This window comes from Eucalyptus grandis, chromosome 2 (genome assembly GCF_016545825.1).
Source record: "Eucalyptus grandis isolate ANBG69807.140 chromosome 2, ASM1654582v1, whole genome shotgun sequence".
NCBI classification, from domain to species: domain Eukaryota; kingdom Viridiplantae; phylum Streptophyta; class Magnoliopsida; order Myrtales; family Myrtaceae; genus Eucalyptus; species Eucalyptus grandis.
The window spans coordinates 52,839,382-52,911,242 of record NC_052613.1 but is presented as its reverse complement, the minus strand read 5'-3'; the positions used below and the strand labels follow the sequence as shown (position 1 = coordinate 52,911,242).

Sequence of the window (71,861 nt, the reverse complement as noted above, 5' to 3'; positions counted from 1 at the left end):
CAAAGGTTTGGAAATGGCTTAAAAAATGTTAGACTTGCATAGTTTTGAAATATATTTTGCACGTATAAAGTCTGATAAATATGAAATTAAAGTATGTCGTAAAATAAGGCATAACGTACCACTTTCGTGAAGAAAGTCCCATCAAATTTATACCACAAAAACTGGCACACAATTGGGAAAATTTGGCCTATAGTGTGACCCAAAAATAGTCGTAATCTCGGATTTGTCCGCTACTCATGTCAATTAAGCTCAAACCAATGCACACTTCAATAACCAGTATTCCAACAACATATTAATATACTCAATGTACTAAAATCTTAACACTACTTACAACACATATATTTCGAAATTGTCAATAAACACAATTAAGCATTAAAACAATCGAGACAACTACAATTTGAGGAAATCGACCTTGATGTACAAAAATCGACCTACGTAGCATAATGGGAAGTAATTCACTTGCCTCGTGTCCAGCTTCTTGTCCCAACTACCTTTAAAATCAATCACGCAAGCCCTTAACATGCCTTCCAGTGCTCAGATTACTCTTTTTGTCTATCTGTTCGTTTGCGTATGAAAGGCAGTGCTAAACTGGAGTTTGGTCCTTAATGCAACTTGGAGGCTTCGCCAAAAATTTGATGTAAACCTTGAGTCTCAGCCTAAGTTATGGTCATAGGAACATCATGTAAGCGTACTGATTGTCTTATATATATATTACCCATATAGAGTCATGATCGTATAGCTAGGAAATGAGCAGATTTGGTTAGACGATCTACTATTACCCATATAGAGTCATGATCGTTAGAAGTCCTTGGTAAGCCTTGCACAAGATCCATTGTTATGTGTTCCTATTTTCATTTAGGAATATCCAATGGTCTTAACATTCCTACAGGCCTGCGATGTTTTGCCTTTACTTGCTAGCAAGTCAAGCATTGAGAAACATGCTTAGTGATGTCCACCATCATTCCATTCACTAATACTATTGGTGTAGGTTTCAATACATTTTTGTGTTTCCAAGATGAATACTATAATTACTTCTATGTGTCTCCGATAAGATTTTCTTTCTTATATCCTTATTATTAGGCACACATAATAGTCCCTAGTATCTCACGATTCCATCTTCAGAAAATTGGAATTTCGATCTTTTCCTGCCAACATTTCTTTCGGAAATTTCACGATTTCAGAGTTCAGTTCTTAGTGTAATTAGTGCACTAGTAAGATGGTCTACTTTTAACTTAAACTCCGAAATGGCGATTGCTTCTAATAAGTTCCATTCTCTTCTCCTTATACTCGCCATACCAATTGCTGACTTACGACTGAGAACATCTACTACCTTGTTCGTCTTCCCTAGATGATACAATATCTTGCAATTGTAATTTTTCAATAGTTCCATCCACCTCCTTTGTCTCATGTTTATTTCTATCTAGGAGAATAGATATTTCAAACTTTTATGATATGTATAGATTTCAAATTTCTCTCCATATGGATAATGTCTTCATATTTTTAATGCAAAATCAATTGATATTAATTCTAAGTCGTGAGTTGGGTAATTTAACTCATAAAACTTCAATTGTCTTGATGCATAGGCTATAACATTCCCATGTTGCATCAAGACACATCCCAAAACCCTTGTGGGAAGCATCATTATGCACCGTGAATCCACCAGACCTAGAAGGAATAGTTAGTATCGGAGATTTGATCAATCTTGGAAGCTCCACTTGCACTCATCGTTCCATTCAAATTTCACATTCTTCTTAGTCAATTAGGTTAATGGGCCTACTAGTCACGAAAGTCCTTCTATAAATCTCTTGTAATATCCTGTAAGTCCTAAGAAATTTCGTATTTCCATTAGTGTGGTTGGTTTGGCCAATTCACTAGTATCTCGACCTTTACTAGGTCCACCAAGATTCCATCTCTAGATACTACATGACCTAGAAATACTATTCAGTGCAACTAGAATTCATACTTGCTAAATTTTGCATACAACTTATGGTCTCTAAGAGTCTGTAGTACTATTTTCAGGTGTTGCTCGTGTTCCTCTGGTCCTTTTGAATATATCAAGATATCATTAATAAAGACAATTACAAATCGATCTAAGTATGGTTTGAATACCCTATTCATTAGGTCTATAAATGCAGCCAGTGCATTCGTCAAGCTAAATGGCATGATTAAGAACTTGTAGTGTCCATAACAAGTCCTGAAACAATCTTGGGAATGTCTTCCTTCTTAATCCTTAATAGATGATACCCTGATCTTAAGTCTATATTATAGAAAATTGAACTCCCCTACAACTGGTCAAATAAATCGTCAATTTTAGGCAATGGGTACTTGTTCTTAATTGTGACCTAACTTAGTTGTTTATAGTCAATGCAAAGACTTATTAATCCATCATTTTCTTTATAAATAGGACAGACACGGGGACTCACTTGGCTTAATAAATCCCCTATTGAATAATTCTTGTAATTATACTTTCAACTCCTTTAATTCCACTAAGGCCATCCTATACAAGTCTTTTGATATATGTTTAGTTTCTAGAACCAATTCAATTACAAACTTAATTTCCTATTCTAGTGGCAATCTTAGTAATTGCTTGGGAAACACGTTAGGGAATTCTTGGACCACACAGTTCTCTTCGAGTTTGGTCTTTTACTATTGTTAGGTACCCTTGACATCCTTCGTTAAGAAGTACATGTCTACTAACAAAATAAGGGTCACTGAGGGGTTTGTCTCATCTCCATAGAACTCAAAATTAGGCTCATCTGGTGAGTTGAATTGAATCATTTTCCTATAATAATCCCTCTTGGGCTGTTGTTTACGGAGCCAATCCATTCCTATAATGGCGTTAAAGTCATATATGGCCATCACTACTTGGTGCATTTCTTGATCTTGTCCACCTGTAGAGATCTTACAACTCTCACTTACTAGTGTGGATAACACAGCATCCTTCAACGGTGTAGAAATACTAAAAGGCATATCGAGGGGTCTAGTTTTCAATTTATCTAGTCGTCTATATCTTTCGGACACAAAAGAATGTGTTGCACCAGTGTCAAACAATGCATAGGCCTTCCTATCATTTAAGGAAATCATACTTGAGATAATGGCTTTGGAAGCCTTCGTTTTTTCCTGAGTGACCATGTACACTCATTCCTGAGTTGGTGGTTGTTGTGGTTTTCCTTGCAGAGGTGCTTTGCCCAAACGTTGTTGTGCTGATCATGTAGGGCTAGCATCCACCAAAAACTTTCTTGTGAACAGTTCCTCCCAATGTGGCCTTATTGTTTGCACCTAAAACATCTCATTAGATCTTGACGAGGTCCTAGTCCATGCCGTTCACCACATGTCACGCTCCAATCCTCGGGCACGCACACATCCTTCTACTTGGTCGATTTTATAATGCGATATCCTAGGACTAAATATCGCCAACCCTTTCGTTTATTAAGCACATGCAGAAGCAGTTATAAATCCTCAGACAATAACACATTGGGATAGAAAAGCAAGGCCATATTTTTCATATTAAAATCCAGAACCGAACCTTTATACATGGCATAACTCAAAGTCTATTCCCAAGACTATTCATAACATTCTAGTCACACTCTATATACACAACACAAGGTTCACAAACGAGGATGGGATCTCAATCCTCATCCAGGTCGTACTCAAGATCATCCTGATCCTCTTCTGACTCTTCTTCACTAAGCTCACATCCTTCAAGCTCTTCATCTTTTACCAGCTCATCGTCCTCTTCTGGTTCCTTCTTCATAGGCTCATCTACGGGCCTGAAATGTTGTCCCACAACCGGGATGAAACTATGTCTCAGCAAGTTCTACCCCACTAAAACTCGATTAGGAAACCAATACGCTAACCGGGTCGCCTATACACGCAAGGGTCAGAGGACTTACCTTGGTCTTAGATTCCACCTGCATATTAGCACAATTCAATAGGCACCCAAGCAACCACATCACGGATCGATATCTCGATCAATCGACCTAGTCGATTTCATGTCAGTCGGACCATTCACCAGTCATTTACATTAAATCAATCAATTCACAATATCATATCAAAGCAATGATCAATCGACCTAGTCGATTACATACCGACAAGACCACTTCCGGTCATTTCAATTATTCCAACTCAATTCCCAAATATGAATCACAGTCCTTAAGACACAACTTATTTATAGGTGGTAATCATGGCCCCACCAAGCAACTTTCTTAGATTTAGTGGCTTTACGGTCCCACCCGACCTTCTCAAGATTCAATGGCTTTATGGTCCCACCCGACCTTTCCAAGATTTAATGGCTTTACGGTCCCACCCGACCCTCTCAAGATCTAGTGGCTTTATGGTCCCACCCGACCCTCTCAAGATCTAGTGGCTTTATGGTCCCACCTGACCCTTTCAAGATCTAGTGGCTTTATGGTCCCACCCGACCCTCTCAAGATCTAGTGGTTTTATGGTCCCACCCGACCCTTTCAAGATCTAATGGCTTTATGGTTCCACCCGACCCTTTTTACGATGTCATACTCTGTCACCGAGCCACGTGCATTCTCCAGGAAGACATACCGAGTCTCCGAGCCACGTGCATTCTCTAAGGCTACCTTTTCGCCAAGGTGACATATCCAATCATCGAGCCACGTGTCCTTCCCAGGTGACACTCCAATTCACTGGGTCACGTGCATTCTCCAGATGATTTACCAGCTCACTTTCGATACTGACAACCAATACTCGACCAATCCTCAATCACATAGCCAAAATTGCATTATTTAAGAGCATAACTTAGAAATGCATCATTAAATCAATTTGACACGAATTAAAGCTCAAATAAATAAATGGACTGCTCCACGACAATCAGCACGAAATTCCGGTTAAATCGGCTATCCCTCGCCTATTTTTTGGAAAATAAATAAATAATTAAATTAATTTCGAAAATTAATAAATAAATACGATAAATCCAATTTAGGCCCGTAACGCCTAATTGGAAGCCAAATCGGATTGGGAAAAATCCCGAGATGCCTTCAATAAATAGTATAGGCAATTCTCTAGCTAAGTACACTAACCACCTAACTAATATGCAATGCAATTAACTAATAATCACTAATCCATGCTATTCTAACCACCTAATTGCACTTAATTAAATCTAATCAACCCTTAATCATCATTAGTCTACTAAGCAAGGATTAGTGAGATTACTCACTTGATTAAAAATCGGAGACTGGATCACCGCGACGACTGCGCAACGGCGATCGAAACTCGGGTTTTCGGCAACGTCGACGAACACTTGGGCCGGGCCCACAAGCCTCGCAAGCCCGCTGAAATTTATGGGCTTAGACTGAACTTTGGCCTAAGCTTGGGCTGACTTGCTTTGCGGGCTTGGGCTTGCTTCTTGGGCTTCAACTAAGCTGGATAACAACTAAAGATGGGCTGAAATGCTGCAGGGCTTCAATTGAATTAAACCTCTTTGGGCTGAGTTGCTGGGTTCGTGGGCTTCAATTGCAGCTGGGCTGCTCAAGAAGAAAATCCACGTGGGCTGCTGCTGTTGGAGACTTGGGCCGAACGGTGGAGAGCCCGTGAAGAAGCAGCCGGCTGAGGGAAAGATCCACGCTAGCTTCGCTGGGTTGAGCGGTGGCAGCGAAATGAGAATTCGGTGGTCTTCAACGTGCGCTGGAGTTGACTGAAGAAGATGCGTGGACTGAAGCTCGCTGGGTTGCTTGGAGGAAGGAGACGTGGACTGCTGGCAAGGGCGGCTGAATTCGGTCAGTAACCGATCGAGTGATAGCAAGATTGACTTGCTTCGTAGAGGCGAGAGGGAGTTCGGTGGGGCAGGAGTTGGCGTGGAGCTGCAGCAGGTGAAGACACGAGCTGGTGGGCTTCCGTTGCTGACCAGGCGTTGGAACGTGAAGCAGCTTCGGCAGGCAATGAAGACGCGTGGACGTGGAGAGAGGAGCGGTCAGCTGCGGCTCGTTTCAATTGCTTTGCTGGGCGACACACGGGTAGCAGCTTCGGTCAACCTCTTGGGCTTCGCTGGCTGGAGATTGACCGAAGAAACAAGAGATGGTGGAGCAGAACCGGTGGAAGTTGCTGGATCCGCGTGGGGCTTCGCTGGCAGCTAAAGGGCAGGAAATGGAGCTGGATCCGTGAAGCAGCAAATAAATCCGAGGCAGCTGGCGTGAGGCAGCTAGCGACGAAGGGAGGAGCAGCTGATGGCGTCGGTGGGGGTATTCGTGCACGGGGAGAGAGAAGCAGGTCTGTTAAAGAGAGAGATGTATCCAATTGAGAGGCCGAAGGAGGAGAAAGGAAATCGAAGCAGGAGCAGCGAGCGGATAGGGTGCCGGTCAGCGTGTCCGAGAAGCCAAGAAGGAAGAAGTCAAGGAGGGTTATCCAAACCATTAAAAGCTTGTCCCCCTTTTAGTCTTCATAAATATCCTTTGTGTCTCCCATTTACTTTCCAACAAGTAATTTTCCACAAATTGTCCAAATTGAAGCCAAAATTCCAGCTCCTAATTTAGCATCCGAATTTCATTGATTTGGGCTTCAATTCCTCACCAAAATTCCCCATTTAATGTCCAACTTCATCGAAGAAATTGCCCTTACCAATTCTGCAATCCCCTAATGCCAAATAGTTCAGCTTGAAAGTCAAAACTCTCCTCAATTCGGCCAATCCGAATTTCCGTTAAGTTCCGCGACGTCCGAATCGATTTTCCGTAAAAATCTTGGAATCTCTGAAAAATCTTCTAAGAATGAGTCGACGTTCCTAAAATAAATTGTGACACCACAAAACTTTCAATTTATGAAATCGGATCTGAATTCGCGGTTAATTTCACTTGGACGTGTTTTTTAGCGTGACCTAAGCTATTGGGTAGTTTTAAGAGGTTTTTAGTGCAAATGACCCGTGGTCGATTTTCTTTGAGCCACTATGAACCCACTCGACACATTGGCAACTCTCGATGATCGTGAAAATCTCAAGGTTTCAATTACGAGCACATAGTACCCAAAACGACAGAAAATCGGTTTAGTGCTGATCGACAAGAATTTTGCAAATCAGGTGGAATCACCCACACTCTGATTACACATCTCGGTCGAATCGACCTATCTCTGATCTCTAATCGATTTTGACAATGCCGTAATGACCCTTGCAAACTAGCACAGCTGAGCAGTCGACTTCTGGTTGAATTCTCAAGTGCATTGCATGAAAATCTCTTAATGATTTCCTCAAATAGTCTAGTTATCTCATGAGTGATTAGCTCTGAGAATAGCACTATAGACGCGTCGATGAAAGACCTGATTTATTCAATTGAAAACAGTACTGGAAATTCAGGATGTCACACCACACATTTGGCATGGTCATTTGGATACGGCACCTGATTCACGGCTTGACATTTCCTAGTTCCTCCGTAACTTCCACAATTCCACTTCTTAGGAGAAGGGCTAGTTGATTTTTGAGAGGAGTGGGACCTTTTGTCACGTCAAGTGTAACTTGGTGCCATTTGACGTCCAAATCTAATTTGTTGTTCGCTCTCCACTTATTCTCTCCTCAATTCTTGCTCCATGAGCTGGGCTCGCTCATAAATTTCATTGCAGTCCTTGATATTAAGGGGCACTAGTTGATTCTTGATGTCTGTCCTGAGATCTTTCATAAATTTCTTGGCTTTCTCCTCTCGATCTTCCACTAGCCTAGGAGCATACATGGAGAGTTCAAAATTTTTTGCTTCATATTGGTCCACACTCAACTCTTTCTAACTCAGTTGGAGAAATTCTGTTATCTTCTTGACCTTGGTGCAGTCCAAAAAATGTCTTCCTTAGAAAGCCCTAATGAACCTTGTTCGTAGAGGCGATCTTGTCCGTAGAGGCTATCCATCAATACATGGCGTTCCCTTCCAGCTAATACTCTAGTAAATGTGGATGGCTTCAACTTCAGCTTTTGCTCTATCAATCCCTGGGTACGACGTTCAGTTTTAGGTTGTTGCTTGGCTTGTCTCTCCATCAGGGTTCCTATATTAGCAAGTGCTTGCAAAATATCCTCCATCCGAGGTTTTGCCCTTGAAGTAGTGGCTTCCGTCCTTGACGGAGAAGAACTTCTTGATCTCACCATATTTTCCTGTAGATTACTGAGCATTGCCCATGTAAATGATCAATGACCCAATGTCACTAATCGTATAAACATCGCTGGAATCGCATTAGTAACATATACATGTTATTAGAATACATAAGTAACTTACAATCATTACCCACACCTCACGAGTGATAGTCCATCACCTATTGTCCATAACGAATCAAACACATGCTTTTAGTATTTTATCACAGACATTCATCCTAACTCCTTCCAACACTAACGTACCTTATAACTATAGTTAAACCAATGCTTTGATACCGCCAGAGCTGTGATGTCCTCGGCACGTCACAACTAACGTGATTATCCAATTATTTTCCATTTTTAAGCATGCAGAAACATGTAATGATAACCCAGTATGTAATACTTTCAAGCAACACATACAGAAATATAGAACCATGCCATTTCTTGTCTTTTATTTACAAATTGTTGATGACTTAGGTCTGTACACTGGGGATCAAAATGTTCCTTCTCCAGGCTATATCAAAATTCCATCTACGGTATTGCTCCGACCACCATATTGTCTATTTACATAGCCGCCCACAATCTTTCCAAAAATTGCTATCCTCATCCTCCGGGTCCTTGTCTTACTTGACCCTGCTGTCTCCATCGTCGTCACCGTCCGGAAGTGGGAGTGGTTCCACTATACACCCGCTGATCCAGGCATAGATGGCAATGAACCCGATTAGCACTGGGCCTGATGGGAGACTAGCATCTACCTTCATATGAAGGTGACCTCAAGGAAGTCGAGATTGTTCAGCTATGTCTAGTTCCATGTGAGATCTATCAGGACACGTAGAAGGTCATTGGGGACACGGGTAGTAGAGGCATATCTACTAGGATGAAAAATGATAATCTACCAAAAGTGAACATAACACTCTGCAAGTAAATTGCTGACCAGTCTATATCACATATGTCAATAACAACACATGCGTGGGAGTTTAGATATAAGATATAGTAATCGCTTTAAAATCAACTTGCCTGAGAACCTTTTTCAAAATTTGAATAGCAGATGCAAAACATTTCCTCTAAAACTAGTAAATCAGTAAAACTTGAATAAAATTTGAAATTACAATTGATCATCTTTATTGTGAATTAATTGTCACATCTTCCGGGAAACCCTCTTAGCCACAGGCATCTCGTATCCATCCAGCATTGCGAGGACATTTGAAGGAACCGTGTTACACCCCCAGACATCCGGAGGAACCTAGTTACCCCTCTAGGTATCCCTTCTAACACTTGTGGCATTGTATTCTCGAGGATTGATGGCATTCCTAAATCACACACTCATTCCATAACGTAGTAATTCAATATCAATAATCCAATTTAAACATGCTGAGTAAAATGCACAAGAGCAATTTAGTGTCCATCATTGACTATCATTTGTAAATCAAAGATAGTCAAGCAAAAAGATTGATTGCAAAACAAGGATTTATCCACAATTGACAAAAAAAAAAAGGTTCAACTCACCTGTCTATAGAAATTAAGGGCATTCGCCAAGAAATCGGTTTCAAAAATCACGAAACTTTAACACGATGTTGACGAGATTCCGAGAAACGTTTTTCATGAGAGCTTAAGGTCCAGTTTAGCTTGTACAGGTCCCAATAATTTTCTGAATTTCAAACCAAAACAGGGTACAAAGCCAGGTTACAATAGGGTCAGGAAATGACATTTTGGATGCCTAATTGAACTCCAAAAATCATGGAAAATTCCAAGTTATAGTTTAAGATGTGATTTTAAACTTTTATGGAGGACACTAGTCCAAATTGTCTATTGAAAATTCTGTAGAAAATAGAAGCCAAGCAAAGATTCGGAAATGGCTTATAAAACCAATTTTAGACCCCGCATAGTTTTTGAAATATAGTTTACACATACAAAAACCGAAAAATCTAAAATTAAAGTATGTCATAAAATAAGGCATAACACACACTTCCGTGAAGAAGGTCCCATCAAATTTGTACCATAACAACTTGCACAAAATTGGAAAAATTCGACCTACAATAAGTTGACCCAAAAACAGTCACAACCTCGGATTCATCCACGACTTGTGTCAGTTAAGTTCAAACCAATGCACATTTCAATAGCCAACATTCCAACAACATATTAATATACTCAATGTACTAAAATCTTAATACTACTTGCAACACATATATTCTGAAATCATTGATGAACACGATTAAGCATGAAAACAACTGAGGCAACTACAATTCGAGGAAATCAACCTTGATGTACGGAAATCGACCTCCGTAGCATAAATGGGAAGTAACCCACTTGCCTCGAGTCCAAAGCAAGTGGTTTCCACGGTTTGATGGAGTCTCGGAGGTCCTGTGGTCGCAGCTACCTTCTGTAGTTCGAAGTTCGACTAAGGCGAGACGGCGAGGACTGAGTCGAGTTACCGTGTCGCCGGCGGTTGTGAGATGAGGAGGAGTGTTGCACGGCTTGAGCGATCATGCGCAAAGCAGAAGGACAGAGAGAGATCGTCACGTGCGTGAAGGAGGGGAATGGAAATGAACGTGCTGCCGTATGAGGAGAACACAAGGAAGAGACGTTGGCCCCTTCTCTTCCGCCGTTTGTTGTCGTTGCACCACGGAGAGGAACCCAGGGCGAGTGGCTGACTAGTTGACTCCTTAGCACAGCCTCACGCCAGCTGATACTTGTGGGATGCTGCTGTGGACTCCGCATGTTGCAACGTGCGATAGGTAGCTTGGGCATTGGCAATGGATGTGGAGCAAGTTGCTGTTGCAGTGAGGTCGGGGCGGTGGTGGCGCTGATGTGTCACTGTGCTGGCAGTCCGATGGCGCCGCGGCAGAAGGTGTGTCGTATGAAGGCTGAAGGGTCGCGAGTGGGTGACTTGGACAAGCTGAAGTGGTTGTCCTTGCGGTAATATGATGAGGCACGGGAAAACACAATGGCAATGCGAATGGCGTGTTTGATGGCGAACTTGGTGGTGCAACATTGACTGTTAAGCATTCGAGGCTCATGATTCCATCGAGCGAAAACTTAGATGTCATAATACGTAATGTCATTTTTGAACTTTAAATCAATGTGCAATGTTGTCCTCATACTTTTAATTTATTTAATATGATCATTGAACTTTTGACATATGTTCAATTTCATCCATGAACTATATGAAAATATTCGAATTACCCTTCCATTAATTTAAGTTAATTAAATTTGTTGAAATTTGCCTTTTAATACGGGAAGTTTGAATAATGAATGAAAAAAGAACGTTAAATGTGGATTATACACATAAAATATTCAATTCATATCATAATATAATAATCAATGTTATCAAATAACATGGAAAATCATTTTTCCAAATTGAACAAATTAAACAAATTAAAAGGATTATTACGTTCTAATTTGAGTTGAATATTTTATTTGAATAATCCATGTGTCATGTTTCTTTTGTCCCTCCATTAAAAGGTTCCAAATTATAACCCAAATTAACTTGAAATAATGGAGAACTCAATTGAACAATAATAATTAATTATGGACCATATTAAACAAATTAAAAGTTCAAAGATGATATTGCACATTGGATCAAAGTTCTTGGATCTTTTGCGTTATTATCCTTAGTTTGAAAGATCAAATGAATTGGTATGGTTGTATCAAGTCTTGTGTGCATATTATTGATAATGTAGAACCTCAAAAGAAAAATAATCTACAAGAATAAAGAATAAAAATCTAGTTTTAGGCTTCGTTTTTTGCCAAATATATATATATATATATATATATATATATTTATTTACAAATATTTTCCTAAAAATGATCACTTATATCTATTACAAAAATGAATAAACGAAAAATATATTTATCATCCATGAAAATATTTAGACATAAAATTATTGGCAATAATGAAAATGTTTTCCATTAACTAATTATTTTAAGTGACACAAGTGTTTATTTTCAAGAAAAGTTTTTTAAATAATTTACTTTTTTATGAAATAAATGAAGCATAGTTCAAAGTCATTGACATTGTCTCGCATTGCAATAATAAGAATCAACAAAGAAGACATCAGTGCGAATGCGAATTATGATCGCAAGAGCTAATTTTGACGATCCAACTATCAGATGGAGGTGAGCAATCCACTTTTACAAGAAAATGGTTCATCTTGATCCTAGCCATTTGGACCTCATAGCGTAAGATGATCCTATATGTCCTCAAAAATCATGCAGCAGTAAAGCCTACTAGAGGGGAACTGAAAAAAAATGGAATTGAAGTGGATGATTCATCGTAACTTACATAGATATATTTCCACGATCAATGATTATTCTGTTTCGTGAATTACTGAAGGCAGCTTCCTTGAGACGTTCACGTGGCGTCTAAGACACGATGCAGTACAAAGTGGTGTCAAATCCTTGTGCAAAGTTCAATCATTTTTTTTATTATTATATTTTTCAATTGATTTTTAATATTTTAATTTTTCTTCTTGTTTTTTTCTTTTTCGTTAGCTGGTCAATCATAGCAACAGACGACCGAGCATAGGCGAACTAGAGCCTCACCACAACACACCACAGGCCGGCAAGGGCCAACGAGGTCGGCTAGATCGGACCACCTATGCGATGCTCAAGCCTCGCCTAAGGTCGCTAGAGCCTTACGTCTGGCGAGGCTCGAGCCCCACCTAGGTGATTGGATCTAGTTAGCTTAGAGCTCGCTTGAGGTTGATCAAGTGAGCTAGGGCCTTGCCAAATCTACGACTTGGGCAAGGCTCGCCATGACGTTTGGTGATCTCGGGCGAGGCTCCAAGTGGCTAGATTTGGTGAGGCTCGAGGTCAGTCAAGCAAGTTGGGGCCTTACCAAATCTGATGAGCTAGGCGGGGCTCAAGCCTTGCCCGGGTGGCCAAATTTGGTGGGCCTTGAGGCTCGGTGGCATTGGGCTAGTTCGGCCTCGCCTATGGCTGGTCACTTGGTGCCACCGTGGCAAGCGACCGACCAAGGAAGAAGAAGAGAAAAAGAAATAAAAGAACAACTCGATTTTAAAAAAAAAAAATGTGTTTGGTTAAAGAAATTGAGGTGGAAGAAATTGTGGAAAATATTTTTCACATTCTGAAAAGTGAAAAATATTTTCCTTATTTTTGAAAGTGTTTTTTCTAATAACAGAACCGGTACACATTTTTTGGATTTTAAAATTTGAATTAAACTAGTAGTTAATCAAAAAATACATGATTTTCTAAAAGTTATCTTAGTAATTTCGTCTTTTCTTTTAATTCTATTTCTTCTCCCTGGTATTGAAAGAAAAGTGTGGGATATTCTAGCGTTTTCTACAAAGAAAAAAAATATCTTTTATTCGAATGGAGTATAATCAGTTCTATCATGAATTAGTTAATGATTATGAATAAATGAACTAATAAAAAAAACGAGTTCTTTTTTTTATTGCGCCCGTTGGACCATCCTATTATTTCTATCAAAATAAAGTAATGTATTAACTACTCGATTTTGGTGTAATTATTTGCTCTATGCATATAAATTATCCTAATACGTAATAATAATTGAATTTTTTTCTTCATTTTCATAAAAATTTTACTTAATATTCAATATTAATAAAATGAATTATTGTCTTATTTCATTTTAAATAGAAATAGTAACTTGATCATATTCATATCATTTGACCAATTCTAACTTCTTGATTTGAATATTTGAAATATTGGTTAAAGAAGAAAGATTCAGAATAATTAGGAATAGAAAATTCTATTTAAGTATTTCATATCTTGATTTTTTGAAAAATATTTTTCTTAATTAATTCATTTTCTGTGAAACGTACGTCGGACGTTTCCCTTGTTTTCCACGAAATGGGCAGAAACCAAGAGAGCCGTCAAGATTTCTACTCCAAGAGAACCGTCGAGATTTCTAACTTGGGGTTGTGCATAAAAGTCCCTAAACATGTTAGATTTTGTTGAGTGAAGATGATCACCATGAAAGCTTTCTTTCTACTTCTTCCACTTCTTTCTCTCCCCTTGCTTTCACAGCTTCTTTCCCTTAAAGCCAATGGAATAAGCTCCAACACCACCAATTGCCCCGTAAAGGAAAGACGAGCCCTCTTGAAACTCAAAGCTGGTCTCAAAGACCCTTCCGGCTGGCTCTCTTCCTGGACTGGCCGCGATTGCTGCGAATGGGTTGGCGTGAGCTGTGACAACGACACGGGCCGTGTTGTGAAGTTGGATCTCAGAAGCCCCGACATATGCGATGACATTGTAGATGATGACAACGGTGCTCCTGAATCTGCACTAGAAGATTACAAGCCCATGTGTCTGAGCGGCCAAGTAAGTCCTTCCTTGCTTGCTTTGAAGTACTTGACTTACTTGGATCTGAGCCACAACAATTTCCAAGGCAATCCCATTCCCAGTTTCTTAGGCTCTCTCAAGACGCTGACCTATCTTAATCTCTCCCAAGCATCATTTGGTGGATTAGTCCCTCCCCAATTAGGGAATCTCTCGAACTTGCGCTATCTTGACCTCACTTTAAACTTTTATTCCCGTCAAGAGCTCCGAGTGTCGGATTTAAATTGGCTTTCTGGTCTCTCTTCTTTGAACTACCTTAACTTGGAAGGCGTCGATCTCCGGAAGGGATCTGCTCGTTGGCTGGAGAACGTTAACATGCTTCCTTCTCTGATGGAGTTGCACTTGGAGGACTGTCAGCTCTCTGAGTTCCCTGAATCTCTGTCGTTTGTGAACTTCACATCGCTTTCGGTTCTTGATCTCTCTTTTAACAACTTCAACTCCACAATGCCTCGGTGGGTTTTCAACATCACAACTCTTCTTGAGCTCACGCTCATGGATTCTGAACTCAAGGGCTCTATTCCCGCTGTTGCAGAGGGTGCGCTTTGCAAACTGCGAAAGATAATTTTGTCCTTAAATAGCTTGACAGGAAACATAAGCGAGCTTGCAGCGGGCTTGTCTGGGTGCATTAATAGCAACTTAGAGGAGCTAGATTTGTGGAGCAACAAGTTCAACGGTCCGTTGCCCGACTCTCTGGGATTGCACAGATATTTAAGACTTCTTCATCTCTCCCATAATTCCTTCTGGGGACCGATCCCGAGTTCTCTAGGAAATCTATCACGTTTGGTTGAGCTGGGCTTGTCCTTCAATAACATGAATGGTACCATACCAGAAAGCATTGGACGACTGTCGAAGCTGACCACTTTGGACCTATATTCGAATTCCTGGGAAGGTCTTGTCACGGAAAGTCATCTCCAGAATCTAAAAGAGTTGGAAATTCTCAAAATATCATCTCATTGGGCTAATTCACTGAAGTTCAGATCCACCCGTGGCTGGGTACCTGAGTTCAATTTAAGTTCCATCGCAATTAAGAATTGCCATTTGGGTCCGGAATTTCCCAAATGGCTGAAGAATCAGAAGAAACTGTCAAGCATAACCCTTTCAGGAGCTGCGATTTCGGGCACGGTGCCTGATTGGCTGTGGGAACTGTCTCGACAACTTTGGAAATTAGATCTTTCCCAAAATCGATTAGTCGGGAAACTTCCCAGACTCTTAGATTTTGGTTTTGAACCTATGGTCAACTTAGCTTCCAACCGGTTGGAAGGTTCATTTCCACTCTGGTCGAATGTGATTCAACTCTATTTGAAGAACAACTTCGTTTCAGGACCTATCCCAGCAAATGTCGACCGCCACATGTCAGCCTTAACGTACCTGGATGTGTCGAACAACTCACTCACCGGAGACCTACCTTCTTCAGTGAGCAGGCTGAAGAATCTGGTTTATCTCGATTTATCGAACAACGCTCTCACTGGAGATATTTATGCCGGGTGGATCGTTATGCCGAAACTGAAGTTCTTGGATCTTTCCAAGAACAATTTCTCCGGTCACATTCCCTGCCAAATGTGCTCGTTACTACCTCTCCTTGAATGGCTAAAGCTGAGCACCAACAATATTTCTGGAGAGTTACCCTCTTGCCCGTTAAATTGCACTTGCTTGTACACACTCGATCTAGGGAAAAACAGACTTCACGGGAGAATACCGCAGTGGACTGAAGAAAGCCTCAATACGTTATCCGAATTGATCCTCGAGTCCAATAGTTTCAGTGGAAGAATTCCTGAACAACTGTGCAACTCTCTGAACCTGCATGTCTTGGACCTCGCCAATAACGATTTGTTCGGATCAATTCCCAGATGTTTCGGCAATATGTCAGGGATGAAATCTTTACAGCTTTACTATCGGTTCCCCCCGGAATTCCGTAGTTTCTTCTCTAGAAAGATTGAGTTAATCATGAAGGGAAGGTCGATGGAGTATGACGAATTGATTCCGCTGGTGAACATGATAGACCTTTCAAGAAATAACCTCTCCGGGGAAATTCCTCCAGAGATATCAAATCTCTCAACATTGAGGGCACTGAATTTGTCGAACAACCAACTGACGGGAACCATACCGGGCAACATATCAGGGTTGAAACAGTTGGAAACTCTCGACCTCTCATCCAACCGCCTGTCAGGCCAAATTCCTCCCGGCATGTCTTCCATGACATTCTTGAACAGTTTGAACTTGTCACACAACAACTTGGACGGAGAAATTCCCAAAGGCAACCAGTTCACAACGTTCAATCCATCCAGCTTTGAGGGAAATTCGGGCCTCTGCGGGCTTCCGTTGTTGCGGAATTGCTCAACTCCAACGGGGCCGGACGCACAAGATCATGACAGTGAAGATAAAGGAAATGAGGAAGATCATCACGGACAATTATGGTTTTATGCAAGCATCGTACTGGGATTTCTGGTGGGATTCTGGTCTGTTTGCGGCACACTGGTGATAAAAAGTTCCTGGAGACAAGCTTATTTTAGATTGGCTGATAAGATGATGGACAAGATTTATTTGGCCGTCCAACTGAAAACAGCTCGTTTGCGGAGGAATTGGGAGAACAGAACCTGATGTTCTACTGAGGAGACAAGCAAGATGCTTCACTAGGTAAAAGAAGGCTTTTGAGTCAAGTTCTGCTTATATTTAAGGATATGGTCATTTTAAGTTTCGGCTAAAATACTACTAGCTTCTGTAAAACCCCTGCCCTTTGTCCCATCTTTCAACACACAACGTAGAGTAAATCATTCTCTTTCATGTACTGGATGGTCTAAGGTCCGAGGTCTATGGTTATAGATTTTAAACATTCGCACTCAAACTCCTACTGCGACCGAATCTGGCATTTCCTCCACGAGATTCAATCTCATGCGGTGACCTACAGGTAGAAACTACAAGAAGGAAACATTCTAGCAACCTACATGCAGCCAAAACAGTTCGCCTTTGGCTTCAAAGGGGTACGATGTTTTTTGTCAGGAAAAGAGCCTAGCGACTACTTGGCAAAGACATGCAAAACCCTTTTAGAGTAAATGGTAATAAGACATGATATTTCTCTAAGGAACTTGCATATAACAGTCTACTGAATTTACTGCGTCCCACCATAACGGCAATCAAGGCATCAAGTGAACTGCACCATGTACATCATTTTAACATGGATGCACGAGCAAATATCAAAAGGAGAGGGCAATTGTGGGCACTCACAAGCAAGCAAACAGATGAAGCTACCAATTAAAAATGACTAAGTAGTCAATTTGATGCCAGTGAGTACCATAAAACTGAACCTGGGAAAGGTCTTGGAAGTTCTTAGAGAAGATTATTGAGTGGATGTCATTTACTAATGATCTCTTGTAGCACGTGAAGAAAGAGAATTATGTGTTGGTATGGGATATTTAGGACATTAATGATAACCATTCTATTTTTCTATTTCTTTTTTTTTTTCCCCAGAATAAGTTTGAAATAGAAATCTGTTTGGTAACGCAATTTCATTTTTCTATTTTTGGAACATATTTCTACTCTAGAAATAGATTTGGACTAGAATCATAAGTTAATTTTTTTAATTTTTCTATTTCTAGAACAAAAATGAAAAATAAAAACTCTTTTCATTGTTCTTTTCATTGTTCACTCTCGTCATCGTCCGCCACCCACCCGTCGCCCGTGGAACAACGAATGCTCACCGTCAATCACTGGACACTGGCCACCTGCTGCTAGTCCCCATTGTCGGCCACTGCTGCCGGTCGCCCACCGCCCACCGGACGCCGAGATGCCTCCCACCATCACTTGAGAGGAAGAAATTTTATATCATTACTAAGCGAATTTCTACTTCAAGAACATAAATTTTATAAGGTTGTCAAATACATATTTTTGTTCAAAAACTTATCCGGAGAGTAGAAATAGAAAAATCCATTTCTAACCAGAGAATAGAATGGTTATTATTCGTGCCCTTATTTACTAGCACAAATCATTCATTATTTTTGTCAACAAAAAGAGCCTCCCATTAAGAGTAAGAGCAGCAAAGATGTTAGCATCTGAACCGAATTCGGACATTACCGTTGATTTCAAATGCAACTGCCAATCTTCAATGTCCGACCTTGTACCTGATGCCAGGAAAGTGTGATCATGATTCTTCAAGGCATCTGTGCTCATATCTAGAGTATTTCCTTCTTCATCTGCCAAATAGAAAAATAGATCCGAATTTTCCAAATTTCTTCATCCGGAGTAGATCTGTGAATAGACAAAATGTCAACAACAAAGATTAGATGGAAGAGCAAAGAAGGATTCTCTCTGTTGGGCCAACCAGACTGTTTATCCATGACAAGCCAACATGCTGCTATTGAAAAACTGATCAACGCAATTGACTTAGACTAATTTTCTCCAAGATTCAGGAGTCACACAAAAATGCAGGCTTCTAAGAAATAGCTAAATCATATGCTCCACTAAAGTAATCAACGTATTAGGAAAATTTAAAGCAACAAACTTAACAAACAAAAACTTTAGACAACTAGGATAGGATCTGCAAATCACCTAACCACTATTTTCACTGAGGAACTTAAGGCCTTTTCAATCACTCCTCTCAAACCTTCTCCTTCATTCAAATCAACGGATTACAAAATGGTATGCACATGCATTATGTTTCATATGCTGTTACAAAGGCATGTGAATGATAAGGTAACATGAAAAATCATGGAAATAATGGCTTGATTAGACAAGGGAATATAATCACCAGAGGCATTATAGTGATCCATCCAGAATTGGGCATTATACTGATACATTCACAATCATCAGCAGAGTACAATTGGGTATCAGATTCACAAGTTCCATATATGAACTATAAGTAGGCATCACAAGATAAAATTTCATGGTAATCACATCAACAAAAATATATGCAGTAATTATGTGCATTTAATAAGATAAGCATAGAATGATAGAATTGCATGTAAATCTCAGGCGGATGTTGAGATAGTTACTTTGGGCTTTGCACCTCAATTTGCACTGCCCGGTCTCCCCCATAACCACTTCCAACTTCCTTGGATTTCAAGAAACTTGTTGCCAATACCATACCATGATTGACCAACACCCGATGCCCAAAATCACGGCCATTATGGCTGGTCCATCCATAAGAGCTCAGTCCATCATTATCTTGGCAGACATGGCGTAGGGAGTACGTTCCATCGGTTACACCAATCCACATTAAGCCAACTAACAGAGAACGTGGCACTCTACGAAAAGAGCAGTTAACTACGACCAGGCTATATTTGGCATAAAAATCAGAATATCTCAACTGAATAGTAGGAAGAAATAGCTTAACCAACTATTTCCATCCCCAAAGCAAGGAAAATTCGTAAAGTAGGTGCATACACGCTTCTTGTATGAACTTACTATAAGTCCACATAAAGTGTGTTGGAAAAAAGTCAGCAGAAGACGACTTACCTTTTTTCGATGCGCAAATAACAATTTACCTCAGAACGATTGTTGAATTGAGGATGAATCACGAGCAATATTACCTCACGTTGGTTTGAATGTAATCACGAGGAAAACACCCGATTTCTACGGTATAAATGCCAATTTTTCTAGTAAAGGAGAAATGGAATGCCTTTTTATTTATTTATTTATGGAAATGGGACAAGAAAATGAGAGAATTTCTGAGCGTATATTCTGCCAACCTTCTCGACGATTGTCTTCAGGAGTCTTTTATATGACTCCCTCATACCTTTTCAAAGGGTGTCTTTTCATCATAACATATCAAGATGAAACGGTGCGTTCCAATCACACCCAATCATGGACGTACTAATTAAGTACAACATCTCCCACTCGGACATGATGGACTTGAAAGCACTCTATCAAGAATATAAGGCATTCAACATTCATCAACTTTACAAAACAATTCATATTGACAAGTAAGCTGTGCGACCAGTGAGTACATCTGCACTTGGGAGCTCAAATTATTCACCTGTTAGGGATGACATAATGGCTACAACCCTAAAAAGAAATAAACAATTAATGTTTTACAGTGCCCCAGACATATTTTGTAACATCAATTCAAGTATACCTATCCCTTAAAGGTATACACAATGTATTTACAATTATATCTGCAACCGCACAAGGCGATATAATTGGTCGACCAGTAAATACATGTGATAGATGTAAAACAACAATAGTCTTCCTTCGCACTCATGTTTCTCTCCATTTCAGAACAACTACTTTCCTATACACGTCTCCTAAAGCCATATCTATTCATGACCGCCGGTAACATGCTAAAGTAGCAATATTGATCTTTCACTTTGAGAGCATAATCAGAAGAACATGGGGCACAAAATGAGGTAAATTATAAATTATCTAAAGGGCTCATACGATGAGTAAAGAGAGATAATTTTACCCACCTTCCCTTGTCAGTCGTACAATGTACATGTAGTATGAATTACATGCTATAATGGATTTCTCTTTCTATAAGAGCGTATGTCATTTATTAAATATATCAACTATACGAATCTTAGCCTAAACATAGTCACCTGCTTTTCATGTACTCATGTTTAGCTTGAGTGTTACATCAGCTTGCTTTCTATAACGCCCAATTAAGTACTTGCATCCGGCATCTTTTAGGCATACATGATTGTGGGACTATCATGTTCGGTCTTATTATAAACAAATCACAGACCTCATCTTAACTCCAATCAAGGCGACATCTTATTTTTATGTACTAAACTTGCTCTTTAGCATTCATTTGTACATAACGTCTCATCTCAATGTGCTACCTATAGCACTTGAGGCGATTGCTCATGTGAGTGAGTCAATCATTGCCTACTGACGTACTTTTCAATAATATATGTGTATGATAAAACATCAAGTCACTAATAAACAAATAAGTATAGTACACATGTCCACATATACATAAACCAATGATCATCTATAATAACACATATCACATTCTACGCAATTCTAATGACATCCCGTGGGTCAAGCATATGTCTCTAGGAACAGCCTTTATAAATGGATCAACAACCATTCTACTGGTTGGAATGTATTGTAGGATAACTTCTTTCTGCACTTTCATATCTCTTATGAAGTTGTTGTTTATGTCAATGTGCTTTGTCATTCCATGATACTTGTGATCCTTCACATTAGCAATAGCTGCTTAACTATCGCAATAAACTATCACCGATCTTGGAACCTTAGTGACAGTGGCTAAATTTTCCAAGAAACGTTTTAGCCGCTTTTTACACTACGGCAGAACATGCAATAAATTATGCCTCCATCGTAGACAATGCCGTGTATGTCAGTTTCTTGCTATTCCAAGAAATCACACCTCCATTGAGTAAGAATGCATATTTAGAAGTTGATTTGCACTCATCGAAGTCTTCACCCGAATCAGCATTTGAATAGCCTAATAGGCGTAAATCATTCCCTTGGTAACAAAGTCGATAATCCATGATGCCTTTCAAGTATCTCAGGATCCTCTTTACTGCTTTCCAATGTGCTTGACTGGGATTTGATTGATATTGGCTCACGAATCCCACAGCATAACATATGTCGGGTTGAGTACACATCGTAGTATACATCAAACTTCCAACCGCACTAGCGTAAGGAACAGTTTCCATCACTTTAATTTCTTCTAGAGTCTTATGACACATCTCAGTATTTAGGCATTCACCTTGCATAATATGAGTATCAATGAGATTACAATACTGCATATTGAAACACTCAAGGATTTTTATTATATAAGACTCTTGTGATAAAGTAAGGAGTTTTCTTGATCAATTTCTTTTGATCTTAACTCCTAATATATAAGCAGTTTCTCCCATGTCCTTTATTTCAAAATTGGAGGACAATAACCAAAACCTTGCCATTTCCAACCAATATAATATTGTCCAAATAAAGTGATATAATCACAAATTTATCTTCGAACCACTTGACATATACACAGTGATCTTCTTCAATTATCATGAAATCAAAAGTTGTTATGACTCGATGAAAACGAAGATACCACTGTCTAGATGATTGCTTAAGGACATATATTAAATGATGAAGCTTGCATACTTTATCTTCTTGACCTTTAGTTATGAAACATATTGGCTGCTTCATATAGATTTCCTCATCTAGTTCTTCATTGAGAAATGCCGTCTTTACATCCATTTGATGTAATTCAAGGTCTAAATGTGCAACAATGGCTAGAATAAGGTGTATTGAGGCAAACCTTACAATTGGTGAAAATGTTTCCTCATAGTCTATACCCTCTTGTTGAGTATAATATTTCACCATAAGGCGAGCCTTATACTTTTCAATGGATCCATCCGCCATTCGCTTAATTTTGAAAACCCATTTGTTTCCAATGGCCTTGCGATGGGGTGGTAGATCAACAAAGTCTCATACGTGATTTGTCTTCATAGACTCCATCTCATTTTCCAAAACTTTTCTCCATTCTTCCTTATCAGAAGATGAAAGAGCCTCTTGAACAGTCTTTGGTTTGGCATCGTCTTTCTGCAGCAATCATAAACGCTTCCCTTTCAATCTCAAAACGACGACAATGAGTACTTTTACAATTACTTTTACGCAACTGAATTTCTCTTGAATTCAGTTCGCCAAATGATGCAACACTCCCACTAAATCTTACATGTTGAGGTAAATTTTCATTTCTCTCTACAACATCAGTGGATGTGTTATTAGGATCTTCTATCTCATATAATTTGAAGTCCTTATCAATCTCTCCTCTACTAGGAAAATCGTTTTCTAAGAACGTGACATCTCGTGACTCCATTTCGGTCATACTTTCATCAACTTATTTACCTATGAACACGTACCCTTTGGAATGTCCAGAATATCTTATAAAGATACTCTTCTTCCCTCTAGAACCTAATTTGCCATATTTATGGGAAGAATCATGAATATAAGTTGCACATCCTTATGGATGTTGATTATTTAAGTCTGGTTTCCTACCAATCCATATTTCATAAAGGATGGAAGTGACCGATTTTGAGGGCACTCGGTTAAGTACATAGGTATCAATCAATAACTCATCTCCCCAATAAGAGATAGGTAAATTTGCTTGCGTCATCATAGATCTAACTATTTCCAATAGGGTTCTATTCCTTCTCTCAGCTACCCCATTTTGTTGTGGAGTACCAGGAATAGTCAATTATCGTACAATTCCATTTTCATCACAAAGAGCCTTAAATTGCTCAGATAGATACTCACGTCCGCGATCGGTTCTCAATGCCTTTATTGTTTTGTTCAACTGATTCTTCACCATCGCTATATATCATCTAAAGCAATCTAATGCTTCTGACTTATGGGAAATCAGAAAAACATAACTGAAATGCATATAGTCATCTATAAAAGTGATGAAATATGAGACTCCATGCATCGCCTTCACATTCAAAGGACCATAAATGTCAAAATGTATGCATTGCAATAATTCGGCTTTAATCCATTTACCAAATGGTTTTCTAGTTGCTTTTCCTGCTAAACAATGTTCACATACGGGTAGATTAACATTAGTGAGTGACTCTAAAAGGCATTCTCTAGCTAATCTTTGCATTCTTTGTAACCCAATGTGACCTAATCTAGCAAGTCAAGTATTTGCATTAATCTCAACATTACTGGAAGATGCAATTAAAGAAAAACAACCATCGACATTAATATTGTATTGATCATAGTTAATGTTTAACACCATAAAACTATTTGATACATGACCCGAACCATAATAAACTGTTCCAAACAAAATGTCAACACAATCATCATGGAAATTCAATACATAGCCTAGGCTAAGAAGAACAACTACGGAGACCAAGTTTCATTGAATATCTGGAGCATAGAGGACATCATGTATGAATAGGCTTCGACCATCACGTAAAATTAATTTACATGCGCTGATACCTTCACTTCAATGCTTCTTAGTCTCTAGCTACATGATCTATTGCTCTCGAGTCTACAGTCCACATTGGATGAGATTCAGCAAGCATTATAGTGCTAAAAAAAAAAAGCATTACATAAAGTAATAGAGTAATAGGGTACCTCTTTCGGCTCAGTGCATTCATGATCAAAGTGACCCATTTTGCCATAATCGTAGCACTTCATTTTGGCCTTGTCATTCTTCTCACCACGCTTCTTGCGTTGGAAGGTCTTAACCTTTTTGAGGTGCCTGATCAGTCTTCTTCCCTTTGTTGTTGAATTGATGATTCCTTTTGTGCTTGAAGCCCGAAGCTTTGTGCGAACTCAATTCAGCAACATAAGCATGGGTAGAGGATCTCGTAGCCTCTAGGCGCTCATTCTCTAATTACAAATAGTCGTAACCTTGGATTCATCCATGACTTGTGTCAGTTATGTTCAAACCAATGCACACTTCAATAATTAGTATTCCAACAACATATTAATATACTCAATGTACTAAAATCTTAATACTACTTGCGACACATATATTCTGAAATCATCGATGAACACGATTAAGCATGAAAACAATCGAGGCGACTACAATTCAAGGAAATCAACCTTGACGTATGGAAATTTACCTACGTAGCATAAATGGGAAGTAATTCACTTGCCTTGAGTCCAAAGAAAGTGGTTTCCACGGTTTGATGGAGTCTCGGAGGTCCCGTGGTCCCAGCTGCCTTTTGTAATTCGAAGTTTGACTAAGGTGAGACGGCGAGAACTAAGTTGAGTTATTGTGTCGCCGGCGGTCATGAGATGAGGAGGAGTGTTGCACGGCTTGAGCTATTGTGCGCAAAGCAGAAGGACAGAGAGAGATTGTCGCGTGCGTGAAGGAGGGAAATTGTGACATTCGGACTTTTGCTCGACAAAGAGCGAGCTCCGAATTTTTGACGGTTCATGCTACGTTAACAAGCTCGTGTTAACATGAGCTGTCAATTAGGGCCTCAATAGGAGAGTTTTTCTATTTAAGGTCTTTATATATACATATGTATCTTTTGATTTGTAGGAGATCTCCTGATTTGTAGTGATTTATAGGAGATCTCTAGATTTGTAGGAGATTCTAGGATGGTTACGTCAGTGTATATATGCGTGGTTATATTCTTGTAAAAAATATGGAACACAGTAAGAGAAAAATTGTTGTTACTGTTCAACATGGTATCAGAGCAAATGATCTAGGGACTCTGTGTTCTGATCACGATTTGAATTCCTTGTCGTGGCGTAGTCGCGTGGTGATTTCGTGCGGATTGCCACACTGACTGCACCTTTTATCGGGATTCATGGCGGATGACAAGCCACCCATCGAGATAGTTCCTCCGGCTCCCGGCGGAAGGCACTTGTAGTCCCGCATCAGCTCGGGAGGTACTTCCACTACGATGCACTCCTTGAATCCTTCACGTCCAAGTTGACACAAATCTTGTCCCACCATCAAGCCTCACCTTCTCATGCTGAAAACTCCGCCCCACTAATTGCAGTCAAGTTGGATGGCCGTAATTATGGCCTTTGGTCCCAAGTTGTCGAGATGTATATCTCAGGGAAAGACAAATTGGGATATATCAATGGGGATTTTCCACCCCCACTTCCGACCGACCCTAATTTTCGGAAGTCGAAAACTGACGACAGCAGATGTTAAATGATGGCTCATCAATTCCATGGACCCGGCGTTGATTGAGAATTTTATCCGTTTCCCAACAGCAAAGGCGGTATGGGATTCGGTGGCTACTACGTTCTTTGATGGCATCGATGTCTCCCAAGTGTATGATCTAAAGCGACGTTTGTCTCAACTGAAGCAGGCAGGCGGCCTGATTGAAAAGTATTATAATGATCTTCAGGGTTTATGGCGGGAGGTTGATTTTCGACGGCCTAATCCCATGACTTGTCCTCGTGATATCGAGCGCTACAACGCTCTTGTGCAAGAAGACCGTGTATATCTTTTCCTTGATGGGCTCGATGACCGCATTGACAAAGTCAGGGCTGATGTTTTACAGATGCATCCCCTCCCGATGGTGGAGCAAGCGTACGCCAGGGTGAGGCGAGAGGATGTACACCAAGCTGTTATGTTATCTTCAATTGAACCATCTAGCACCGCGGCAGCCCTGGTGTCGCGTGGTGGAAATGTTATCTCACATTTTCTCGAGGCCAACAATGAGTCCAAAGCTCTCCAGATGGTCCCACCTAATATCGCGTCTGGTGGAGGGAGGACTAACAAAGGTTTGAAGGCTAAACCACAACATCCAGGAGGCTGTACTCATTGTGGTAATACTAAACATACAAAAGATACATGTTTTAAATTGCACGGTTATCCGGATTGGTGGAAGGAGTTGCAGGACAAGAAAAAGACAGAAAGTTCTATAGGACGAGGGCAGGCATCATTGGCTACCGGGACCTCACCCCTTTCCTTGGTACCGCAGGTAGACGCTATCAATACTTCTGATGTGGCTCCTGAAGGTAACATTGGGTGTGCACTTGTTAATAATTCTCAGTGTGGCAGGGAGGGGTGGATTGTTGATTCCGGCGCAACGGATCACATGACACCCAATCGTAATGATATTATATGCTACACCACTCCGAGGAGACAGAGTATATATAATGCGAATGGCACTAGTTATCCTGTCCTTTGGGGCTGGCAATGTTGATCTTACACCTTCTTTATCATTGTCTCACACTTTATTAGTGCCCTCTCTGTCTAACCGGTTACTCTCTGTTGGCCAACTCACTGATGCTTTGAAGTGTTGTGTTCTTATGTATCCATCTTTTTGCTTATTTCAGGATATCCTCACGAAGGAGATTATTGGTCGTGGTACTAAAAGGGGGGGCTGTACTATGTTGATGACTTTCAAGCAGGCCGAGCACATCACACAAGTAGTGGGTCTACTAATAAAGAGAAAGCGATTTGGTTATGGCATCGTCGCTTAGGACACCCGTCTTTTGGGTATTTAAAACATTTATTTCCAGACTTGTTTCATAATTTGTCAGATACTGAATTCCAATGTGAGACATGTATTTTGGCAAAAAGTCATCGTGCCTCTTTTCCTTTGAGTTTTAATAAAAGCATCAGGCCATTTTCTTTGGTTCATTCGGATGTGTGGAGCGCTTCACCGCTTACTACTCTATCTGGGATTCGTTGGTTTGTAACATTTGTGGATGATTGTACCCAGATGTCTTGGGTTTATTTAATGAAGCATAAAGATGAAGTGGCAACAATATTCCGTATGTTTCATCAGATGATTGCAACACGGTTTGGGACTCAAATTCAAGTCCTTCGTAGTGACAATGGTGGGGAATATATTAATCAGCATCTTGCAGTTTACTTTCAGGATCACGGGCTTATACATGAAACGTCTTGCACTAGGACACCCCAATAGAATGGTATCGCTGAAAGGAAGAACCGCCATATCCTCGAGACAGCATGGGCACTCCTCATAGGTGGTCAAGTTCCATCTCGTTTTTGGGATGCCGCCATGGTTACAGAGGTACATTTGATGAATAGAATGCCATCTCGTGTGTTGAATTTTCAAACCCCACTTCAAGCACTTGCATCCTATGTTCCTCTTCCTTCCATCATGACACTACCTCCCAAAGTGTTTGGGTGTGTGGCATACGTCCATCTCCACAAGAACCAACGGACAAAACTTGATCCGTGTGCGGTGAAGTGTGTTTTCTTTGGTTATGGCACTCATCAGAAAGGATACCGTTGTTACAATCCGGCTACCAAGAAAACCCACATCACAATGGATGTCACATTCGTTGAGTCCGAATTATTTTTTTCCACACCCAATTGTACCTTTCAGGGGGAGACTTCTAGTGAAAGGAAAAATTGGTGGGAATGTGGTGTGATGGCAGGGGTTGCGGCTGATTTTGCTTTAAAAAAGAATGACCCTGCAATGCCAACACCTGGTGACACAAGGACTGGTAACACACAAGCTAAGGTGCAAGTTGACAAGCGGGTTCACATGTTGGCCAGCAATGGTGTGGTCATGGATCATGGTGGGACAATGGAAAATAAGCAGCAATACACTAAGGAATCTGATCATCAGGTTGATTTGGTGCAAGAGACACACAAACAATCTCAAGAACAGCTCCCTCCACTTCAAAATACCCCTTTTTTAGTACCTGACAATTCTCCTGAGGATACTCCTGAGGTAAGTTCTTCTACCACACAGAATTTGTCTGTTGATACTGATGTAGCTATTTGTTATAAATTGCCCGATAGACATAATCGTGGCAAGGCTCCTAATAGGTACTCTCCAGATGTGGAAGAACGAAGGTCAAAGTATCCGATTACTAATTATGTTTCGACAAAGCAATTGTCGAGACCTTTAAAGGCATTTGTCTCGAATGTCTCTGCAAGTAGAGTTCCTAGTGGAGTACAAGAGGTATTGAGGAACCCCAAGTGAGTTCAAGCAATGCAAGAAGAGATGGAAGCTTTACAAGAAAACAAGACTTGGAGACTTATAGTATTACCGAAGGGAAAGAAGGCGGTAGGATGTAAATGGGTCTTCACCATCAAATATAAAGCATATGGTTCTGTTGAGAGGTACAAAGCACGTCTGGTAGTAAAGGGATATACTCAGACCTATGGCGTGGACTACCGAAACATTCTCTCCAGTTGCAAAAACGAACACTGTGTCTTGGTATTGTTATCACTTGCAACAAATTTGGACTGGCCCTTACATCAATTTGATGTAAAGAATGCGTTCTTACATGGAGACTTGGAAGAAGAGATCCACATGGAAATCCCACCAGGATATGTGTGTGCTGATAAATCGGAAGTGGTATGTAAACTTGAGCAGTCGTTGTACGGATTAAAGCAATCACCATGGGCTTGGTTTGGTCGCTTTAGCTCTGCAATGAAAAGGTATGGGTACACTCAAAGTAATTCAGACCATACGTTGTTCCTGAAACGGCAGCATAACAAAGTGACAGCATTGATTATATATGTAGATGACATGATCATCACAGGGGATGACCTTGAGGAGATCACAGAACTTCAAAGGAAACTGGCAAATGAGTTCGAGATGAAGAACTTGGGGGGCCTAAAATATTTTTTGGGTATTGAAGTGGCTAGATGAAAGGAGGGTATATTCTTGTCTCAACGAAAGTATGTATTGGACTTGTTGGCTGAGGTGGGGATGTTGGATTGCAAACCTACTGATACCCCTATAGTACAGAATCATAAACTTGGAGTTTTCCCTAATCAGGTATCGACCAATAAGGACCGATATCAAAGGTTGGTAGGGAGATTAATTTATCTATCGCACACTCGGCCTAACATTGCATATGCTGTAGGAGTTGTAAGTCAATTTATGCACACTCCTAGTGAAGATCATATGAATGCTGTAGTTCGAATTTTACGCTACTTGAAGTCAGCACCAGGAAAAGGACTTTTCTTTGCGAAGAATAATCACCATGAGGTGGAAGGATTTACGGATGCTGATTGGGCTGGCAATACCTCGGATAGGAGATCGACGTCAGGCTACTTCACATTTGTGGGAGGAAACTTGGTTACATGGAGGAGCAAGAAACAAAAGGTAGTAGCCTTGTCAAGTGCTGAAGCTGAGTTTCGGGGGATGGCTAAAGGACTATCTGAGCTTTTGTGGCTAAAGAAGTTGTTGACAGAACTTGGTTTTCCACCTAAGTTAGGAATGCAATTGTTTTGTGATAATACGGCCACGATTCAAATTTCCCACAACCCAGTTCAACATGACCGCACTAAACATGTTGAAGTTGATAGGCATTTTATCAAGCAAAATCTGGATGATAGGGTGGTGAGCTTTTCATTTATCAAATCTGAAGACCAGTTGGCAGACATACTTACAAAGGTTGTATCGAGTCGAGCTTTCCACAGCTCACTTGTCAAGCTGGGTATCAAAGATATTTTCTCACCAGCTTGAGGGGAGTGTTAACATGATCTGTCAATTAGGGCCTCAATATGAGAGTTTTTCTATTTAAGGTCTTTATATATACATATGTATCTTTTGATTTGTAGGAGATCTCCTAATTTGTAGTGATTTATAGGAGATCTCTAGATTTGTAGGAGATTCTAGGATGGTTACGTCAGTGTATATATGCGTGGTTATATTCTTGTAAAAAATATGGACCACAGTAAGAGAAAAATTGTTTTACTGTTCAACAGCTCGTCGTTGAACTACACTATTTGTATAATCCTCGAGTCGTCACCAAGATGCCGTCACTATACATCGTTAACAACTCCGATGTTCGGTCCCAATCCCGCCTTGTCACACAGCCCGTGGCGCGATGTCTCGTCTCTAGCTGGCGTGGAATTTGGCTGCCAAAATCAATGAGTCAACCGCAATTACAAGGGGATGGCAGCTCCAGCATCGGAAGAAGAAGGCCCCGAGGTATGGAGCGGGCAGTCGCTCCTCTTCCTCCCCATTTTCACGACCTCCACCCCTGCAGGACACATCTGTCCAGTTGGCCGTTTCACCTATCGCCAGCATCAAGCAGCTCATCATTTCGCGGTACGAAGGCCGCACGTTCATGTTTCCTTTCCCTGCTGAACACCGCACCATCCGCTCGTTTCCCCAGCCCATTATCACGTTCATCCCACAAAAAAATCAAGAGCTTGACCAGCTGTCCAGCCCCTCTGAAAACTCTTGAACTCTCTCCATCATTTGAAGATTTTTAAACCTTTTCCCCCACTCCTCAATTGCCACGAACAAGACCACATTTCTAGCTGGCATAGGATAAGGTAATTGAGTCAACAAAAGCTGCCCAAGGTGGGCAGAGTTGGCTGAAGGAAAGGGGACAGAGAGAGAGAGAGGGAACGATTAGTCCCCTGGCCGCACGCTCTCTTCAGGTCCTTCAGTTTCTTCCCCCCATTTCGGTGGCAGCTGTGAACCAGAGAAGCTAGCAATTCGCGGCCCTTGCGTCGTCATCGCCAGCTTGTCTCCATTCCGCCAGACCGTCTCCACAACGCACTAGGACCTGAGACAAATGGATATCATCCATTCTATCCTATATTGATCCTTTGTCATGTGATGAGAATAGTTTCATAGAAACCCAAGAACGTTGTTGAGATTTTCATCTAATAGAAGTTTTGACTATGTTGTTCATTTAGTCAGAAGTTCCAACTACGTTACTTAGTTATGTTGTTGAGTTTGAAATAGTCAACTTGTATTTAGGTCATAGAGGCATGGGTAGTCGATATTTGGCAATGTGCGAAGGCTGGAACGGCAGACACTTTGAAGGAAATTCGTGACTGAGCTGAGGGCAGGTTCGGATCTAGCCTGATTCAGAAGTTTGCTAATTTTTCATCGACTTATGTGTTACAAATTTCATTGGGCGTTATTCACGAGAGTTGTCCCTTATTGACTATTCTACAACATACTTTAATTTCATAATTTTTGGGTTTCATATGAAAAAAATATATTTGAAAAACTTCAGGATTCAAAATCTGTTTTTGGGTCGCATGACCGACCTCTTTATGCTTTTCATTTTCTACAGATTTCTCAGTCCATAATTATGAAATATGTTCTTCACAAAAGTTGTAGAGTTCATCCCAAGCTACCACATACTAAATTTTCATAATTTTTTGGTCTCAATAGGTTAGTGAAATATTTATTTTTCTACTCAATTTCGTCCTGGAGATTTTGACTGTTTTGAGCCCAGATTGCAAAAATTATTTAGGACTGTATGAACTGAATTGGGTTTTAAGTTCTCATGAAATATGTTCCTTTAGATCTTTTCTACCTTGTACCAAAGTTTCATAATTTTTGAAGATTGATTACCTAGACAATAGCTATCAACTTTACAGGCGTGCGAGATGCCTTATGAGGCTAGTTTAGGCCTAGAATGTGGGACCTTCCCCACAGTTTACTTAATACCTATATGGACGAGTTTGTATTAGTCTAAGGAATGAAAACGAATGATAATTCATTAGATGCATGCTTAAATCCTTGAATGATAGTGGCGTTAATGTACTTTTAATTGAATTGTGAAATTGCTGCATCATAGTGTGAATGTGTGATTGATAATGCTGTCAATCCTTGGGATGATGATGCCCCGGGTTGTAGAGGGATGCCTGGAGGGGTAACTGGGTTTCTTCAAATGCCTGGGGGGTGTAATGTGGTTCCCCCAGATGCGTCGCTATACCGGATGGGTGTGAGATGCCCGGGGGGTAACGAGGTTCCTCGGAAGATGATGGTAGTATGAACTTGTATTGATTGTGACTTTGGTATTCCTGAATCGAACTATTGGTCATTTGTTAGGGAAAGTTATTACTTATATTGATCAACCGTGTATTTTGAAAGGTTCTCAAGTTAGCTATTGTGTATGTGATTTATGAAATTTTCTATTGAGATTTTCTTTGTCATACGCTGATCGATTTGTGTGGCATAGACTAGTGGAATTTCTACTTGCTGGGTTGTGACTCATTGGTTTTGACTTCATCTTTTCAAATCATTAGAATGTCGATCCCACTTGCCTCCCCGATGATTCGCTACGGGGTGCTGGTGAACTTCACTTGGGAGAAGGACAAGTTCACGAACCTGATTTTCAGAATATTGTCTTCATTCGGATTAAGTCGAATATGGCCGTTGACATTACCCTTGAGTTCGTTAGGGTATATGCTTGCGTTAACGGACATACGGTGGGTCCACTCCCACTGTCCTCTAAAGGGTTAGGAGGCAAAGACAGCTTGGTGACATAGGAAGGAGGTAGAAGGGAACACGATTTTTGGAGCTCGGAAGATTTTGAGAACATCAAAGGCCACTGTTAGACGACACTTGTGCAGCTAGGTGGGGAGGGGTGACCAACCTAGAGTCTAGTGTAGTCAGTTTAGTGCTGACCTTTTGTACTTTCCCATGGCACCCCACCAGTCATCTAATGTACATGTATGAATAAATAAGAAATGAAGTTGCCTTATTTATAGAAATCGCATGTACCTTGAAATTTTTGTTGTCCCTTATGCTTCCCCATGCTTAAGAAAAATTACAATGAAGAAGATATTGACAATAGTAGTTTTACAGTAGCCATGACGTGCTGGGTCGTCACAGAAATGGAAATGAATGTGCTGCCGTATGAGGAGAACACAAGGAAAAGACGTTGGCCCCTTCTCTTCTGCCGTTTGTTGTCGTTGCACCACGAGGAGGAACCCGGGGCGAGTGGCTGACCAGTTGACTCCTTAGCACAGCCTCACGCCAGCTGATGCTTGTGGAATGCTACTGTGGACTCCGCATGTTTCAACGTGCGATGGGTAGCTTGGGGATTAGCAATGGATGTGGAGCAAGTTGCTGTTGCAGTGAGGTTGGGGCGGTGGTGGCACTGATGTGTCGCTGTGCTGGCAGTCCGATGGCGCCGCAGCAGAAGGTGTGTCATACGAAGGCTGAAGGGTCGCGAGTGGGTGACTTGGACAAGCTGAAGTGGTTGTCCTTGCGGTAATAGGCACGGGAAAACACAACGGCAATGCGGATGGCGTGGTCTGATGGCCAATTTGGTGGTGCAGCATTGACCGTTACGCATTCGAGACTCATGATTCCATTGAGCAAAGACTCGGATATCATAATATGTGATGTCATTTTTGAACTTTAAATCAATGTGTAATGTTATCCTCATACTTTTAGTTTATTTAATATGATCATTGAACTTTTGATATATGTTCAATTTCATCCCTAGACTATATGAAAATATTTTAATCGTCCTTCCATTAATTTAAGTTAATTAAATTTGTTGATTTGTCTTTCAATACGGGAAGTTTGAATAATGAACGAAAAAAGAACGTTACATGTGGATTATCCACATAAAATATTCAATTCAATTCATATCATAATATAATAATCAATGTTATCAAATAACATGGATAATCATTTTTCCAAATTGAACAAATTAAACAAATTAAAAGGAATATTATGTTCTAATTTGAGTTGAATATTTTATGTGAATAATCCATGTGTCACGTTTCTCTCGTCCCTCCATTAAAATGTTCCAAATTAGAACCCAAATTAACTTGAAATAATGGAGAACTCAATTGAACAATAATAAAAAAATTCATTGATCATATTAAACAAATTAAAAGTTCAAAAATGATACTGCGCATTGGATCAAAATTCTTGGACCTTTTGTGTTATTATCCTTAGTTTGAAAGATCAAATGAATTGGTATGGTTGTATCAAGTCTTGTGTGCATATTATTGATAATGCAAAACCTCAAAGAAAAATAATCTACTAGAATAATGAATAAAAATCCAGTTTTTTGCCCCAAAAAAAAGAATATTTAAAAATATTTTTCTAACAATGATCACTTATATCTCTTACAAAAATGAATAAACGAAAAATATATTCATTATTCATGAAAATATATAGACATAAAATTATTGGTGATAATGAAAATGTTTTCCATTAACTAATTATTTTAAGTGATATAAGCGATTATTTTCAAAAAATATTTTTCAAATAATTTATTTTTTATGAAATAAATGAAGCATAGTTCAAAGTCATCGGCATTGTCTCGCATTGCAATCATAAGAATCAACAAAGAGGACATCAGTACGAATGTGAATTATGATCGCAACAGCTAATTTTGACGATCCAACTATCAGATGGGGGTGAGCAATCCACTTTTACAAGAAAATGGTTCATCTTGATCCAAGCCATTTGGACCTCATAGCGTAAGATGATCCTATATGTCCTCAAAAATCAGTGCAGCAGTAAAGCCTACTAGAGGGGAACTGAAAAAAATGGAATTGAAGTGGATGATTCATCATAACTTAAATATATTTCCACGATCAATGATTATTCTGTTTCGTGAATTACTGAAGGCAGCTTCCTTGAAACGTTCACGTGGCGTCTAAGACACGATGCAGTACAAAGTGGTGTCAAATCCTTGTGCAAAGTTCAATCATTTTTTTTATTATTATATTTTTCTTTCGATTTTTAATATTTTAATTTTTTTTTTTTTTTTTTCGCCTTTTTCATTAGCCCGGTCGTCGGTCATAGTGGCGATCGACGATCGACGACCAACGACCAAGCATATACGAACTAGAGCCTCACCACAGGCCGGCAAGGGCCAATGAGGTCGGCTAGATCGGACCACCTGCACGAGGCTCGAGCCTTGCCTGAGGTCGCTAGAGCCTTACATTTGGCAAGGCTCGAGCCCCACCTAGGTGGTTGGATCTGGCTAGCTTTGAGCTTGCTAGAGGTCGATCAAGCGAACTAGGGCCTCGCCAAATCTGCAACTTGGGCAAGGCTCGCCATGACATTTGGTGATCTCGGGCGAGGCTCCAAGTGGCTAGATCTAGCGAGGCTTGAGATTGGTCAAATGAGTTGGGGCCTCACCAAATCTAACGACAAAGCTAGGCGGGGCTCGAGCCTCACCCAGGTGGCTAGATTTGGTGGGCCTCGAGCTCGGTGGCGTTGAGCGAGCTCAGCCTCACCTATGGCTGGTTGCTTGTTGCCGCCATGGCAAGCAACCGACCAAGGAAGAAGAAGAGAAAAAGAAACAAAAAAAAAAGTAAAAGAAAAACTCGATTTTAAAAAAAAAAAAGGAAAATGTGTTTGATGAAAAAAATGAGGTTGAAGAAGTTATGGAAAATGTTTTCACGTTGTGAAAAGTGAAAATTTTTCCCATCTTTGTGTTTTTCAAAAAAAAAAAAACTTAAATAATTCATTTTTCGTGAAATGAACGGTAGAAAATTCAAAAAACCTTTTCCTTGTTTTCCACTAAATGGGAGAAACCAAGAGAACTGTCAAGATTTCTACTCCAAGAGAACCGGCGAGATTTCTACTTGGGGTTGTGCATAAAAGTCCCTAACATGTTGTTAGATTTTGTTGAGTGAAGATGGTCACCATGAAAACTTTCTTTCTACTTCTTCCACTTCTTTCTCTCCACTTGCTTTCACAGCTTCTTCCCCTTAAAGCCAATGGAATAAGCTCCAACACCACCAATTGCCCTGTAAAGGAAAGACGAGCCCTCTTGAAACTCAAAGCTGGTCTCAAAGACCCTTCCGGCTGGCTCTCTTCCTGGACTGGCCGCGATTGCTGCGAATGGGTTGGCGTGTGCTGTGACAACGACACGGGCCGTGTTGTGAAGTTGGATCTCAGAAGCCCCGACATATGCGGTGACATTGTAGATGACGACGACGGTGCTCCTGAATCTGCACTAGAAGATTACAAGCCGATGTGTCTGAGCGGCCAAGTAAGTCCTTCCTTGCTTGCTTTGAAGTACTTGACTTACTTGGATCTGAGCCACAACAATTTCCAAGGCAATCCCATTCCCAGTTTCATAGGCTCTCTCAAGACGCTGACCTATCTTAATCTCTCCCAAGCATCATTTGGTGGATTAGTCCCTCCCCAATTAGGGAATCTCTCGAACTTGCGCTATCTTGACCTCACTTTCAACTTTTATTCCCGTCAAGAGCTCCGAGTGTCGGATTTAAATTGGCTTTCTGGTCTCTTTTCTTTGAACTACCTTAACTTGGAAGGCGTCGATCTCCGGAAGGGATCTGCTCGTTGGCTGGAGAACGTTAACATGCTTCCTTCTCTGATGGAGTTGCACTTGGAGGACTGTCAGCTCTCTGAGTTCCCTGAATCTCTGTCGTTTGTGAACTTCACATCGCTTTCGGTTCTTGATCTCTCTTTTAACAACTTCAACTCCACAATGCCTCAGTGGGTTTTCAACATCACAACTCTTCTTGAGCTCACGCTCATTCATTCTGAACTCAAGGGCTCCATTCCCGCTGTTGCAGAGGGTGCGCTTTGCAAACTGCGAAAGATAATTTTTTCCTTAAATAGCTTGACAGGAAACATAAGCGAGCTTGCAGTGGGCTTGTCTGGGTGCAATAATAGCAACTTAGAGGAGCTAGATTTGTCGACCAACGAGTTCAACGGTCCGTTGCCCGACTCTCTGGGATTGCACAGATGTTTAAGAGTTCTTCGACTCTACCAAAATTCCTTCTGGGGACCGATCCCGAGTACTCTAGGAAATCTATCACGTTTGGTTGAGCTGGACTTGTCCTTCAATAACATGAATGGTACCATACCAGAAAGCATTGGACAACTGTCGAAGCTGACCACTTTGGGCCTTTATTCGAATTCTTGGGAAGGTCTCGTTACGGAAAGTCATCTCCGAAGTCTAAAAGAGTTGGAAATTCTCAAAATATCATCTTATCGGGGTAGTTCACTGAAGTTCAGATCCACCCATGGCTGGGTTCCTGAGTTCAATTTAAGTTTAATCGCAATTGAGAATTGCCAGTTGGGTCCAGAATTTCCCAAATGGCTGAAGAATCAGAAGAAACTGTCAAGCATGACCCTTTCAGGAGCTGCGATTTCGGGCACAGTGCCCGATTGGCTGTGGAAACTGTCGCAACAGCTTCAGATATTAGATCTTTCCGAAAATCAAATGGTGGGGAAACTTCCCAGATTCTTAGAGTTCGATTTTGGAGCACTAGTCAACTTAGCTTCCAACCGATTGGAGGGTTCATTTCCACTCTGGTCGGATGTGATTGCCCTCTCTTTGAGGAACAACTTGATTTCAGGACCTATCCCAGCAAATGTCAACCGCCACATGTCAGCCTTGGTTTTGCTGGATGTGTCGAACAACTCACTCACTGGAGACCTACCTTCTTCAGTGAGCAGGTTGGAGAATCTAATTTTTCTCGATTTATCAAACAATGCTCTCTCTGGAGATATTTATGCTGGGTGGAACATTATGCCGGGCATGACAATCTTGGATCTTTCCAAGAACAATTTCTCCGGTCACATTCCCTGCCAAATGTGCTCGTTACTACCTTCCCTTGAATGGCTAAAGTTGAGCACCAACAATATTTCTGGAGAGTTACCCTCTTTCTTGTTAAACTGCACTCGCCTGCACACACTCGATCTAGGGGAAAACAGACTTCACGGGGTAATCCCGCAGTGGACTGAAAAAAGCCTCAATACGTTATCGGAATTGATCCTCCGGTCCAATAGTCTCAGCGGAAGAATTCCTGAACAACTGTGCAACTCTCTGAACCTGCATGTCTTGGACCTCGCCAATAACGACTTGTTCGGACCGATTCCCAGATGTTTCGGCAATATGTCAGGGATGAAATCTTTAGAGCCCCACAGTTGGTCACCCCGGTCATACAAAAGTCTTTACTTTGGAAGCATTGAGTTAAGCATGAAGGGAAGGTTGATGGAGTATTTCAAATTGATTCCACTAGTTAACATGATAGACCTTTCGAGAAATAACCTCTCAGGGGAAATTCCTCCAGAGATATCAAATCTCTCCACATTGAAGGCACTGATCTTGTCGAACAACCGACTGACGGGAAACATACCGAGCAACATATCAGAGTTGAAACAGTTGGAAACTCTTGACCTCTCATTCAACCACCTGTCAGGCCAAATTCCTCCTGGCATGTCCTCCATGACATTCTTGAATAGTTTGAACTTGTCATACAACAACTTGGACGGAGAAATTCCCGGAGGCACCCAGTTCACAACATTCTATCCATCCAGCTTTGAGGGAAATCTGGGCCTCCGTGGGCTTCCGTTGTTGCGAAATTGCTCAGCTCCGGGGCCGGACGCACCAAAACACGGCAAAGATAAAGGAAATGAGGAAGATGATCACGGAGAATTATGGTTCTATGCAAGCATCGTACTGGGATTTCTGGTGGGATTCTGGTCCGTTTGCGGCACACTGGTGATAAAAAGGTCCTGGAGACAAGCTTATTTTAGATTCGCGGATAAGATTAAGGACAAGCTCTATTTGACCGTCCAACTGAAAATAGCTCGTTTGCGGAGGAATTGGGAGAACGGAACCTGATGCTTCACTGAAAAGATACAAGCAAGACGCTTCATTAGGTAAAAGAAGGCTTTTGAGTCAAGTTCTGCTTATATTAATGGACGTGGTCATTTTAAGTTTCGACTAAAATACTACTAGCTTCTGTAAAACCCCTGCCCTTTGCCCCATCTTTCAACACACAGCATTGAGTAAATCATTCTCTGTCAATGTAATGTATGGCTGAGGTCTTCAGACTAGTTATACGTTTTAAACAATCGCACTCAAACTCCAACTGCACCCGAATCTAGCATTTCCTCCACGAGATTTTCAACCTCATGCAGTGACCTACTGGTAGAATCTACAAGAAGAAAACATTCTAGCAACCTAAATGCAGCCAAAACAGTTCGTCTTTGACTTAAATAATGTCCCCTTATTCCAATTACTGTAAGGGACATCCACTCCAACAACGAAATTACATGGATAATACCTCAGGGGACATCCTCCAACAACGTAAAACATTATCCCCCATCTCCGGATAACCGCCTTTTAGGGGTTTGAACCCACCCAGATTCCCACGAGGCTGGTAAACATCAAGCCCTTCTCGAAAGAGAAGACGAAGACTCTTGACTTGTGATAAAAAAATTTACGTGCAGTAAAGTGGACGGTAATGCATAGTCGCCATCTGACACCAGCAAATTCTTAGTCATGATACTTTGGGAAATTTGGGGAGCCATCACTCAAAAAATGCACAGGAGTTTGCAAGTAATTACCCACCGAGTATCACTATAGAAGTCCGTGCACTTTAAAAGTCTAACAGACTAGATATTTTGAAGCTTTTTACAGTTTCTTGTCTATTAAAGCAATATTAAAGGCGCATTTGGCAATCATTCTGTTTCTGGAAATAATTTCTGAACAAAAGAACGGTTTAGTAACTACACAAAATTTATTATTTTAGAATAGAAAAAGAACAAAAATACGTTTGGTAACTGCATAAGATTTTTATTCCAATTCTTTTTCAATTACCTTTTTAGATAAGTATAATTTTGATATTGAATTCTCATGAATCACTCACCAATATAATTATCTTCTTATGAGTGAAGAAATCATATTATATTTTATTATATTTTTAATTTCAAAAGAATTCGAATTTAGAATTCTATTTCATTCTAAAATTCTATCAAATCATAGAAATTCTATTAATTAATTATATTTATACTAAGTAATAAAAATATTAACTAATCAAATTTTTATTAAATAGTAAATAATAAACTATAATATAAATTTAAATATAAATAATAAATAATAAATTAAAATACAAAATTAAATATGTATTCTATATATAGCAAAATTTCAATTCCTACTTCAAATCATTTTTGATTTTTAAATTATGTTTTTATTTTTTTTTTTTCTTTTTTTTTTTTTCCTTTCTTTCTCCCCTTCTTGTTCTTCTTCAAGGTGGCTAGTCACGGACTTGGGATGACCGACACCGGCTAGACGAGGGCTAGCGACCTCACCGGAGTGTCGCCAGCCCTCGGCGAGGCGTCCCTAGTTGGCCGAGCCTCGCTAGCAATTTGGCGAGTAGCCTCGCCCGATCTGGCAAGGTTGAGCTCGGGCGAGGCCAACCTCGCGATGGCTCGGCAAGGTCGAGCCTCGCCCGGTCAGGCGAGGCTCGTCGGTGGCCAAGGGAGGCCCAGGCGAGCCTCCAGTGAGCTCGCCAAACCTCATCCTAGCCTGGTGAGCCTCCAGCAAGCTCACCAATGACCGGCGGCGATGGATGACAGCTGGATGACAAGGGGCGGTGGCGGCGACACTTGATGAACAAGGCAAGGGGAAGAAGAACAAGAAGAAAGAAGAGGAAAAGGAAAAAAAAAAAAAAAATAGGTTGACTTGATTTTAAAATTATTCCCAGGAACAAAAAAGTCATTTTTTCTCAATCTTATTTCAAATCTACTTCCGAGAACAAAAAAATAAAAATTTGTTCCCGGAAATAAAAATTTTACTAAATGCGTTTCTGTTCTAAATTTACTCCCGGGAAACAAAAGAACGAAGTTGTCAAACAGGCCCTAAGCAAGTGTGCTATCGACCTGCTGAGGCTTCGGGTTTCTTCCACCACTATGGGGCTCATCCTCTTCCCTCTCTTGCCAAAACTCAGGTTTCGGACCAAATTTGGTAGGCAGCGCTGGGAAGATGATCTGGATTTCACCTTCGGTGTTCTCGAAGATTAGTTCGGGGTTGCCTCGGCGCTGTAGGCAGAGCTTTTGCTGAGACTGAATAGGCTTTTCACCAGGGACTCGGTAGGGAATGTGGTAACACCTGACTTGGCATCAGCATTAAAACTTTCCTGGAAAAGCAAAAAAGCAGCTTCTTGGGTTCAGTCGGCAGGGGCTGCACGGAATTAAGCGCTCCATCCGCCTGAAGAGACTTATTCACCGGCACATTTCCGAAAGAGCTTCTCGGGTGGATCGGAGAGTTGCCACGAGATGGGGTTGCATCTACACAAGTAAAACGTATCCTGGTCGCATAAGCTATAAGCCTTTTTATTTGCAACAAACACGTTGACATCGCGCAAATCAGCTATAAGCGTGAGCCACTGAAATAATCTTCATAGTCAGATTCCCACCAGGCTTGAGATTCGAAAAATATCTCCTCCTTGGTACCTGAGTGAAACTTTTCATTTAAGCAAATCAAAGCCTCAACAGCCAGTCAACAACAGTATAACATTGAGCATCAAGAACCCATAAGCACCGCGGAACCATATGGCAATTTTCGATCCAACCCGCATTTTAGTACGGAGCACAGAATCTAAATTGCATCTTAACCTACCAAATGGAGAAAGCCATCCGTTATAAAATACACAATAGAAACTCAACTACGAAAAGGAGAGAAGCCAAAACGTAGCGATGATGTAAGTAGTTGGAAAAACCGACACTTATAAACCCACACACGTGAACCTCAAAATTTGTACCCACAGAGGAATTGCCTGCTTGTGTCGAATCTCACTACACAGAGTGGCAGAAAAGCGAAAAGGAGAATTACGCAAAGCCGACACATGTCGCAAAGTCACGACCCGATCACGAGCAAAAAGGGAAAAGTCCGGACAACCATACCGAGCTCGCGACAACTCGTCATTGGCGTGGTCGGCTAAGGCCTCGGGCCAGCATTGGTCACTGAATTCCGAGCATTGGCGCTCACTTCCTGAATTATGAGTGAGCATGATCCGGATTGGGCTGGTTCACCCCCTAATCTTATAACCAATCCGCACAGTGCTAGTCCTCAATTTTTAAGATCGAGAACCGACCCTATTGAGCTTGAGACCGAGAACCATAATAACCCAATAGGTTTGGTTCGATTCCAGGGTCAATCCAGGACCAATCAATAATTTTTTATTTCATTTTTTGTATTCCTTAAATAAAAACGATTGAAGATCGGACTAACCCAATGGGTTCGGTCCAGTTTCAAGGTCAACCCAATGCTAACCAATAATTTTTTATTTCATTTTTTATACTTCTTGAAATGGCAATTGAGGACTGTACCGACCTAATGGGTTCGATGATGAACGAGGTCAACTAAGAAAAGCAAGCAAGTGGTGAGGGTCAAGTAGAGTGAGCGTCGAATAGAATAAGCATCGAATGTCGAGCAGGAAGCAACAAACCAAACAAGCATCGAGTGGCGAGCGGCACAAGTGACCCAAAGTGAGCGAGGCAAGTGTCGAGTAGCGAGCGGTTTCAATTTTTGCAAATTTTTGCAAATTGAAGACTAAGAGGACAAATAAGACAAAAGAAAATGAATACTAGAAGAAAATGTCATAATTGTTTATACATTTTTGGACACCGTGAGGACTTCTCACAAAAACATTTTCTCCCCTTCATAAATTATGGTTATTGATGACGTAAAATACATTAAAATCTAAATTATTAAATAACAATGTAAGATTACTTGAACTCCTCGTTTGATATTGTTAACGCTGTTTATTTTAATGTTTTCTCTATATAAAAATTATAAATAATATATTATATATATATTTAGAGTTGGTCCAGATTGAACCGACCCAAAACTCCCGTTCAAGAAATCAACTCGCACAGTCTTTCGTCTAGGAATTCTAACACCAAAGATTGACCTAGTCTCCCTGGGAATCGGACCAAGACTGACAAAGTTAGGGCAGTCTAGGGTCGGTCCAAGATTGACCCTAGACCGATGCTCACCCTTACCTGAACTGGGATGCTGCCACTCATCTCGAAGGCCATGGACAAATCAAGCTTCACGGCAGCGGAGTTCTGGTTCCTAGGAATAGTGACGCAATTACCCGTGACGACCCGCCTCTTGGTTACCTTCTTCCCCCTTATGCTACCTCCTCCATTGCAACGGAAAAACTCGAGGGCCCCCGAAGTTCGTCCTCAAAGCAGAGAACGGGGCGCTCTGCCAAAAGAACACTTAATTATGACCAGGATTTCTTTGCCATTAGAATCAGGAATATCTCAATTGAATAGTAGGAAGATATTGCTTAACCAACTATTTCATCCTCAAAGCAGGGAAAATTCGCAAAGTAGGTGCCTACACGCTTCTCGTACAAACTTACTTTAAGTCCACATAAAGTGTGATAATCCAAATCAAGACCCCTCGAAAAAGAGGGTGAAGAGCCAAACAAATTTATTGACGATTTCATTATCGAAATTAGAAGAGCTGCAAGGGCATATAACAACTTAATAGAAAAATGACGACCCGCTAATCACAGTGGCATTGTCAAATTTCCAATAAAATATGAAAGATAGCACGTGATGCTTCAAAAAATCATGAAAATGCATTTCCAGTTTTTGACCACCTTATGCCAAAAGAAAACGCAGGAACAGTGTATTCATGGCTATGTCTTCACTCAGTCCTCTCTCCTTTCAAAAACAATAGCTAAGACAGTAGAAGGATCACCTCGCTCGAATTCTAAATATGAGGCCTGTATGTGCCCCAGTACAAGCTCTTTCCGTGCTCCCCTTGAAACTGCCAAAACCAAAACCATCGGAATCTCAAAAACTAGAAATCATAAGCGCACATCCACAACACGTTCACTCGGCAGGCCCGGCCACAACATGCACAAAAGCATAGCGGTTAAACTCGCAGTAACCTGAGGAAGGTCCATGATCTTCAAAGCAGGGACCGGCGTCACGACCCTCGGCCGCTTCGCTTCCTCCTTCGGCTTAACCAGGTGGTTGACCATGAAAAATATGACCACAAACGCGCTGGCGCCGGGGCGCCGAGCACGTGTTTGAGCTTAACGTTGAGGATTCTGAGGAAACTGCCGTCGCTCTTGCTTCTATCTCTGTGGGGCCTCAAGGGAGGCCTCGCGGTCTGCGAAGGATCACCGTCACCAGAATCAAGTCCGGACTTGGTCCAGCTCCGGGCGGTCCTTCGTCCTCCTCCAGTCATGATTGAATCGACGGAAGTCGCCAGTTCACAGATTGTCTGCAAGATTGATCAATGAGAGCGAAACATCTCGCTCGATAGAAAACTTGTAGCAGAGAGAGAGAGATGACGATAGGTGATGGATGGATTTTGAAGTTTTGGGTCGTGAGCTTCGTCTTGGGTCAAGTCAAAATGAGACTGCCCTGCCAACGTCAATCTGGAACTGGAACTGGAACTGGAACTAGAACTTGGAACTCCGCAGGGAGGGGGAGATAGGGGCAGAGTGGCAAAGCTACGGCAGGGGCACTGGCGAAGTGGCAAATGGGCCATGCTCACGAAGAGAAGGCCCAAAGAGTTCCGGATGGCATTGGGCCTCGGCCGGCATCTCGACACGGCCCGTATGACAGTTGTATCAATAGCCCGGCCCGGACTCAAAGAAGGTCCAGATCAGCCCGTTATCTGAATCTGATCCATCTGCTTTATTGTAATTGACGTTAGTTTAAAAAGAAAATGACACAAATAGTTCTTAAACTTTAGTCAATGTGTAATATCGTTTATGAACTTTAAATTAATGTGTAATGTCATTTATAAACTTCAACCCAATGTGTAATATTACCCCTGTACTATTAATTTGTTTAATATGATCGTTGGAACTTTTGATATATGTTCAATTCCATCCATAAATTATATGAAAATGTTCAAATTGCCATTCCATTAATTTAAGTTAACTAAATTTATTGATTTTCCTTCCAATGCAGTAAGTTTGAATGATGAATAAAAAAAAATTAACGTTACATAAGGATTATCCACATAAGATATTCAATTCATTATTATCAAATAACATGGATATCATTTTTCCAAATTGAACAAATTAAAAAATTAAAAGGATCATTATATTCTAATTTGAGTTGAATGCCTTACATAAATAATCCACGTATCACGTTTCTTTTATCCCTCCATTAAATTGTACCAAATTAAAAGCCAAATAAACAAATTTCATTAACTTGAAATAATTGAGGGATAATATTGGATAGTTTCATATAGTTTAGGGACTCAATTAAACTGTTACCAAAAATTCAGGGACTGCATTAAATAAATTAAAAGTTAAGAATGATATTGCATATTGGGTCAAAGTTCAAAAACCTTCTATGTAATTCTCCTTAGTTTGAAAGATCAAACGAATTGGTTTGATTTTATAGACTCTTGTGTGCATATTATTGATAATGGAGAACCTCAAGGAAAAATAATCTATAAGAATAAAGAATAAAAATCTAGTTTTAGGCTCTGTTTTTCATTAAAAAAAAAAAAAAGAAGAATAATCTTGAAACATTTTTTCTGAAAATGATTGCTTGTATACATTATAAAAACGAATAAACAAAACTATCTTCATCATGTACGAAAAAATTTTCACATACATTATTGGCGATAATAAAAATATTCTCCATTGATCAATTATTTTAAATGATACAAGCAACTATTTTTATAGAAACATTTTTCAAATCATTTATTTTTCATTAAATAAACGAAGTATAGTTCAAAGTCACTAACATTATCTCGCACTACAATTGTAGGAATCAACAAACAAACAAACAAACAAGAGAAGTCAGTACACATGCAAATTATGATTGCAAGAGCTAATTTTGTCCACCCAACTATCAGATGGAGGGTATCAATCTACTTCTACAAGAAAATGGTTCATCTTTATCCTAGCCACTTGGACCTCATAATGTAAGATGATTCTATTTGCCCTTAAAATCATGCAGCAGTGAAGCCTCCAGGAGAGGAACTGAAAGGAGGAGTTGAAGTGGATGGTTCATCGTAGATATATTTCCACGATCGATGATTATTTTATTTCGTGCAATTCTGAAGGCAGCTTCCGCGAGACATTCACGGGGCGTCTAAGACAAGATGCAGTTCAAAGTGGTGTCAAATCCTTGTACGAAATCCCTGATTGTCAAAGATTGAGGGATAATTTTTAGTATTGTATGTGGAAGTTCGCCAGAAAGCAGGTCAACATGCGAGATCCTCCAAGTCTCTGACCAGGTCATTCGATTAGAATTTCTTGCAGGACACGAAAGGGAGCATTCCCATTCAGAAAAGTAACGTCGAGTCCGATAATCCGCCACGAGAGGTGACCAAATCGTGTACTTTTTGACTTCAGTGGACGAGTGTTTAAGCGCTTTGTTATGGTTCGTATTCACATGTCACATGATACTACCGAAAGCAATGCTTGTAGCATCAATTGCGCATAAACTCAACTATTTGTTACACCGAGTGATGAATCAGAGCTGAAAAGTCAAATATTCATGTAATTACAAACTGTTTGTTATAGTCATAACATTAATATAAAGAAGACGATAACAATTTTATAATCAAAACTTACAAATCTTGGAAAAAAAGAAAATAAGATATTACTGAAAAAATAACATAAAATTAGAGATGAGATACGGATATCCGAATCTCTTTTAAGGCGATTAGTTCCTGCCAATGGTGCTTTATAGATTCACGAACTATACTTCCCAAGACACAACACCTCGAACCTATTTAAATTAGCACTATACAAACAGGACTTAGTCGAACCGATCAATTGAATCAATACACCCAGAAAAAATCAAAAGAGTAGAGTAATATTTCCAATCTCTTTCTCGATAGAAAATCTTATGATGAAGCTCTATGCTCTTATCTATTTATAGATCTTTAAAGTTCATGTATCCAAGAAATTCATGAATCAAGAAATATGTGAATGTAAGAGATTCATAAATTCAAAGACACACGAATTCAAGAGATTCGCGAACTCAATAAATATATGAATTAAAAGATAGGTGAATCTAGGAAATTCGTAGATTCAATAAATACGTGAATAAAAAAGATGTATCTTAATTTGTTGACTTTAGTTGATCCATTAACTATAATTATAACAGTTAAAAAAGAAAAAGAGAGTGGCCGGAATTTCCGCGTTCCGAGTGCTAACTGCTAACTTGGTTTGACTAGAAAAATCATTCGCTTGCGAAAGATTTCTTCCCTGGGTTGCACATAAAAGTCCCTAAACAAGTAAACATGCTTCATCGTTGTTAGATTTTGTCGAGTGAGTGAAGATGGTCACCATGAAAGCTTTCTCTCTACTTCTTCCACTTCTTTCTCTCCCCTTGCTCTCACAGCTTCTTCCTCTTGAAGCCAATGGAATAACCTCCAACACCACCAATTGCCCCGTGAAGGAAAAACGAGCCCTGTTGAAACTCAAAGCTGGTCTCAAAGACCCCTCCGGCTGGCTCTCTTCCTGGACCGGTCGAGATTGCTGCAAATGGGTCGGCGTGAGCTGCGACAACGACACAGGCCATGTTGTGAAGCTGGATCTCAGAAGCCCCGACATATGCGATGACATGGGAGATGATGACGATGATGCTTCTGAATCTGCACAAGAAGATTACAAGCCGATGTGTCTGAGCGGCCAAGTAAGTCCTTCCTTGCTTGCTTTGAAGTACTTGACTTACTTGGATCTGAGCCACAACAATTTCCAAGGCAATCCCATTCCCAGTTTCTTAGGCTCTCTCAAGACGCTGACCTATCTTAATCTTTCCCAAGCATCATTTGGTGGATTAATCCCTCCCCAGTTGGGGAATCTCTCGAACTTGCACTATCTTGACCTCACTTTTGACTTCTATTCCCGTCAAGAGCTCCGAGTGTCGGATTTAAATTGGCTTTCTGGTCTCTTTTCTTTGAACTACCTTAACTTGGAAGGCGTCAATCTCCGGAAGGGATCCGCTCGTTGGCCGGAGAAACTCAACATGCTTTCTTCTCTAACGGAGTTGCACTTGGCGGGATGTCAGCTCTCCGAGTTCCCCGAATCTCTGTCATTTGTGAACTTCACATCACTTTCGGTTCTTGATCTCTCTTCTAACAACTTCAACTCGACAATGCCTCGGTGGGTTTTCAACATCACAACTCTTCTTCAGCTCACGCTCATTGATTCTGAACTCAAGGGCCCCATTCCCGCTGTTGCAGAGGGCGCGTTGTGCAAACTGCAGCAGCTGGACTTGTCCTTCAATAACTTGACAGGAGATATTAGCGAGCTTGCAGTGAGCTTGTCCGGGTGCAAGAGTAGCAGCTTAGAGAAGCTAGATTTGAGTGCCAACAAGTTCAACAGTCCGTTGCCCGACTCTTTGGGATTGCACAGATGTTTAAGAGTTCTTCGACTCTACCAAAATTCCTTTTGGGGGCCGATCCCGAGTTCTGTAGGAAATCTGTCACGTTTGGTTGAGCTGGACCTGTCCTTCAACAAGATGAATGGTACCATACCAGAAAGCATAGGACGACTCTCGAAGCTAACCACTTTGGGCCTACTCTCGAATTCTTGGGAAGGTATTGTTACGGAAAGTCATCTCCGGAATCTGAAAGAGTTGGAAAGTCTTGAAATATCATCTTATCGGGCTAGTTCACTGAAGTTCAGATCCACCCGTGGCTGGGCTCCTGAGTTCAATCTAAGTTCCATCATGATTAAGAATTGCCAGTTGGGTCCGGAATTCCCTGAATGGCTGAAGAATCAGAAGAAACTGTCAAGCGTGACCCTTTCAGGAGCTGCGATTTCGGGCACGGTGCCCAAGTGGCTGTGGGAACTGTCTCGACAGCTTGGCAAATTAGATCTTTCCCAAAATCGAATAGTGGGGAAACTTCCCAGATTCTTAGAGTTCGGTTTTGAAGCTATAGTCAACTTAGCTTCCAACCGGTTGGAGGGTTCATTTCCACTCTGGTTGAATGTGAATCAACTCTCTTTGAGGAACAACTTGGTTTCAGGAACAATCCCAGCAAATGTCGACCGCCACATGTCGGCCTTGAAGTACCTGGATGTGGCGAACAACTCACTCAACGGAGACCTCCCTTCTTCAGTGAGCAAGCTGAAGAATCTGGTTTTTCTTGATTTATCGAACAACGCTCTCTCTGGAGATATTTACGTGGGATGGACCGTTATGCCAAAACTGAAGATCTTGGATCTTTCCAAGAACAATTTCTCTGGTCACATTCCCTGCCAAATGTGCTCGTTACTACCTTCCCTTGAATGGCTGGAGCTGAGCACCAACAATATTTCCGGAGAGTTACCCTCTTGCTCGTTAAACTGCACTCGTCTGTACACACTCGATCTAGGGAAAAACAGACTTCACGGGATAATACCGCAGTGGACTAAAGAGAGCCTCAATTCCTTATCGGAATTGATCCTCCGGTCCAATAGTTTCAGTGGAAGAATTCCTGAACAACTGTGCAACTCTCTGAACCTCCATGTCTTGGACCTCGCCAATAACAATTTGTTTGGATCAATTCCCAGGTGTTTCGGCAATATGTTAGGGATGAAATCTTTGGAGCCTTACTATCAGTTACCCCTGGAATTCCATAGTTTTTACTCTGGAAGCATCGAGTTAAACATGAAGGGAAGGTCGATGGAGTATAACATATTGATTCCGCTGGTGAACATGATAGACCTTTCGAGAAATAACCTCTCAGGGGAAATTCCTCCAGAGATATCAAATCTCTCGACATTGAAGGCACTGATCTTGTCGAACAACCAACTGATGGGAAGCATACCGGGCAACATATCGTGGTTGAAACAGTTGGAAACTCTCGACCTCTCATTCAACCACCTGTCAGGCCAAATTCCTTCTGGCATGTCCTCCATGACATTCTTGAATGGTTTGAACTTGTCATACAACAACTTGGACGGAGAAATTCCCGGAGGCAACCAGTTCACAACATTCGGTCCATCCAGCTTTGAGGGAAATCCAGGCCTCTGCGGGCTTCCGTTGTGGAGAAATTGCTCAACTCCAACGGGGCTGGACACACAAGATCATGACGGCAAAGATAAAGGAAACGAGGAAGATGATCACGGAGAATTATGGTTCTACGCAAGCATCGTGCTAGGATTTCTGGTGGGATTTTGGTCCGTTTGTGGCACGCTGGTGATAAAAAGGTCCTGGAGACAAGCTTATTTTAGATTCGCGGATAAGATGAAGGACAAGCTCTATTTGGCCGTCCAACTGAAAACAGCTCGCTTGCGGCGGAACTGGGGGAATAGAGCCTGATGTTCCACTGAGAAGAGAAGAGCAAGATACTTCATTAGGTGAAAGAAAGCTTTTGAGTCAAGTTCTGCTTATATTAATGGATATGGTCATTATAAGTTTCCGCTAATACTACTAGTTTCTGCAAAACCCCTGCCCTTTGCCCCATCTTTCGACACACAACATAGAGTAAATCATTCTCTTTCAATGTAATGTATGGCTGAGGTCTTCAGACTATCATTATAGATTTTAAATATTCGCACTTGAACTCCAACTACGACTGAATCTAGCATTTTCCTTGACTAAATTTTCAAGCTCATGCAGTGACCCACGGGTAGAAACTACAAATATGAAATATTCTAGCATCCTAAATGCAGCCAAAATAGTTGTCTTTGGCTTTAAAGGAAAATGTGCTAGCATTAACAAAATGTCTCTTTATTCTGAACGAGGGTATGAAAGTCTTATAATTTATCGCGAAAGTGTAATTGAGTCTTAAAACTTGCAAAAGGTACAATCAAATCCTAAAACTTATCTAATTCTATAATTAAGTCCATTCATTTACTCTATCTAACTTGGCTGATAGAAAATGTTGACATAATTATTTTAAAATTATTTTGTCTATTCTATGTGGATAAAACCGATAACCCTTGCCGGCCTTTTCTAGCAATGGTGGGCGGCAGCAGTGATGAGGGATCACCGCTGGATTTCTAACCCTTTTATTTAAAAATTTAGCTTACTTTTAATTTAATTTAAATAAAATTTGTATTAAGAATTAGAGCTTTACTCTTATGTTTCATTTTTAGCTATGCCATTGTCACGTAAGAAAGTGAAAATATCAACAAAAGCCACATCAACATTTTATGTTAGCTAAATTCGATGCGGTTAAGGGAAATACTCAATTTTATCAATCTAACTATATTGCATTTTTTGTAAGTTTAAGAACTTAATTGTACTTTCCTAACAAGTTATGAGATTTTCAATACACTTATCCTTTCTTATTATTGTCGGGACATCCACCCCAACACTAGAATGTGCTTGACCATGCTGGTGCCGAGCACGTATTTAAGGTTAATGTCAAGGATTCTGAGGAAACTGTCACCGCTCTTGCTTCTATCTCTGGCGCCTCAAGGGAGGCCTCGCGGTCTGCGAAGGATTGCCATCGCCGGAATCAGGCCCGGACTTGGTCCTGCTCCAGGCGGTCCTTCGTCCACCTCCGGTCATGATTGAGTCAACGGGAGTTGCCGGTTCACGGATTGTCTGCAAGATTGATCAGTGAGAGCGAGCCATCAAGCGATCGAGGCTCGATAGGGACTTGTAGCAGAGAGAGAGAGAGATGACGATAGGTGACGGATGGACTTAAGAGGTTTTGGTTCGTGCGCTTCGTCCTCGGTCAAGTCAATACGAGACTGGCCTGCCAAAATCAATGTGGCACTGGGGTCCGGAACTAGAACTTGGAACTCCACAGAGAGGGAAGCAGGGCAGCAAAGCTACGGCAGGCGCACTGGCGAGTTGGAAAATGGGCCGTGCTTATGAAAGAGAAGGCCCAAAGAGATCCAGATGACATTAGGCCTCGGCCCGAATCTCCACACGGCCCGTATGGTAATTGTATGCATAGCCCGGCCCGGACCAAAAGAAGGTCCAGATCAGCCCGTTACCCGAATCCGATCCATTTGCTTTAATGTTCCGTCGGACTAGAATAGTAGAATGCAGCGTAGGACTGCACAAGAGATTAGTTTGAAGTTAAAATGACACGCGTGATTCCTAAATTTTCGCCAAATGTACAACATTATTCTTGAACTTTAACCCAACACCCAATATTCAATATTGTCCCTAGACTTTTAATTTGTTAAGTATAGTTCTTGAACTTTTGACATATGTTTAATTTAGTCTAGAAACTCTATGAAGATGTTTAAATTGTCTCTCTATTAATTCAAATCGACTAAATCTGTTGATTTGGCTGCTAATCCAGTAAGTTTGAATGATGGATAAAAAGTAATGTTACATTTGGATTATCCAAGTAAGACAATCAATTCAAATTATGATATAATCATCAACGTCATCAAATAACATTAATAAAAATTTTCCAAACTGAATAAATTAAACAATTAAAATGATTATTATATTCTAATTTGAGTTTAACATCTTTCGTGGATAATTTATTTGTAACTTTTCTTTTGTCCTTCCATTAAGAAATATCAAATTGGAAGCCAAATCAGAAAATTTCATCAGCTTGAATTAATAGAAAGATAGCATTAGACATTTTCATATAGTTGAAGGATTGGATTGAACATTTATTAAAAGTTCAAAAATAATACTAAACAAATTAATAATTTAGGCATGATATTATATGTCCAAATCTTAGACCATTTGTGTAATTATCCATAGTTCAAAAGATCAAATGAAATGGTTCGATTGTATAGACTCTTGTGTGCATATCATTGAAAGTGGGGAACCTCAAAGCAAAATAATCTACAATAATAGTGAGGAAAAAACATATGTTTCAATCTCCATTTGTTTTATGAAAAATGAATTATTTGGAAAACATTTTCTTAAAAATAATTGCCCCCATGAAAATATTTGTACTGTAAATTATACAAGATAATGAAAATATTTTTCATTGATAAATTATTTTAAATGATACAAACATCATTTTTGAGGAAAATATTTTTCAAATAATTTATTTTTTTATGAAAAAACGGAGTGTGATTCAAAGTCATTGACATTGTCTCGCATTAAACAAACTAGAGAAGAAGTCAACACGCATGCAAAATTCTGTCAACCTAACCATGAGACGGAGGTTATCCATCGACGTTTACAAGAAAATGGTTCATCTTGGTCCTAGCCACTTGGACTCATGGTGCAAGATGATTCTATATGGCCTCAAAATCATGCGGCGGTAAAGCCCATAAGAGAGGAACTGAAGAAAAAAAGGGAGTTGAAGTGGTTGGTTCATCGTAATTTTGATACAGTTCCATGATCCATGATTGCTCTATTTCGTGCATTACTGAAGGCAGCTTCCTTGAAACGTTCAGGTGGCGTCCAAGACCAAGACTAAGATGCAGTACAAAGTAGCGTCAAATCCTCGTACGAAATCCCTCAATAGTCAAAAGACTGGACTATTTTTTAGTTTGCCAGAAAGCTGGTCAACACGCGAGAACCTCCGGGTCTCCGATCAAGTTATTTGACTAGAACTTCTTGCAGGACGCGAAAGGTAGAGAGCGTTCCCTAGAAAATATTCGCTGCGTCTGCCGCTTCATCATGGCAAACAAGAAGGTCTCAAATTGCACCACGTGTCTAACGTGAGCCATGTTATCAGGCCACGTTCCTTTGAAAAGAAGAGAAGCCCGCGCTATCAGGCCAATTTTGAAATACGTTTCACTCTTACGAGAGAGAGAGAGAGTTCTCTCTCCCCTATTCTCCCGGCTCCCTCTCTCTTTTGCGCCCGACTCTCTCTCCCTCCGACCCCTCGTCCGACGCACCATAATGCCCAACCAACGGACCATTGTGCAGCCCCTCCGGCTTCGGCAGAAGGCTTGGTGATGCACGATCTCAACTCTGCCCTCTCTCTACTTTCGAGTCACGACCGAGCCCTAACCGCGTGGCCTCCATCTCCGCCTTCATCAAATCGCGACGAATTCAGAGATTTACATTCACGACGCTGCCTCGTTGCCTCCACCTCGGCCTCGAAAGGCACGATTAGGGTAATCGCCGACTTGTGGACTATAAGCTCTGTACATTAGAATAATTCTTAGATGGGACGAATCCTCATCACTTGCTTCCAAGCGTGCTGTTCTTGTCATTGCTGATGTTTTTGGTATTGGCCCGTTTCTTGGATTCTGATTTTGGGTTGCTTCGCTGAGTTGGGTCTTTCTTTTGGTTAACTACATACTTGTTGGTTCTTTGTGGTTCTTGGGCTTTTTCGATTGGTCCATGAAATCGCTGCTTGATTGATCGTTTGTTCTATCCGTTTGTGCAGGTTACGAGGCTCCTGAGCTGAGGTCTGATGTCATTACTTGCATTTCTATGTATATGTGATTCTATAATGTCATCTCTTGAAGTGAATAACTCTTTATTTTCCTTAGAGCATGCATTTGAAAGGTCTACCTCTCGGTTCACCTTTGGGGTAAAGGCATGTCGGCCACTGGGGCTGCAGGATTTTGTTGGGGAGGTGACATTTTCTGAATTCACTTTCATAGTTCTGAGGAGGTTAAAGGGTTTAGTGATGAGAAATTTGTTCTACCTTCACCCTTGAAAATCCAGTTCTGTTCACTTGTAAAAGGTTCTTTCAAGTTGTTAAAAAGAGCTTGCCTATACTTTTCAGGAAAGGCACTAGCGAAATTAGCAGGCATTGAAGACATTCGAGCAGTAGTTATTCAGCACCCTGGTCGTATGATTGAAGATGAAATCGAAGGTAAAATTATGCCAGTGAACATGGAATTATGTGAAAATGTTCTCGTCAGTTATTCCTCTCTCTAGTTATTTCTACACTTCCATTAATTCAGAGACCTTGATTTTGCAGTTTGTGAAAATATTCCCTAGTGTCAAATCATGGATGAAGTGTGAGGTGCGACAACAACGAATTTGCTGTCAAGAGTGTGGAAGAGGGCCAAGAGGACATATTGAATTGGTTTTTGAAGCATGTCAACTGAATAGAAGGCATTTTAGAAGAATATAGCGAGGAAAAGCATTAGATGGTGTTGCAATCATGAATTGGTTTCATCAGCATTGAAGTTGTGTACATGTTTTGAATGGTTCTTGAATTCTTTTTTGAGCAATTTGATGATCGATGCATTTCCTGTTCTTTGAACTTCAACTGTAAATTTTTGTAAATCATACTGCTCTTTTATATTAAAGAAAAGGAAATTCTTGCCATTTATACATTTATTCAACTGTGAATGATATAGATTTTACAAGAACAAAAACTACCTACCTAGTCTTCGGCAAATAGGAACGTTTTCTAAAGCATTCAACATTTATGATGCATGTCGGTAACTGGGGAGAAAGTTGCTTGTAGGTTCGGCCGAAGATGGAACAACAAAGAGGAGAATAGGACAGGGAACTCAAAAGCGCCATCAGATATCAGCAACAACAAAAGATGCTTGCTCGAATAAGAGCACTGAAAATTGAAGCAAAGAAGGTGACAAGACAGGGGAAACAGCTCACTAGTTGCAGATTATTCTCACAAACCACCATATTGGCCACTAGAAATTTCTTACAACTAATCAATCCACTAAGATCTACATCGTGAACTAGTTACAGATAATTCTCACGCGGCACTAGTTTAGAACAGCCAGCAAATGTACAAATCCAGAAGAGCTTAGAAGTACATGGTACGCATAAAAAATATCACAACAAATATATGTGCTTTTCAACTCACAAATAATGTTCACTTCATTCATCCCACAATTAGAATGTACATACATGTACAAAACATGTTAAACTCATGAACAGCCCAATCAACATCTTCATGTTTGCCAAATTTCAAAACATGTCAAATTCTAAAATAAATACGATCTAAAATTACTATAAACATCAACACAGCTGACGTCTTTAATCTAAAATTTTCTTTCTTCAAATGTTTCAGATTTGCCTTGAGAGCCTTGTTTTAGGCATCCATTGAACAGCTCTCATCTTCATTGTTAGTCAACATTGGTTCTTGCTCAACATTGCTCTGACAAAAACTCTTGGTCACACTCTTTGCCGATTGATTGATTTCCTCATCAACCCAAAATTAAAAAACTTCTCCTCTATTGTTATGGTTGTAACTTGGGCAGCCGTAGTATCTTCTTCCCCAATTGTCCTTCGTCCTTGCCGTTCATAGAGGAGATTTGAGGCCATGATAGCAAAGCACCAATCATTGTTGATCAAAAGGGCCGACATAATCAATTGTGACGAATAGGCTGATCTCTTCATGAATTCACTAATATCTTCTTGCGATGACACCTCACTATTAGTTGTAATGCTACTACTATTTATGCTTTTAAAATTAAAACTTAATTTCCTTTTATGATTCTATCATTTGCAAGGTAAAAATGAGGATAGCATAAAATTCAAGAGAACCCAAAAGAACACTTCCAATACTCAACACAATCAACTAACATGATGAATAGATGAATAGATGCTAATCAAATTAACACTTCCTGTAGGACCGCTTCTAACAGTAACACTCCTAATATGAATGGGTATACACTATGAACAGAGGAAAAATTTGTACAGAAGAATCGATAGCACCTCCGCATTAAGATGTCTGGTCCATTTTTGTATGTGGTCCATGGTTAATCATATGGTAGATTTGGTTTTCTGAGATTTAGTTCTGAAAAGAATAAACAAGAGGAGGGGAGTAATTCAAAGAATTCTCTCTGAGCTGATCATTAAATTTGCTGCAATTTTTTTTCATTAAGATGAATGGTCCATTGTTGTTACTTTGGCACCTTTACCATGTCACGAAGAAGACGCTAAAATGGCAAGATAGGTACATAGCTCGAAAGCCACAAGCAGAATACATGGATAACAGAAAGAGCCCAAAAACTCCAGAGTACACTTCATAAGTAAATAGCTAAATCCTAGGTATGCAAACATAATATAAGGATGGCTTCACACAAATTTTCAACTTCTAATTAAAGGTCAAACATCATCTGCACCGAACGTGTCTAATTAAAAGATTGCCAAAGATGTGAATTACTTGGGCTCACGATTGTATTATACCAGAAGCACGACATGAATTCACGCGTGAAAGCTTTAAACATACATACACATGCATACGAAATCCACAGATGGAGGAAGCTTTCCATTCGTCAAACAATAATCATTCTAAAATACAGAAGTTAGAGAATAATCCGCTTATAGTCATTCTATTGTACAGAGCTTATAGTCCACGAGTTAAACAATAATCATTCTAATGTACAGAGGCTATAGTCCACGAGTCGGCGATTATTCTAATCATACCTTTCAAGACGGAGGCGGAGGCGAGGGGGCGGCATCGTCAGTGTAAACCCCCTGGGTTCGTTGAGATTCGGCGGCAGCGGAGGCCGCACGGTTAGGGCTTGGTTGGATGATTACCCTAATCGTACCTTTTGAGGCGGAGGCAGACGCAACGGGGCGACGTCGTCAGTGTAAACCCTCTGGGTTCGTCAAGATTCGGGGAAGCGGAGGCAGAGGCTGCGCGGTTAGGGCTTGGTCGAACGATTACTCTGATCATACCTTTCGAGGCTTTCGAGACGGAGGCGGAGGCAACGGGGCGGCGTCGTCAGTGTAAATCCTCTAAATTCGTTGCGATTCGGTGACTGCGAAGATGGAGGCCGCGCGGTTAGGGGTCGGTTGTGACTCGGAGGGAGAGAAAGGGCAGAGTCGAAAGCGTTCACCACCGAGCCTTCCGCCGGAGCCGTCGGGGCCGCGCGGTGGTGCGTCGGTCGGGCGTCGCGAACGAGGGGTCGGAAGGTACATGTTTTTAAAGTTTAACAAAAATTATGAATGAAAATAATGACTAATAAAAATATAAAATTTACTTATTTAAATAAATTTATGATATTTTATAATTATTAAAATTTATTATTATCTAACATTTAATATTTTTATTTTTCGAAATCATTTTTTAACTCGTTTATTCATTTTGATAACAAAAATAATTTGCTCCTCAAAATTATTCTCCTCAAACCCTCTTTTCTCTCTAGACTCTCCCCAGTTTCTCTCTCCCCTTATCCTCCACGTCACCCCACGGCACCCCAAAATCCTCCCCGGATTTCTCCCTTCTCTCTCTCTCCCTCCCTCCCTCCCTGACAGCACCTGCTTCCCACACCACCCCAAAATCTTCCCCTGATTTCTTCCCTTCTCTCTCTCCCTCCCCCCCTGCACGAAGCACCTGCTCCCCACTGGCGTCGATTTCTTCCCTCCTCACGGCACCTGCTCCCGCCCCCATCAATCACCCCCGCCCCCAGGCCCCATCAATCTCTCTCCCCCTCCCCGCTTCGGTTCCTTCCCTCACCCCCTCCCCTCCCCTCCCCCTCGGTTTATCTCTCCTCCCACCCCACGCCACCGCCCTCTCCAGCCCCGATTTTTTCCATCGTCACGCCAACACCTTCCCCTCTTCTTGCTAAAACCCTAACCATGGCCTTTCTTTCTCCTCGTCGCACAGCTCTCTCCCGGTTGCCTCGTTGCACAGCTCTCTCTCACAGTCGCTCGCCGAAGGGCCTCTGGCCCTTTCTCTTTCACAGCTGCAGCCTCACCGCCGGCCCTCCGTCGTCGTCTCGGCCTCGCCTCCACCCTCCGTCTTCTTCAATGATCCTCTCTCAACACGCGCAATTAAAATAAGAAGGAAGTGACTGAAATTTCTGCGTTTCGAGTGTTAACTGCTTACCTGGTTTGATTAGGAAAATCATTTAAAATTGATGGAAGAGATTATTAAAATGGTGAAGTATTGTACAACCCTCCTAGTCTAGTCTCTTTCATGGAAAATACTGCCAAGACCAATAAGCATCTAGATTTCTACTCGGGGTTGCGCATAAAAGTCCCTCAACATGCGGTATCGTTCTTAGATTTTGTTGAGTGAAGATGGTCACCGTGAAAGGTTTCTTTCTACTTCTTTCTCTCCCCTTGCTGTCGCAGCTTCTTCCTCTTCACGCCAATGGAATAAGCTCCAACACTACCAGTTGCCCCGTGAAGGAAAGACGAGCCCTGTGGAAACTCAAAGCTGGTCTCAAAGACCCGTACGGCTGGCTCTCTTCCTGGACCGGCCGAGATTGCTGCGAATGGGTCGGTGTGAGCTGCGACAACGACATGGGCCGTGTTGTGAAGTTGGATCTCAGAGGCTCCGACATATGCGACGTGGTAGATGATGACGATAATGCTCCTGAATCTGCACCAGAAGATTACAAGCCGTTGTGTCTGAGTGGCCACGTAAGTCCTTCCTTGCTTGCCTTGAAGCACTTGACTTACTTGGATCTAAGCCACAACAATTTCCAAGGCAATCCCATTCCCAGTTTCATAGGCTCTCTTAAGAGGCTGACCTATCTTAATCTCTCCCAAGCATCGTTTGGTGGACTAGTCCCTCCCCAGTTGGGGAATCTCTCGAACTTGCACTATCTTGATCTCAGTTCCGAATTTTCTTCCCATCAAGCGCTCCGAGTGTCGGATTTAAATTGGCTTTCTGGTCTCTCTTCTTTGAACTACCTTAACTTGGGAGGCGTCAATCTCCGGAAGGGATCTGCTCGTTGGCCGGAGTACGTTAACATGCTTCCTTCTCTAATGGAGTTGCACTTGGTGGAATGTCAGCTCTCTGAGTTCCCTAAATCTCTGTCATCTGCAAACTTCACATCGCTTTCGGTTCTTGATCTCTCTTTCAACAACTTCAACTCCACAATCCCTCGGTGGGTTTTCAACATCACAACTCTTCTTGAGCTCACGCTCGAAGTTTCTGAACTCGAGGGCTCCATTCCCGCTTTTGCGGAGGGTGCGCTGTGCGGCCTGCAGAAGCTGGACTTGTTCTTGAATAACTTGACAGGAAACATAAGAGAGGTTGCAGTGGGCTTGTCTGGATGCAATAATAGCAGCTTAGAGACGCTAGATTTGAGTTGTAACAACTTCAACGGTCCGTTGCCCGACTCTCTGGGATTGCACAAATATTTAAGAGTTCTTCAACTCTCCGTAAATTCCATCTGGGGACCGATCCCGAGTTCTCTAGGAAATCTGTCACGTTTGGTTGAGATGGACTTGTCCGCCAATAATATGAATGGTACCATACCAGAAAGCATAGGACAACTGTCGAAGCTGACCACTTTGGCCCTAGCTCGGAATTCTTGGGAAGGTATTGTTACGGAAAGTCACCTTCTTAATCTAAAAGAGTTGGAGAGTCTCAGCCTATCATCCTATCGGGCTAGTTCACTGAAGTTCAGATTCACCCGAGGCTGGGTTCCCGATTTCAATTTAAGTTCCATCGAGATTAAGAATTGCCAGTTGGGTTCGGACTTTCCCAAATGGTTGAAGAATCAGAAGAAACTGTCAAGCATGACCCTTTCAGGAGCTGCGATTTCGGGCACGGTGCCCGATTGGCTGTGGGAACTGTCTCGACAACTTGGGATACTAGATCTTTCCCAAAATCGTATAGTGGGGAAACTTCCCAGATTCTTAGATTTCGGTTTTGAAGCTACAGTCAACTTAGCTTCCAACCGGTTGGAGGGTTCATTTCCGTTCTGGTTGAATGTGCGCGAACTCTCTTTGAAAAACAACTTGGTTTCAGGACCTATACCAGCAAATGTCGACCACCACATGTCGGGCTTGGATTACCTGGATGTGGCGTACAACTTACTCACCGGTGACCTACCTTCTTCAGTGAGCAAGCTGAAGAATCTGGTTTATCTTGATTTATCAAACAACGCTCTTTCTGGAGATATTTACGCCGGGTGGGCCGTTATGCCGAAACTGAAGATCTTGGATCTTTCAGAGAACAATTTCTCTGGTCACATTCCCTGCCAAATGTGCTCATTACTACCTTCCCTTGAATGGCTAAAGCTGAGCACCAACAATATTTCTGGGAAGTTGCCCTCTTGCTCGTTAAACTGCACTGGCCTGTCCACACTCGATCTAGGGAAAAACAGACTTCATGGGTTAATCCCGCGGTGGACTGAAGAAAGCTTAAATAAGTTATCAGAATTGATTCTCCAGTCCAATAGTTTCAGCGGAAGAATTCCTGAACAACTGTGCAACTCTCTGAACCTGCATGTCTTGGACCTCACCAATAACAACTTGTTTGGATCGATTCCCAAATGTTTCGGAAATATGTCAGGGATGAAACTTTTAGGGATGGAATTTTCTGACACTCCCACCTTTCTGACAAACTCGGAAGTCCATATTTATTACTCTGGAAGCCTCGAGTTAAACATGAAGGGAAGGCCGATGGAGTATTTTGAATTGATTCCGTTGGTGAAGATGATAGACCTTTCGAGGAATAAGCTCTCAGGGGAAATTCCTCCAGAGATATCAAATCTCTCCGCATTGAAGACATTGAACTTGTCGAACAACAAACTGATGGGAAGCATACCGGGCAAAATATCAAGGTTGAAACAGTTGGAAACTCTCGACCTCTCATTCAACCGCCTGTCAGGCCAAATTCCTCCCGGCATGTCTTCCATGACATTCTTGAACAGTTTGAACTTGTCATACAACAACTTGGACGGCGAAATTCCTAGAGGCAACCAGTTCACTACATTCAATCCATCCAGCTTTGAGGGAAATCCAGGCCTCTGTGGGTTTCCGTTGTCGCGAAATTGCTCGACTCCGACGGGGCTGGATGCACAAGATCAGGACGACGAAGATAAAGGAAATGAGGAAGATGATCACGGAGAATTATGGTTCTACACAAGCATCGTACTAGGATTTTTGGTGGGATTCTGGTCCGTTTGCGGCACGCTGGTGATAAAAAGTTCCTGGAGACAAGCTTATTTTAGATTTGCAGATAAGATGAAGGACAAGCTCTATTTGGCCGTCCAACTGAAAACAGCTTGGTTGCGGCGGAACTGGGAGAACAGAACCTGATGTTCCACAAAGGTGTCAACGGTTCAGTTCGGTTCGGCTTTTTTAAAGATCGAACCAAATCAAACCGTTAGAAAAATCTTTCGAACCAAACCGAACGAGAGCTGAGTCGAATATGAACCGTCAATTTTTCGATTTTGATTTTCTGCTTTTGGTTTGTTTTTTGGTTTTCAATTCTCTCTCTTTTTTATTTTCAATTTTAAATTTTTTTTGTTCCCTAAATTTTCTTCTTCCTTACGTTCTTCTTCGTCGCCGAACAAAGCCTGCAGCTTCCTATTTCACCGAAACAGGCTTTCCTCAAATCCCTATTTCACCGAAACAGGCTTTCCTCAAATCTCACCCAAAAACACCACAGGCCGAAGGAGCCAACACCCACACCATCACCAAATCACCACCCTCTACCAGTCGTTCCCTCCGACCGACGTTGATTACCGCCAGCGAACTACTTGGCTCGGCTTCCACCGAGCTTGGCCGGGAAGATAGAACTCGGCCCCATCGACTGGGCACCGTGGGCCCTGATGCTAACATCTTCCAACACCCACCTGTGCCAACACCGTTAACCTTCCCTTTCCTCGAACCGTCCACGACCAACCCACAAAACCAAAGAAAATCTACACGAATCTAGCCTAGACAAAACGTCAAACATCTGGGGTGCGCCCACGAAAAAGCTAACGAAAGCTCGACCGGGAGATCAATCAACAATCCAAGCAAAAACAACAACCAAGCAAAGTCTAGAGACAACAAATCGCAGCCCACTGGGGTCGGGCCGAAACTCGGGCGAACCGAAGAGCCGCGAGCTCCGATCCAGCAAGCCGAAAAACAGAGCAAAAGGAGCACGTTTGTGTGCTCGGGTGACAGGGCCCTACTCGGCTAGACGAAGGCGGGCCCGAGACGGATCGAACTGTGGCCGGCCACCCTGGCGACACTTCTTCGACGATGATCGGCTTCAGGGTCGGGTTGGGTTGCGAGTCCCGCTTCCTGGCGAGCGACGCGAATGCCCTGTTCGGAGACAGGCACGCGCGGAAAGAGGATGACCAATCGTGGGAATGGCGAGAAGGTGGGCGGAAGGCGGTCACTTCAAGGTCGGAGGGTGTTGGAGGTTTGTTTGTTAAAACAAACAGAATGTATTTTTTTTGTCCCACATAAGAAAAGTGGGAGGGGTGGGCTAATTTAAAAGTACGGATTTTTCTTTATGTTCTTAAAATAATGATTTGGTGGGGTCTATTTGGCACATTTTGCACGCTTGCGCCGTTTGTTATTTATTATTTATTATTATTTTTTTGCCGGCGATTTAATTAATATTAATCCCTTTGTTATTTATTATTTTTGTTGTTGTTGTTATTAATTTTTAGTAAATTTAAAGGTTGTCTTTTATTTTGAAAATTTCGGAAATAAAATATATAAAATGAAAATTCGAAATTCTATTTTTAAAAAATATTATTATTCCAAATTTTGTTTGTATCTTTTCAAGACAACCTTTGGAAAATTATTTATTCGGTTTTTAACTTTTCCCGAAAAGTTGCAATTGTTTGTTTTTCGACTTTTCTGAAGAGTCACATTTGTTTATCTGAACAATTTTTTTAAATGACGGGTTTGTTCATTCTTTGGCAATTTTTCAAGAAGAGTTGCAAGATTGTTTCATATATATACTTGTCAATTTTTGGAAGGAAAAAGTGGTCATTTTTCGAGTCTTCTTTTAAAAATTACAGCCAATTTTTGATTGTTTCTTAGAGAGACCCTAGATAAATACTTGAATTGCTATCTAATATTCTCATCCGAGACTTTGTTGTATCCTGGAGGATTTTTGCCAGTGACCATTAGCAACGTTGTGAGATAAATAAATTCTTAAAGAAAGTGATATCACGTCTCAAAGTCTGAGTTGTTTTACTCGATCCGATTTCATTATTCTACCTAATTCGAAGCCATATTTTCTAATAGAGGGAACAAGAGTGAGCGGAGGCGTTGGTCTCGGCTTCCATGGTGTCACCAAGTTCATCTCTTTTTCCCGGGTGTAGTGTAGTCGAAATGGGAGAGGACGGATTTTATCAGTTTGTGGTTCAATTCGGTTAATCGATAAAAATCAAATTAATAAAAAAAATATTGATTTTTAATGAGAACCAAATCAAACAAAAAAAAATCAATTTTTTGGTTTTTTTGGTTTGGTCCCTATTCTTATGTTTCATTTTTAGCTATGCCATTGTCACGTAAGAAAGTGAAAATATCAACAAAAGTCACATAAGCCTTTTCTATTAGCTTAATTCAACGAAGTTAAGAGTAGACTCGATTTTACCAATCTAACAAGATTTAAGACTAGATTATATTTTTTGTAAGTTTAATAACTCAATTGCGTTCTAGATTTTCGATACACTTATTCCTTCTGATTATTGTCTGAGACATCCACCCCAGCACCAAAATGTGCTTGACCGTGCTGACGCCGAGCACGTATTTAAGATTAACATTAAGGATTCTGATGAAACGGTCGCTTTTGCTTCTCTCTCTGTGGCGCCTCAAGGGAGGCCTCGCACTTTGCGAAGGATTGCCATCGCCGGAATCAGCTGCGGACTTGGTCCTGCATCGGGCAGATCTTCGTCCAACTCCGGTCATGATTGAATTGGCGGAGTTGCCGATTCACAGGCTGTCGACAAGATTGATCATTGAGAGCGAGCCATTGAGCGATCGAGGCTTGATAGAGACTCGTAGCGCAGAGAGAGGGATAAAGATATGTTACGGCTTTAGAGGTTTTTTTCGCGAGCTTCGTCCTCGGTCAAGTCAATATGAGACTGGCCTACCAAAGTCAAAATCTGAAACTGGAACTGCAACTTGGAACTCCGCGAGAGAGAGAGAGAGAGAGAGAGAGAGAGAAGCTATGGCAAGTGCACTGGTGAAGTGGCAAGTGACTATTGCCTGTGAAAGAGAAGGCCCAAAGAGATCAGGTTGATATTGGGACTCGGCTCGAACCACGAAACGGCCCGGTATAACATTTGTATGCATTGCCCCGCTCGGACTCAAAGAAGGCCCAGATCATCCCGTTACCTGGATCCGATCCATTTGCTTTGTTGTCCTGCAGGACTAGAACGTGGTATAGAACTCTACAAGTAGGTTAGCTTGACCGATCATGTGAATTGGTTCGATTATATTGAGTCTTTTGTGCATATTATTGATAATGGAGAACCTCATAGAAAGATAATCTACCAAAGTTAAGGAAAAAAGTCATCTTTTAACCATCAACATTTTCTTTAATCAAAATATCTGCACTATTTTTAAGTTTCATGTTGCTCAAATGTTATCGACATTGTCTCACATTATAGCTATTGGAATTGAGAAAAGATAATTGAACTAGAGAAGTCAGTATGCACACGTATTGTGATTGCAACAGCTATTTTTGTTAACCTGACTATTCCACCACCTCGGTTACAAATTCACTTTTAGAAGAAAATGGTACGCCTTGCCTTAAGGTGTAAGATGCTTCTATATGTCCTCAAAATCATGCAATAGCAAAGCTTATGAAAGAGGAATTGAAAACAGAAGTGGAGTCATTGGTTCACTTGGGTGTGATTATTTTGTGGAAAATGAAAGATTTCAAAAAAAAATAAATAATTATTTGTACTGTTTGAAATAATTAACAAATTTTTTTTTTGCACAACAATGTATTTCTAAATGTTTTTGTGGATGATGAAAATACTTTCGTTCATTTATTTTTTTGAGCAATATAAGTAATTATTTTAAATTTTTTTTCATCTAGAAGTGACCACTGGTCATTTTTACGTGAGCTCTACGTAATCAGAAAATGACAAATCTATCATGAGAGAGACTGACGGCACATATATATATTTGCATCGTTAATGAAAAAGAAATCAACCGAATTTCTGCCTTCAAGTGCTCCCCCGTAACCTGGTTTGACAAGGAAAATCATTGTAAATTAATGGAAGAGAATATTAAAATGGTTGAGTAATGTACAACCCTTCTAGTCCAGTCTCTTCCATGGAAAACAGGTGTCATCTTTTTTTAGATTTTGTTAAATGAGAAATGGCCGTTGTGAAATTTTCCTGTTTCCTTCATCCGCTTCTCTCTCTTCACTTGCTTTCTAAGCTTCGTACTCTTGAAGCCAATGGAATAAGCTCCAGCACCACCAATTGCCCTGTCAAGGAAAGACAAGCCCTGTTGAGATTCAAAGCTGGTCTCAAAGACCCTTCAAACCAGCTCTCTTCCTGGACCGGCCAAGATTGCTGTGAATGGGATGGCGTTAGCTGCGACAACTGCACAGGCCGTGTCGTGAAGCTGGATCTCAGAAGCCTAACATATGTGACATGGATGATGATGCTAAATCTGTACTAGAAGGTTACAAGCCAGTGTGTCTGAGCGGCCAAGTAAGTCCTTCCTTGCTTGATTTGAAGTACTTGACTTACTTGGATCTAAGCCACAACAATTTCCAAGGCAGTCCCATTCCCTGTTTCATAGGCTCTCTCAAGAGGTTGACCCACCTTGATCACTCCCAAGCATCATTTGGGGGATTTGTCCCTCCCCAATTAGGGAATCTCTCAAACTTGCACTATCTTGACCTCACTGTTGACCCGTATTACGGTGATCTCCAGGTTTCAGATTTAAATTAGTTTTCCAGCCTCTCTTTTTTTGAATTACCTTAACTTGGGAGGTGTCAATTTCAAAAGGGGATCTGCTCATTGACTGGAGAAGGTCAACATGCTTCCTTCTCTAAAGGAGTTGCGCTTGGTGGGATGTCAGCTTTCTGACTTCCCTGAATCTGGGTCATTTGTGTACTTCACATCGCTTTCTGTTCTTGATCTCTCTTTTAACAACTTTGACTCCACAATGTCTCTATGGATTTTTAACATAACAACTCTTCTTGAGCTCACACTCAGTAATTCTCAAGTCAAGGACTCCATTCCCGCTGTTGCAGAGGGTGTGTTGTGCAAACTGCATAAGCCAGACTTGTCCTTCAATAACTTGACAGGAAACACGCGAGCTTGAAGTGGGCTTGTCCGGATGCATGAACAGCAGCTTAGAGGAGCTAGATTTGAGTGCCAACAATTTCAACGGTCCGTTGCCTGACTCTTTGGTAACGCACAGATATTTAAAAGTTCTTCGACTCTCCGATAATTCCTTCTGAGGACCAATCCCGAGTTCTCTCGGAAATCTGTCACGATTGGTTGAGCTGAACTTGTCCTTCAATGAGATGGATGGTACCATACCAGAGAGCATAAGTTGACCACTTTGGGTCTTTATTCGAACTCTTGGCGAGGTCTTGTTATGGAGAGTCATCTCCGGAATCTAAAAGAGTTGGAAAGTCTCGAAATATCATTTGATTACCCCAGTTCACCGAAGTTCAGATTCACCCATGGTTGGGTTCCCATTTTCAATCTAAGTTCCATCAAGATCGAGGATTGCCAGTTGGGCCCGGAATTTCCCCAGTGGCTGAAGAATCAGAAAAAACTGTCGACCATAACCCTTTCAGGAGCAGCGATTTCAGATACAATGCCCGATTGGCTATGAGAAATGTCTCAACAACTTCGTACATTAGATCTTTCCGAAAATCAAATAGTGTGGAAGCTTCCCAGATTCTTGGATTTCGATTCTCAAGCTATAGTCAACTTCGCTTCCAACCAGTTGGAGGGTTTATTTCCCCTCTGGTCCAATGTGAATCAACTCTCTTTAAAAACCAACCCGCTTTCAGGATCTGTCCCCGCAAATATCGACCGCCACACGTCAGCCTTGAAGTACCTAGATGTGTCGAACAACTCACTCACTGGGAACCTACCTTGTTCAGCAAGCGGGATAAAGAATCTAGTTTATATTGATTTATCGAACAATGCTCTCTCTGGAGATATTTATGCTGGGTGGACCGTTATGCCAAAACTGAAGATCTTGGATCTTTCAGAGAACAATTTCTCTGGTAGCATTCCCTGCCAAATGTGCTTGTTACTACCTTCCCTTGAATGGCTAAAGCTGAGCAGCAACAATATTTCTGGAGAGTTACCCTCTTGCTCGTTAAACTTCACTTGCCTGTACAGACTTGATCTAGGGGAAAACAGACTTCACGGGATAATACCACAGTGGACTGAAAAAAGCCTCAATTCGTCATCGGAATTGATCCTCCGGTCCAATAGTTTCAGCAGAAGAATTCCTGAACAACTGTGCAACTCTCTGAACTTGCATGTCTTGGACCTCGCCAATAATGACTTGTTCGGATCAATTCCCAGGTGTTTCGGCAATATGTCAGGGATGAAATCTTTAGAGACTTACTATAATTTACCCCCAGAATTCCATAGTTTTTACTTTGGAAACATGAGTTAAACATAAGGGGAAGGTCAGTGGAATATAACGAATTGATTCCGCTGATGAACGTGATAGACCTTTCGAGAAATAACCTCTCGGGGGAAATTCCGCCTGAGATATCAAATCTCTCCACCTTGATGGCACTGATTGTCGAACAACCAACTGATGGGAAGCATACCGGGCAACATGTCACGGTTGAAATTCTTGCAAACTCGTGACCTCTCATTCAACCGCCTGTCAGGCCAAATTCCTCCCGGCATGTCTTCCTTGACATTCTTGACCAGTTTGAATTGTCATGCAATAACTTAGACGGAAAAATTCCCACACGCAACCAGTTCACAACATTCCCTCCATCCAGCTTCGACGGAAATCTTGGCCTCTATGGGCTTCCATTGTCGCGACGTTGCTTGATTCCGACAGGGTGGGACCAACAAGATGATGACCGTGAAGATGAAGGAAATAAGGAAGAGGATCAAGTATGGTTCTGCATAAGCATCATACTAGGATTTCTGGTGGGATTCTAGTCTGTTTGTGGCACGCTGATGATAAAAACGTCCTGGAGAGAAGCTTATTTCAGTTTCATTGACAAATGAAGGACAAGCTCTATTTGGCCGTCCAACTGAAAACAGCTCATTTGCGGAGGAATTTGGAGAACAGAACCTGATGTTTCTCTGAGAAGAGACGACTAAAGATACTTTATTAGGTAAAATAAGGCTTTTTGAGTCAAGTTCTGCTTATATTAATGGATATGGTCATGATAAGTTTCCGCAAATACTACTAGCTTCTGTAAAACCCCTGGCCTTTGCCCCATATTTCAACACACAACATAGAGTAAATCATTCTCTTTCAATGTAATGTATGGCTGAGGTCTTCAGACTAGTTATACATTTTAAACATTCGCACTCAAACTCCAACTGTGCCCGAATCTAGCATTTCCTCCACGAGATTTTCAACCTCACGCAGTGACCTACAGGTAGAAACTCCAACAAGGAAACATTCTAGCAACCTAAATGCAGCCAAAACAGTTTGTCTTTGGCTTAAAAGACTGTCCCCTTATTCCAATTACTGTCCGGGACATCCACTCCAACAACAGAGTTACATGGATAATACCCTCATAGGCTCATACACAAGCTTGCCTTGTGAGATAAAATTGAGGTGCAATAAAGCGGCCGGTAATGCATAGTCACCATCCGACACCAGCAAATTCTTAGTCATGATACTTTGGGAAATTTTGGGAGCCGTCACTCAAAAAAATGCACAGGAGTTTGCCTAGTAGTTACACACCAAGTTTCGCTATAGAAGTCCGTTTGCCTTAAAAGTCTAACAGACTAGATATTTGGAAGCTTTTTACAGTTTTAAGTCGATTAAAGCAATGCTAAGCAAGTGTGCTATCGACCTGTCGAGGCTTTGGGTTGCTTCCACCACCATGGCTGGGGCTCATCCTCTTCTTCATCTCGCGAAAACTCAGGTTTCTTACCAAATCTGGTAGGCAGCGCTGTGAAGATGATCCGGATTTCACCTTTGCTGTTTTCGAAGATCGGTTTGGGGTCCCATCCACACTGTAGGCAGAATTCCTCCGGAGACTGAATGGGCTTTTCACCGGGGACTCGGTAGGGAATGCCATAACACCTGACTTAGCATCAGCATTAAAACTTTCCTGAAAAAGCTCAAAAAGCAGCTTCTTGGGCTCAGTCGGCAGGGGCTGCACGGAATTAAGCGCTCCATCTGTCTGAAGAGACTTATTCACTGGCACATTTCCGAAAGAGCTTCTCGGGTGGATTGGAGAGCTGCCGCAAGATGGGGTTGCATCTACACAAGTAAAATGAATTCTGGTCGCATAAGCTATAAGCCTTTCATATGCAACAAAGCACATCGGCAGCTATAAGAGCGAGCGGCTGCAAGATATAAGATTATACCATCGCACACGCTGAAATAATCTTCGCAGTCGGACTCCCACCAGGCTTGAGACTCGAAAAACATCTCCTCCTTGGTACCTGCGTCGGAAACTTTTCGATTTAAGCAAATCAAAGCTTCAACAGCCAGTCAACAACCGCATAACATTGAGCATCGAGAACCCACAAGCACCGCGGAACTATATGGCAATTCTCGATCCAACCCGCATTTTAGTACGGAGCAAAGAATCTAAATTGCATCTGAACATACCAAATCGAGAAAGCCATCGGTTATAAAATGCACAATAAAGACTCGACTACGAAAGGAGAGAGAAGCCAAAACGTGGCGACGAGATGTAAGTAGTTGGCAAAACCGACAGTAAACCCACACACGGGAACCTCAAAATTTGTACCCACAGAGGAATTGCCTGCTTCTGTCCAATCTCACTACACAGACAGTGACAGTGGCAGAAAAGCGAAAAGGAGAATTACGCAAAGCCGAAACGAATCACAAAAGGCACGATCCGATCACGAAAACGAGCGAAAACGGAAAAGTCCGGACAACCGTACCGAGCTCGCGGAAGCTCGTCGCAGGCGGGGCGGCCTGCGGCTTCGGGCCAGCTTCGGCCACTGAATTCAGAGCATCGGCGCTCGCTTCCTGAACCGGGACGCCGCCGCCGGTCTCGGAGGCCACGGACAGATCGAGCTTCACGGCGGCGGAGTTCTGGTTCCTGGGAACAGTGACGCAATTACCCATGACGGCCCGCCTCCGTTTACCTTCTTCCTCCTTATGCTGCCTCCTCCATTGCAGCAGAAAAGCTCAAGGGCCCCCGAAGTTCACTCGGTGTTCTGAATAGACTGACTGCTAGCGAGAGAGAGAGAGAGAGAGAGACGGACAGACGGACGGACGGACGGAGATGGAGAGGGGAAGGGTGGGGATGGTTTTTGGAATTTCCGGTTTTTCCTTTCTCAAGGGGCAATGATTTGATGGGGTTTTGGCTTTATGCTTGAAGGAGATAAAAGCACCACTGCCCACTTGCGGCTCAACGGAAGTTCAGGCGGAGGAGAAGATGATCGGTCTTGAAAGCGAAGTAACGCTAGGGGGCGGGGCAGGCCCTCCTCGTGTGGTCCACGGCCACTTTGGTACCCGAATAATGTTTCCCGATCATACATTTGCTGCTACTATATGTAGCATGTGAAATAATCACGCCGCGTAAATTACTTTCCCCCCGCCGAGAAACAAGTATGTACTAGGGCGGCTCAAACGTCCGACATAAATATTATTATTAGACTGGATGTTCCAATGACCTTAGAACACGTATTGAGCTATTATTGAGACAGATGGTTTTCTTTTTAAAACTTGGCGACGAGAGAATACTCGTTTCGCAACAAATTATAGCTACTATAGATAGTAATTTAGGTTATTCTAATGTTTGACGAGTGAGTGGGTATGTGCTCTCGAAATCGCATCTAGAAGAAATGAGAATGCATCAATCTAAAGTTGAGTTTGTGTCTTGAGAAAAGGGGATTAATGGCTACATTGCTATATGACATGGCAAGGTTATATTGAAATAGAGAAATAATAAGGCCTAATTCCCTAAAGAAGACTTCAATTTTAGTGTTAATCTCAATTTTGTTCCAAACTTTTTTTGTTTTAAAAAAATTGTCAATTTTTATTTTAAT

General features: G+C 41.3%; 5 protein-coding genes and 2 long non-coding RNA genes across 8 annotated transcripts; 5 read left to right on the top strand and 2 right to left on the bottom strand.

The window, feature by feature from the left end:
• The first annotated feature begins 14,005 nt into the window (after window positions 1-14,005).
• Window positions 14,006-16,978, top strand: LOC120290791 (receptor-like protein EIX2). Its single transcript, XM_039307213.1, has one exon. It carries the CDS (start codon window positions 14,006-14,008, stop codon window positions 16,976-16,978), a length of 2,973 nt encoding a protein of 990 aa, XP_039163147.1.
• A 16,551-nt stretch (window positions 16,979-33,529) lies between these two features.
• On the top strand, window positions 33,530-39,079 carry LOC104435657 (receptor-like protein EIX1). Its single transcript, XM_039307212.1, has 2 exons — window positions 33,530-33,646; window positions 36,176-39,079. The coding sequence occupies exons 1-2, from the start codon at window positions 33,530-33,532 to the stop codon at window positions 39,077-39,079; spliced, it is 3,021 nt and encodes a 1,006-aa protein (XP_039163146.1).
• Window positions 39,080-47,523: 8,444 nt separating this feature from the next.
• On the top strand, window positions 47,524-50,496 carry LOC104435656 (receptor-like protein EIX2). The gene has a single exon (XM_010048365.3). It carries the CDS (start codon window positions 47,524-47,526, stop codon window positions 50,494-50,496), a length of 2,973 nt encoding a protein of 990 aa, XP_010046667.2.
• A 3,379-nt stretch (window positions 50,497-53,875) lies between these two features.
• LOC104433658 lies at window positions 53,876-54,988 on the top strand. 2 transcript variants are annotated; one of them, XR_005547238.1, is made up of 4 exons: window positions 53,876-54,173; window positions 54,449-54,470; window positions 54,555-54,640; window positions 54,794-54,988. It is a non-coding gene; the product is annotated as an uncharacterized LOC104433658 (long non-coding RNA). The 2 variants fall into 2 exon arrangements; XR_005547237.1 differs by lacking the exon at window positions 54,555-54,640 and having other exon boundaries at window positions 54,449-54,497.
• An 844-nt stretch (window positions 54,989-55,832) lies between these two features.
• Window positions 55,833-57,969, bottom strand: LOC120290151. The gene is made up of 2 exons (XR_005547999.1): window positions 57,418-57,969; window positions 55,833-57,282 (listed from the first exon to the last, which is right to left on the bottom strand). It is a non-coding gene; the product is annotated as an uncharacterized LOC120290151 (long non-coding RNA).
• A 1,050-nt stretch (window positions 57,970-59,019) lies between these two features.
• Window positions 59,020-61,998, top strand: LOC104435655 (receptor-like protein EIX2). Its single transcript, XM_039307211.1, has one exon. The coding sequence runs from the start codon at window positions 59,020-59,022 to the stop codon at window positions 61,996-61,998; it is 2,979 nt and encodes a 992-aa protein (XP_039163145.1).
• A 7,322-nt stretch (window positions 61,999-69,320) lies between these two features.
• On the bottom strand, window positions 69,321-71,289 carry LOC104433655 (uncharacterized protein At3g27210). The gene is made up of 3 exons (XM_010046482.3): window positions 70,749-71,289; window positions 70,203-70,280; window positions 69,321-70,095 (listed from the first exon to the last, which is right to left on the bottom strand). The coding sequence occupies exons 1-3, from the start codon at window positions 70,933-70,935 to the stop codon at window positions 69,662-69,664; spliced, it is 699 nt and encodes a 232-aa protein (XP_010044784.1). The 5' UTR covers window positions 70,936-71,289; the 3' UTR covers window positions 69,321-69,661.
• Window positions 71,290-71,861: the final 572 nt, after the last annotated feature.

Bases quoted from the DNA above. Each gene is read 5' to 3' on its own strand.
- LOC104435657 (XM_039307212.1), top strand. From the start codon at position 33,530: ATGGGTAGCTTGGGGATTAGCAATGGATGTGGAGCAAGTTGCTGTTGC. The intron at 33,647-36,175 runs GTGTGTCATACG...TTGCTTTCACAG, and splicing joins CGATGGCGCCGCAGCAGAAG to CTTCTTCCCCTTAAAGCCAA.
- LOC104435655 (XM_039307211.1), top strand. From the start codon at position 59,020: ATGGTCACCGTGAAAGGTTTCTTTCTACTTCTTTCTCTCCCCTTGCTG.
- LOC104433655 (XM_010046482.3), bottom strand. From the start codon at position 70,935: ATGGGTAATTGCGTCACTGTTCCCAGGAACCAGAACTCCGCCGCCGTG. The intron at 70,281-70,748 runs GTACGGTTGTCC...TTTCCGACGCAG, and splicing joins GACGAGCTTCCGCGAGCTCG to GTACCAAGGAGGAGATGTTT. The intron at 70,096-70,202 runs GTATAATCTTAT...TTACTTGTGTAG, and splicing joins TTATTTCAGCGTGTGCGATG to ATGCAACCCCATCTTGCGGC.
- LOC120290791 (XM_039307213.1), top strand. From the start codon at position 14,006: ATGATCACCATGAAAGCTTTCTTTCTACTTCTTCCACTTCTTTCTCTC.
- LOC104435656 (XM_010048365.3), top strand. From the start codon at position 47,524: ATGGTCACCATGAAAGCTTTCTCTCTACTTCTTCCACTTCTTTCTCTC.